General features: G+C 40.4%; 3 protein-coding genes and 1 long non-coding RNA gene across 10 annotated transcripts in view; 1 reads left to right on the plus strand and 3 right to left on the minus strand.

Moving 5' to 3' along the window:
* The window catches only part of LOC103465878 (uncharacterized), a 36,355-nt gene extending 36,025 nt beyond the window's left edge, over positions 1-330 (minus strand). The window contains exon 1 of the long non-coding RNA XR_533865.2: positions 1-330. This exon is cut by the window's left edge and continues 95 nt beyond it. This is a non-coding gene — a long non-coding RNA (uncharacterized LOC103465878).
* Positions 331-21,839: 21,509 nt separating this feature from the next.
* On the minus strand, positions 21,840-29,362 carry abhd5a (abhydrolase domain containing 5, lysophosphatidic acid acyltransferase a). Of its 2 annotated transcripts, none has more exons than XM_008411074.2 (8): positions 29,240-29,362; positions 27,389-27,469; positions 26,114-26,199; positions 24,977-25,352; positions 23,965-24,119; positions 23,737-23,848; positions 23,464-23,650; positions 21,840-22,914 (listed from the first exon to the last, which is right to left on the minus strand). In XM_008411074.2, exons 1-8 carry the CDS (start codon positions 29,269-29,271, stop codon positions 22,825-22,827), a joined length of 1,119 nt encoding a protein of 372 aa, XP_008409296.1. In that variant the 5' UTR covers positions 29,272-29,362; the 3' UTR covers positions 21,840-22,824. The 2 variants fall into 2 exon arrangements, with proteins under 2 accessions (XP_008409296.1, XP_008409295.1); XM_008411073.2 differs by lacking the exon at positions 29,240-29,362 and adding an exon at positions 28,993-29,147.
* A 58-nt stretch (positions 29,363-29,420) lies between these two features.
* On the plus strand, positions 29,421-54,892 carry ano10a (anoctamin 10a). Of its 6 annotated transcripts, XM_008411076.2 has the most exons (16): positions 29,425-29,511; positions 29,594-29,689; positions 32,411-32,560; positions 32,632-32,829; positions 33,901-34,035; positions 34,906-35,025; positions 37,310-37,494; positions 38,870-39,254; positions 40,357-40,412; positions 41,159-41,233; positions 41,324-41,512; positions 41,589-41,780; positions 42,345-42,473; positions 48,805-48,921; positions 50,735-50,751; positions 53,625-54,892. In XM_008411076.2, exons 3-16 carry the CDS (start codon positions 32,431-32,433, stop codon positions 53,689-53,691), a joined length of 1,995 nt encoding a protein of 664 aa, XP_008409298.1. In that variant the 5' UTR covers positions 29,425-29,511; positions 29,594-29,689; positions 32,411-32,430; the 3' UTR covers positions 53,692-54,892. The 6 variants fall into 6 exon arrangements, with proteins under 6 accessions (XP_008409301.1, XP_008409297.1, XP_008409302.1 ...); XM_008411079.1 differs by lacking the exons at positions 29,594-29,689; positions 53,625-54,892 and adding an exon at positions 51,570-52,924 and having other exon boundaries at positions 29,421-29,511; XM_008411075.2 differs by lacking the exon at positions 29,594-29,689 and having other exon boundaries at positions 29,422-29,511.
* Positions 54,893-58,967: 4,075 nt separating this feature from the next.
* Positions 58,968-71,650, minus strand: part of snrka (SNF related kinase a) — a 22,567-nt gene continuing 9,884 nt past the window's right edge. The window contains exons 3-8 of the mRNA XM_008411081.1: positions 68,943-69,084; positions 65,587-65,799; positions 64,652-64,783; positions 61,693-61,882; positions 60,364-60,464; positions 58,968-60,245 (exon numbers count right to left, since the gene is read on the minus strand). Coding sequence (XP_008409303.1) covers positions 59,147-60,245; positions 60,364-60,464; positions 61,693-61,882; positions 64,652-64,783; positions 65,587-65,799; positions 68,943-69,084 — 1,877 coding nt within the window. The 3' untranslated portion in view covers positions 58,968-59,146. The remainder of the gene's footprint in view (positions 60,246-60,363; positions 60,465-61,692; positions 61,883-64,651; positions 64,784-65,586; positions 65,800-68,942; positions 69,085-71,650) is intronic.

The following is a 71,650-nucleotide window of genomic DNA, read 5'->3' on the forward strand; positions in this document are numbered from 1 at the left end:
CCAACCTCCCTTCTTCTTTCCCTCCCCTCTCTCTCTCTCTCTCTCTCTCTCTCTCTCCTCCTTTCTCTACATCTTTTGTCTACCCATCCCATGTCTTCTTGTCCCTGCATCCCTGCTCATATGATTTCTCTGTCCTCCCACTTTCTTGGTTCTGCTTCTCTCACTCTTTGCTTCACTTTCTCCATCTTTCTTCCCTCCCTCCTTCCCTCCCACCCTTCAGCCTCAGCAGCGCTCCGGGAGCATGGTATCGCTTGTCTCTCGGCTGGCACAGAGAACAGGCAGACACATGGGAGGGCTGTTTTGTAATCCAGCAGTTCATACCACCCTGGCACAGTGAATGGGGGGCAGAGGGGATGCAGAGCATGAGGAGAGGGGGAGGGAGGATGGAACAGGCCTATACTGCTACCTACTAACCTATACTTTCGCTTCATCCCTCTGTCTGCGCCTTGATGGTCTCTCCCTTTTTTCCCACCGCCGACAAGAGGTCTCGCCTCTCTATATCCTCTCTTTTAGGTCGGGGGGAGGGGGAGGGAGGAAACGAGGATGGATAGAGGCGGAATGGAAGAAGGAGGAAGTGTGGGAATAAGATGAGGAATGAAAAGGAAGAGGTAAGGGATGAACAGAGGATGGGATGTCTGGGAGGGTGGAGGATGGAATCTATGAAGAATCTGAGCTCCTGAAATATTTCAGCAAGAGGTATAAAATTTTTGACAAACAGGAGCAGAAGGACTATTTGTGCCCGATAGCCAACTGCGTGGAAGTGCAGGTTTAAAACGGACAGGAAGCTTTGAGAGGTTGGTTCCCAGGGCGACCGGGCGGCTGCCTGTCTCACACAGAGCTGTCATCTCAGCAATGTCCATTTAGCCTCAGTTGGCTCCAAACCCACAAAACCATCAGCAGACATTTGGTTCAAAGAATCACTGAAGTTGAGGACTGTTCATGTTCAGCACTATTATGTTCTCTCTAAATGTTCCCACAAAATTCCCTTCATTTACATTTAGATCCATAGAATATGTCTTTATCAGCCTCCCGTCAGACATAGCAAGACAGAAATAATTATCTTATTATTATCCATGTCCTGAAGCCTCCCTTGGCAGTGGATCCAATTCCTTACCTTGAAGTATTGATGGAAATGACAAAATTCAAAATAACTTTTTCTATTTTTCAATTTTGAGATGGTTTTTGGTATTTCCGTAAGGTGAACAGATGACAGGTATTGGTTTACCTGTGTGTCTTTGATGTAACAATTGTGCAATTTCTAATTGGTTTTTTGGTATTTCCGGTAAAGAGTTAATGTGTCGAAGGGGAGATGGAAACACATTTACTGAATAAGTACTGTCATAGCGAACATTCACCTCACAACTGACCAGCTGTGTCCATTGTCGGCGTCTGTCAGAATTGCATTTATTTGTCCACATCTCAGGACAGCATGTAACTTCGCCAATATTAGTTAACATAACAGAAAAGCTACAACACATTCCTGAAATCCTCTCTTTATTTGTCTGAAATGTGTGGTCTGTACGAATTAGCAATCTCTACTTTCTGTTTCTTACAGCCATGCATAACATCAACATCTGACAAACTCACGCTTTGCATGGCCTGATTGATTCACTCCAAACCCATAGATGGAAACAAGCCTAATTAGCTTTGTTGATAACCCTTTATTTGAAGGGGGTGAATAAGACTGACATGACAGTGTCATAAACACCTGCCGTGAACATGAATAAGCCTTCATGAATATTTATGATTGTTGTCATAAAGCGTCATTCGATAAATTATGACACTTTTAATACAAAGTTGACATTATTCAAAATGTCTTTGTTATGATAACTTGACATTAACCAAGAAATCATTACCTGATATAAATTTGTTATAAAAGTATTACTGATTGCACTTTAAAAATTAGGTAACTTTATGTTATTAAAGGTAAAGTTTAAACAGTAATGATTTCTTGGTTAATGTCAATGACAGGTGTTATGTCATGTTTATGACATAACACCTGTCCCCCCTTCAAAAAAGTGTTACCGCTTTTTTCCCCCCAACATTTTAGAAATTTGCTCAAAATCAGCATGACAATTGGATGAAGACATAGTTAATGACCGTACAATCTAGGAAAAATGCTGAATACATAAAACACATTTTCAATTCAGAAGAGAAGAACAAAACAACAAAAGTCAGACAAGTCTGAGTCCAAGAAGCTCTCTTAGACACTATTACCATTCAACTGATCATGTTTCTCTGAAGTCAGTTTAATTGAATATAATCATTATATTTGAATACAAAATGTGAACATAATTATGCGTTACATTACCCATTCAAACCATTAGATGGAGTTTCAATGTCATACAGTCATTGGTATTTCCTAGGACCCAGCCTGCTTTCTTAATGATCTCTGTCTTTATGTGAATATAATGTATAAATCATTATCCACTTTTCAAACTCTCCTCCATCTTTCTTTTTATACTTCTCTAAAAGGGCCATATGGTTGCTGTTATTTCTTTCCAGTGCTTACACAAAGCTGTGATTTTAATACATGCAAGACCATTCTGCTCTGGTTCATAAACTGAACTTTACCTGCAGCATATGGCTACCATAGGCTGCTCCAATATGCTGCTGCAGTAAGATTTTCTAATGTGCGAATTTTTGCATGTCTTTTTGAAAAAGTGAAGGTAGTGAGATTGAATGAATACTCATTGAGGCATAAAAGGAGGAGACATGGGAAGTGTGTGTGTTTGTAGTGAGGACTGACTGTTCCGGTGCTGTTTTTGGGTTTGGGTTAGGTTTAGGAATAAGGTGTGAATTGGGTTTAGGTCAGGTTTAGGGTACACATATAATAGTAATGCTTAGGTTTAAGGTTTAAGATAAGATTGAGCTATAGAAATGAATGAAACATGATTGCAAGTCAATATTAAGTTCTTGTGAAGACAGAAAGATATGCATAGGGACTTGATGAAATGTCATGATCCGTATTTCTGTGTGTTTGAGTTTTTTCTGTGTGGTCCTGTTCCCTGTGAGTCTCTGTCTCTGCGTTGATTGTTTCCCAGGTGTGTCTCGTTCCCTTGATTACCCCTGTGTGTATTTAGTCCCACCTGTTTGTTGGATCCTTGTCATGAATCATATGTTCCTCGTGTTGTTCCCCGTTGTTCTTTGGATTCCTTCATTAAATTCATTTTCATCTACATCCTGGTTCTGCCTGCGTCCTTGTTTCACCACCACCAAACCACTTTATGACAAAGTGTGCCTAATACCTGCTTAAAGGTTATTTTCAAAAGGTACTTTTATTCTGATAAACTCCACTATTTAAGATGTACATTCTAATTTACTGGAAATAAATTGCGAGTTATATGACTGTAGATGGGCGAGCTGTTACCCGATCTGCTTGTCGTAGAGAAATCTTTCATTTTTGCCTTATGAAAAGGTGGGGTATGGATGGATCAGTGGGTAGGTGCTGCAATCCTCAACATGGTTGTCCTGGGTTCAATTCCCAGTTTCAGTTGATTTGCTACCTTTTCTCTCCAACCTTTTTCCTCACAGCTTACTGTTGAATAAAAGCCACTAATGCCCAAAAATATCAGTTAATTTTTTTTCAATTTTGGCCCATTTCATTAAAATGAGCCTTTTAAACTGCACACTGGTAAATACAAAAGTCCAGGTAAGCAATGTTCTAACACACCTGCTTGACTTTAATAGCTACATGTGGCTGACAAACAGCTCATCAGTCAGGTCACCACTGTGCCACTGAATTTCTGTTTATTCTTGGTATGCTTTCTATCCCATTAGCCTTGTAGCAGAGATGAAAGTGTGGCTTGCTTATGTATTCATAAGAGATGGAATCCACTAATGGCCTCATCCATGCAAATCTGTGTGACAATAGCAAAAATGGGTACATGTACTCGATAATGCTGTGCACATGCTGTGCACAAAAAACAAACGAATTGAAACATCCTAAACACTGTTTAGGACTTCTGGATCCAGATAAATGCACAGTATAAAATAATTTTCTTAACATGAGCCTGTTCCTTTCATTCTTTTTTTGTTGTTGTATTTTTAATTTTCACATTGTTTTTTTTACCATAAATCAGTTTGTTCAGTGTCCATTAATTTTAAATGTACAAACTATAAATAATTGAAACTGACATATCCAGGGTTTTGTACATTTCTAAAGCAATGTGTCTGAGAGTTGTCAGGGCAAATAAAAAGACAATGACAGTTAATGTAAAACCCCACTATTGGAGCAGCACATAAAGGAAAGCAGTGATATATACTAATTATATACAGTCTCTTAATGCATTTAGATCAGTGGTTCCCAAAGTCGACCCTTGAGGCCCGGCATCCTGCATGTTTTAGTTCTCCCCCATGTTGGTAGTAATAATCTTTTCAGCTTGTCAATGTTCTTCTTAGGCCTTATAATGAGCCATCATTTTATCCAAGTGCGTTAAACCAGGAAGAGAACTAAAACATGCAGGATGCCGGCCCTCGAGGACCAACTTTGAGCACCACTGATTTAGATGTAAAAAAAAAAAGAAAATTACAATTAAATGCACATTTTACAAAAAACATGCTCATTTTATTGTGTTTTTTTGTGTGTGTGCATGCGTGTGTTTGCGTGTGTGGGTGTGTGCGTGTGTGTGCGTAAGGGCGCAAATTTGGAAGCTATGTTATTTAAGGAACCAGACAAACATCCTCTATTCAATCTGGAAGTTGGCAGAGCATGTGCTTGCTCTCACATTCATGTCACTCTGTTGTACAGAGCATTCACACCTGGATGGACACATGGACTTATGGCCATGCATCACGCAGAATAAAACATGTCAAGTCCACAGGAGGCTGTCCAGAGGCTGCTATGTGGAAAGGATCAGGGAGTTTCTTACCCTCTGAGAAACAAAGGCAGGAAGCACACACTCGCTATACTGCTGGACACAGATGTACATAGACAACAGTGAGCACATTCACATACCTGACCTAATACACAGCCGCTCACTATCTGCCCACAGAACAAAGAGCTGAATGTGGCTCTTCAGGGAGCTCTTCACATTTTAGAGCGCTTTTGTAGCCATTCGTCGACCCTGCAGCTCATAAAACCAAAACAGGTTAATGACACAATTCATTAAACAGACTAAAAGCAGCAGCATGTCATTATGAAAAATGGCTTCAGTTTTTGACACTAATAAAAAAAAAACTAAAAAAAACAACAACATAAAATTAACAACTGGCACGATAGCAAATAATGCAAATTTGAGAGGAGAAGAAAAAAGTGCAGATAAGTGGTCAGTTTGTCCTCCAGCATCCGTCACCTATAACAACATAACCACAGAGAGAACTCAGGATTCCCTGACGCCCTCAGTTCTGGACTGTCATCTGTGATCTGTGTTAACTTAATATTTGAAAAAGACCCTCAACAGGAATGCTCATTGTAACAAATAGAAAAGTAAATTATATCCACTTAATTTGCTAGAGTAAAGCCAGCATTGAAACCTCACTGCACCCAAAAGTTCACTAGACTTTTGTTAGCAAAATCTTGACCAAAGTCATATCAAGTTGTATCTTTTGCAGGTAAACACGATGTTAAAATGTACATGGTGTACCACTCCCAGCTGCTGCTTCTGGAAATAGACACACAGATTCAAGATCTCACTGGATCATCACAACGATGATGTGATTGGGCTTAGACAGACTGATGAAGTGAATAATTACAAATGTCCTTGGATTGAAATGAGTTTTCTTGGACACCGTGTCAATGTCAATTTAAATAAAAAGTACTTTGTTCTATTCCACTTTGTTGTGTGAAGTATTTGTTCCGCAGGCTATTCATTTAATCAATAGGTCCATGTGCTAAAAGGGCTACTCGTGAATTATTCTAGATCCTCTTCCTTGATATGCCTCTGTAATTAATACAATCAAATGTCTGATTGGTAATGAAAGGTTTCTTGCTATTATCTCATGATTTCCATATAAACTCCCGAACTCTGAAGTCCAGCCATGTGCTCTCATGACAGAGTGAGTCCTCGTTAACAGCAGCCAAAGTATTTAGCATTCTGCTGTTTTATGCCTGAATGTGCATTGAGAAACACCATGGAAACAATCAATCAAGGCTGGCATCGTGCAGGGTTGCAAATTACCCCACTGTGAAGGACTGTGTGCACTGAATGAAAATTCTGGAAATTCACAAGGAGAAAGTCAAAATGTAAGGAAATCAGTCAGATAGCATGAAAGACTGACTCCTGTTATTTACATTTAATATAAATGCTGTATTTCAAACCACTGATATCCTGAAATTACAATGTTGCTCATGTACTGTTGGAAAACACAATGCACAGCCACTGTATTCAGCTGAGAATGACTTTCTCTTGTTTTGTTCTGTTCTATATATCATATTAAAACAGCCATGCACATAGATTTATGGAGGTATTTCCCTTGGTGTTGGGTTTCATCTGTCTGTAGCTGTAAGGATTCAGACTCATTATAGATGTTGGAGGAGTTTGAATCAGACTGCTCAGCTCTGTGAAGCAGGAAACGACGCCTGAACCGACCCACATCTGGGTTAATTTAACACGGCAGGGTTGTGTTATGGGTTTGACACAGCATGCTGAGCTACACGTCCTATCTTAAAGATGTGCTAAAGTGGCTAACATTAAGGCTAGGTTGAAAATAAACAATGTGGAGGACTGAAAATAATATGTAGATTAGAAATAAAGATATTTTCTCCCTCCGTGTCTTTTCTAGGCTGTAAGAGGAGTGATAGAAGTGCCCATCTCCAGCAGTCAATGGACATGACTACCCAAAGGCACACTCGACAAAACAACCTTGCATGTTTTTTTTTAGACTCTTCAATGAGACATATTCATTAAAGATATGTAAGAAAGATGAGTAAATCATTTTAATTCACTACCTTTTTCAGCCCAGGCTCTTAAAATCAATCTTTTCTGTGTTGATCTCAGTTGCTCAGGTCAAAGTGGTGTCCAGGGTTTCGGCAAAAATGATGGATAAAAAAACTTGACAATCAATATTGTGCACACGCTGCTCAACTTACCATTACAGGAAAAGTGTGTACCTGTTGTTACAAGTGGCTATGCTAACTAGCATCAGCTTTCACAAGAGGCTCTTCTGATAGGGAGAAACCGTAGGGTTGCAGAGAGCCAGGTGTGACCAGTGAGTACACTTGGGTGATTGGCAGCACTAAGATCTCCTCCTGGCTGTGATTGGTTATTTCTGTAGTTTGAACTGGGAGAAGGCAAAGGAGTTAATTTTTTTCACAGATTATCTGTCAGGTATTATACTCTTACAACATGTTAACAGTTTTGGCAAATATGTAAAAAAAAAAAAAAAAGGACATATCCCAGACTTGGGTAACCACAGAAACAAACTGAATCCATTTGGATAATTTTTCCATCAAACATTTTCAAATGTTTCTCTTAATTGACAGAAACATTAGAGTGTGTGAATCTGAGCAGCTGTTGTGGGAACTCATCCGTTATGAAATCCAGTTTATTAGAACAGGAGAGAATTAAATGGACGTTAGCCAATGACATAATCCATATGCTAAATGGTGAGTGATGTCATAACACGCATTAAATTATTTTTTAACTTTATTTTAGATAAAATGTGATAAATGAAGTAAAACTAGGTCATGTTGGAGCATGAAACTTATTCCAGAATGTTTAGCTGGTGAACTAAGAACAATAATTAATTTATTAAACTTTCTTTGAATTAGTTAGTTCTAGTTAAGGATGAACTGGATATGAGAGACCGCAGTCATCATAGTCATATCTGGCGAAGGACTGGAAGAGTAAAGAGAGGCCAGCAAGGCAAACTGATGCAAACCACAAAACTCTCTTTGAAACCAGGTTGCATATTAGAATTCTTGTTGAGTGCCGACGTTCCTAAGTCTCCATTGGTTTGTGTTCCATCCATTCCCTAATGCCATGACCTGTCAGTATATCAGGTTTATGTTGAATAATGAGCTCAGAGCATCTCTTCCTGCCCTCCATAAAGCAGCAGAGCTACTGCCAACATATTGGGCTGCTGCTGTTCCATGTTATGGTCTCTGTAACAGCTCCTAATGTGATCTCAGTGCTGTTAAGACGAGATAATCACTCCTATGACAGCAGCCAAAACTTGGCACTTCAAGGCTCACAACCAGATGTCTAAAACCAGCTACTGTCCTGTTGCTTTTAGATGGATCTCTTTTCCAAAACACCTGAACTTAATGAAGGACTCATTAGCAGGCCTCTACAGAGCTGGAAGAGTAACTAAACTCCAATGTAACTTTTTTTTCTAACGTCAATACACTGGCTCCCTGGAGCTCAGAGAATAGACTTTGAAATACTGTTAGTTTATAAATGACTGAACGGTTTAGCACCACAATACATTAAAGATCTGCTGTTGCTGTATCAACCTTCCAGACCTCTCAGGTCTTCTGGTTCTGGTTCTGCTCTGCATCAGAACCAGAAAAAACATGCAGAAGCAACATTCAGCTTCTATTCACCACAAATCTGGAACAAACTTCCATAAAACTGCAAAACAGCCGAAACGCTGAGTTTCTTTAAATGAGCCCACCTGTTTAGAGCTGCCTTTGAACCATAATAAATGGAACATTGATCAACATATGATGTGTATCGATGATTTTGATGGTGACCAAGTGTAATGTTTGTCACTATTTTTGAATTTGATAACTGATTATTTAAGGACTTTTTAAAATGTTTCTATGATGCAAAGCATTTTGAACTGCCTTATTTGGGGAATGTGCCGTACAAATAAACTTGATTGATTGATTGATTGATTGATTGATTGATTGATTGATTGATTGATTGATTGATTGATTGATTGATTGATTGATTGATTGATTGATTGATTGNTGATTGATTGATTGATTGATTGATTGATTGATTGATTGATTGATTGATTGATTGATTGATTGATTGATTGATTGATTGATTGATTGATTGATTGACCCCCTGCACTTATCCCCACACCTGGCCACGCTCCTCAGTGTCTCTTGGCACCACCCACTTTGGTTCCAGAAATTATCTGGGGGCGGAGTTGTACGTTTAGTTCCACTTGAATTTCTGCTGATGAGGGAATGTAAGTTTGTGGTAGCAAGGATGCATGTTGCAGGATAGTTGCTCTGGATGGCTGGGTTTGGGCAAACTGATACGCTCTTTTCTTCTTACTCTGCCCTCATTTTAATGCACAAAGTGCTCAGCTTAACTTGAAGAGCTGTGAGCTCCAGTGTGAGTGGAGGAAATGCTCCCATGTTGCTGCTTGCCCCCAGAAGACATCTGGTTGGACCTGAAACAAAGCCCTAACAGCGCAGGGCTGGCTTCTAAGCCAACTGGTACAAAAGCGCCTCATCACCTCCACTGTCTGTATAACTCCTGTGAAAAAGAGCCGCATTCCCCCCTCCCCCCCCCCCCCCTTTTTTTTCCATGCTTCCACACAAATCTTTGCTGTTTCTCAATAATCCTATTCAGTTTGCATAAAGCAATCTGGAGGGAGATAAATGTAACATTTGGCTCCCTGTCAAAGTGGAGGGGTGGAGCAAGCCCAGGCAGTTATGTTGCCACGGCTGCGCTCATGATTTGTCGCCATTTCACAGTAGCTAGGGCAGCTATTTGGGTAAAATTATGAGGCTATTGATTGCAGTTGCTGTTTCACTGAGAGCAGCAGAGCAGGACCAGATGCTGCAGAGCAGAGTACTCCTACTTTATTAGCTAATAGTGTGTAACCTGTGCCACCTCCTCCTCATCTGCTGGAGCATATGTCCTCCTTCCACATCTGCTAACTCATTTTTCTTTTGTGGTTTTACTTGCTTGGGGACATGAGCAATGTCTGCCTTCTTTCTGTCTTTGATTACTTGCATTTAAACTTTGGTCACTTGCCAAAGCAAAAGAAAACATAAAAACTCAGCAAACACCTGTCATGAGAAGCATGATTATTAGGGTCGTTCAGTTAATGACAAGAAAACATCAATGCCTATAAATGTACAACTCACACCTGTAGGAATTATTAAGTTTTATATATTCACAGGTTTTTACTTTATTAGCACAGAAATTCACCAAATGAGCCACTGAAACTGAACTCGTCTCTTTTTAGAATTCACTAGTTGTTTTTTTTTTTAAGTTTTATGATATAACTTCCTTTAACCTCATTTGATCAAATTTTGAACATGTGGGATAATATTGTTTTGAGCAATACAAATACTTACTAAGCCCTTCATTTGTTTCAGTAAATATGTTAACAGCTCTTGTGAATTTTTTTGCATGGTGATTTTTTTTATAAGTTTATTCCCAAACTTTAGTTTGTAATGGTAAAGTTCAAAATATTTGAAAATAAGAAAAATATCTAATATTTTCATTTCATTTCTCATCACACAGAGTGAAAAACTTCAAGCATTGTTACTTTCACTGTGTTTTAATGAATATGAGCTCAAGTGCACACCAATGAATCTAACGGTAAGCTAGCATAAAACGCTAGCTTACCGTTAAAACCCATACACCCTGATGTCCCAGCTGACCACACATTGTGAAATAATTTCCTGTAAAGCCAAATTTTAGAGAATTTGTTTTATAAATTTTCTCCAATAACTTATGAAAATTGTGGTCAAATACAAATTGACCTATTATTTAAAAAAAATAAAATAAAATAAAAGACTACTCTCACGACTTTAGACGAGAACAGCCTTTGTTTTCTCAGTGTTTGTTGAGACTCACCAGTCTACATTGTTCTTATGTCTCACTTCATTTTCCACATATCTCCCTTTTTGTTGCTTGAAGCTTTAAATATCTGCCGGTTTGGTTGTCAAGTTTTGCTTGCTTTTTTGTCCAAAAGGTTTATAGAGGTTGAAATTGCATGCAGAGACAAACGGCTGATTTCGTTGCTCAGAAAGACCTCCAACCCGGTCCCAACCTGGAGCGCTTTCAGCACTGGACTGGGTGACTGCTTAGACCAGCAGGGAGGCAGACAGGCAGCCACGCTCCATCAGTGTCAGATGCTGAAACCTAATTGTCTGAATCCTCCCACATATTGCATAACATGCAGTAACAGAGCTGCAGCAGCTGCAGTAATTAGCCTGTTAACCCTGATGTGTCTTTCCTTCTTAAATAGGAAATTGCTCACAGAATAACACAGGAAGACGGTCCTTTAATGACCATGCTTAAAAATGAGACTTCATATTCTTTTCCCAGTACATTAGGAGACTTTATCTCATCCAGTTCTGTCTCTGTAGTCGTAGCTTTCTGCACTGTTTTCAGATGTGAGCCCAAGACCCAAAGCTTCAACAACCCGATCCCTGCAGCGTTCCTGCAAACCTTCCCTCAGAACATCACTGGGATGATGTGACAGTGAGGGGCTGTGTTTCTACTAAATGCAACCGCTGGGGTTCATTCTGTGGTTTTACTTGCTTTAAAGATAATATTAAAAGTTAAAACAAAATGGCAGCAACCAAAATGACATAGATTGATGTACCAATGTCAAAAACACACAATTTTGTAATTGTGGTGTTTTCATTAAAAAAGAAATTCAATTAAAATTACATGTGAATAAGTTTGTTCACAGGAAAAGCCATGAAAAAACATGGTTCTCCAACTACTTGCTGAAACGGTACTGGGCGTCCTATTAGCTCATCAAACTTGCGCCCATCCATTTCTCTTCTTCTCCACACTGACAGGAAGTGTAGGAAATGTTGGAATTTGTCGGGAGAAATATAGGGAGTTAGTTTGCTTGAAATGAAAATCTCAAAAGACCACAAACGGCACAGAGTCCATGCGGCTTCATAACAGGCGCACAGCACACCCGCTTCTGTGGGAGCCTAGTTCCTAACCTCTCACATTGACGGTGGTGGTAGTGTGATATGCTGTCACCACAACCAACAACTAACAGTTTGAAAACATAAGATGTAATAAATGGGGATTGGAGACATTTCTTGTGTGCCTTAGCGCTTAATTGTTAGCCAGCTTGTTGGAGTGTGGGAGGGGTGGAATCTGAGAATGACTCACGACAAACTGGATTAAACTTAGCATACTGAAATAAACTCATTTTATTGATGTGGCCAAAAAAATCCACAACTTCTTTTTTTTCTAAATTGACATGTTTCCATTAAGTGAATATATTTTCAAAATGTCTTATTGTGCAATTATGTAGTCAGTGAAAATGCGGCTAACAATCCCTTATCTTACTCTGTTTGTGCAGTTTAGAATGAGCAGCTTACATGTCAGTAGCTGTGTTTGCATTGATTATAAAATTGTGCAAATTATAATTATGAAAATAATTTAACTGAATGGAAACACGTTCATTTTGAAAATGAAAGTTTTTGCTGTGAGATGATGTGGTTTTTCAGTCGCGTCAGAACTGCTGTATTTTGTAAAATATGTTGGAAACACTTTCTCCTTGCTTCACACAAGACACATTAGTTTGTACACAGCAGTAACACTGCTAAGATGGCTCCACCAGCGTTCTCACAGCAAAGGGAAACGCTTAGCCACGTCATGCAGTTGGATGTTACTACTGGCGAAAACGATGAAGACAACAGGAAATATGAGCACGATAGTCTGTTTTTGTTTCTTTCGGTCAATGTGCAGCTGGCTCCACCAGAGCTCTCACAGCATCACACAGTTCATAAAAAGTTCTGAGTCATTCCAGCATGTTGAATCCACAGCTCTTCTCTAAAATCATCAACTACAATTTCCTGAAAACGTCGCATACGTCGCTGTTCCACATATAAATGGCTTGTCGCGCCAATGTCTGAATAAGACGCTGACGTCTCCTCTGATTGGTGGATGATGAGCGCTAGCTGAATTATGGCTGTATTATGAATACATCTAATGTAAATGTTTACATCTGTCACCTCAATGATTTTTAATGACTTATTGCATAAACAAAGTTGTTCACATGGATTAAATTGCATTTCTTACTTAATACAAACACAGCAATTGTGAAATTGTATTTTGTCAACATCAGCAGAATACTGAAAAAGCTTTGAACGCATTTCCAATGGAAATGCAGCTGTTTATGTTCTTGGACTGTGGGAAGAAGTTGGAGTACCCAGAGAAAACCCACACATGCTCAGAGAGACAACACCAACTCTACAGAGTAAGGGCCATGGCCAGATTTCAATCCAGACTCTTCTTGCCACTTCTGAGGAAAGCTTTAAGCTAAAGCTAAAGTGAAGCCACAGAGACAAGACAGATGATCTTTGGCCTGGCATAAGTGCTGTACTACATCTGATGGAGCTATTACACCCAATAAATTCTATTAGCTGCATGATATAATCAGTTTTGAATTGCATATTGATTGGCACATTGACAGTGATGGTAGGTGCTTTTACTCTAGCAGCAAAAAGATGGTAGTAAAACCTATTTTCCAATAAGTATTATTACACTATAAGCCCCTGAACCCTTCTAATATTACACGTGCGAAGACATTTCCCCCTCTAGTAATGCATCTATTTCCTCTCATCCCAGTGCTGTTCTATTATTTGGGGTGTGTCCTTCCATCTTATTGTCTAGCAGGGCTCTTGAAGAGTGGGGGTGGGGGGTTCCCATCCCACTCAACAGAGAAGCTGTCCAGCCAGCACTCTCCCTCATTACCCTCATGCTTCTTCTTCCTGAAAATGCACTTTTAAAGCACCTTAATTGCATTGGGAGATAACCCTGTGGGCGTGAGACAGGAAGCCTTGGCCATATAGAACTTTAAGAGGCGGGATGGGTGGAGAGTGTGTGTTTCTGCGTGTGCGTTTGTCTGGTGCTCTTTGTGTCAAATCAATGGCCCATCCAGAGGCTAATGCAGCTCTGGGCAACTCCTCAGGAAGCATTAAGACTATTAGTGCAGGCCTGGCAGGAATACTCATTCACATACACACACTTTTTTCTCTCTCTGTAATGCATGCACACTGATGAATGACCATTATATGAAGATGCAGCAGGTTGGAAGCTGGTTCTGTGTTAGAGTTCAGCCTCATCTGTTCATGCATGCTCTTGTGAAGTGTGTGTGTATCTCTGTTTATGTAGCCTATCAAAGTGCAGCCAGGGCAGCGAAACCAAAGCTCAGCAAGGCAACAAGACCTGCGTCTGCAGGGACCACACCCCCTGCAGTGAGGAGGCCAAGATGACATCTATCACAGCAATTCTGTTTCAGAATGGTTAGAATTATTCAGGGTTTTTTATCTGCATAGATGCACAGATATTCTGAAAACTGCATAAAATGTTTGCCAGTTGTAAAGGATTCTTCACACCATTAACACTGATCAGTCAATTAATGCAGAGAGCAGCTACTTACCTTGATGAATTGCTCACAGCGACTGAGGCACTTTGACCAGTTGTTCCTTCTCTTTTCTGCTGATGGTGTTTGCTAATAACAAAAAAGTCTGACGACAAACACCTGCTCTACGGCTTTATACCAACGGCTGTTAGGCAGCTTTTATAGTGCTGCCCATATACAAAACTATGGCAAACAAAACCCATAAAACTGACATTAACAAATTACAACAGCTAAAGCATAGTTCATGTTTGACGCTTCTTCGGGGTCCGCGTGGCGCCATGCGCTCAAATTACTTCATTTCAGCTACATGACATCACTATGTTATAAAATTAGAATTATTTGAAATTTTACTTCATTCAGTGAGTCCGACACTGGTTTTATTTTAGTCCCTTCTGTCCTCAACTTCCTCTGAAATATCTCCAGGAGTTTGGTTATGTGCCCGTCTAATCTGGACTAAAAGGTTTGTTCGAGATAGATTGTGGTTATTTGCTTAAACTCCTCTTTGATCTGAAATTAAAGCCACAAACACTAAATCATGTATCTTCCACATCCATCTCATGTGGACGTGAGATGGCACCTGTCATCATCTCACAATTAGTTTCCACCTGTTGGAGAACTACTTTTTCATGGAACATTTGTTTTCCAGAAAGACAACGACCCAAAGCATCCAGCTGAAACTACACAGAACCGGTTTGAAGGCAAGGGTGGATTTTCTGGAGTGGCCCAGTCAAAGCAAAGACCTCTAACTAATAGACAATTTGACTTGGAAAGTGCTGTTCCCAGCTGATTCCCATTATACCTGACAGAGCTGGAAAAGTTTCACAGGACACTTTGCAATGTGTGACTTTTGAAAATGAACACATTATTACTGTGTGATAGTTGGATTACATTAAACACCTACAACAATCCAACTAACTAACCAACCATAACACAGAGTTACAACTGGTTTTGTTTCATAATAAGGCTTGAAAGACCATTTGAACCCTAAAACACAGTATGCTGCCTGTGAATGAGAGTGCATGCAAATATAAATCCATATCCATGTGAATTATTAACAAGCTTTCACTGGGACAACAGACTAAAATGACATCAAATCTAAAGGTTGGCTCCTCAAAACAGTCAACAATGAAGAATTTAAGAATGAGAGAAAAATGAAGAAAAAAGGTTCTTTAAAACAACGATCTCTCTTGATGTGAATGCATCCTTTCAGTCTAACTCACCATGTTAGCTACAACCTGTAAAGTTGTTTCATAGTTTTTCTATATCACAATTTCAAACTGTTCAGGGTTTCTGGCATGAGAACCAGGACAATACACAATAACAGCAATGAGCATATTATTTATGGAAGAAAAGGCTGTAGAAGTATTTCATTATGTTGACTGTATAGCTGTCTGTGCTAAAAGCTAACATCCTGTGGAGTGAGATGGGACTCCCCTGGTTGTCATAGTGACCATACTAGTGTAGGGGGCCTCTCACTGTGCCTCACCTGAGCATTTCCAGTCTAACGATTAACATCATAATTACAGGCAGGGAGAAATCACCATGGAGACTTGTCTATATGTGGGTGTGTCACCTTGGGTGCCTCGCTTGGCAGACATGAAAATAGGTGACTCCACTGCTCTATGCGTATGCTGTGTCTTTGAAATCATGTATTATGGATTTTAGCCTAGAGTTGTACAGCATTTTCAGCTGTGAAGGTGGAATGATGACTTTACATCCTCATGACAGACAACCTGCCTGGCCTGAGCTGTGTGCTCTTTTCCTTTTGAGAGATAGAGGTGTAAGTCTTCATGTTCCCCATGGAACACAATGGAATGGTTTTGCCAATAGTTTTGTTAAGTTTGTTGTTTCACTTTCAAAGAAATTATAGAATCTTCCTCTGCTACCCAAAAGTAGAAGATCTCCGCTTGTGGTAGTTCTTCTTCACTGTTTCCAGACTTAACCTTGAGAGGCCATCACCATTCCCATAAAACTCAGGTTTCTTGTGGCTTCTTCATGGGTGCTGACAACAGCAGCACCCATCTTTGCATTCGGTTTGTGGCAAATAGTGGAATGCCTCTAATGGGCGTGAAGACTGTGGCGAGAGGACAAAGAATGATCCGTCCGAAGAATAAACTTTGTCTCAAAAAGATACTGGTGGGACTTCTGCACACCCAACACAATTCCAAGTTTGTCCTGTTCACTCTTGACATAAACTCCATTTTCATTACAAATGTGCATACAACTGTCAATATTGCGCTAATATCTTAAAAACACAACACAATTTAAATCACAAGTGAATAAGTTTGTTCACGTGATAAGTCAGTAAAAACGTACCACATGGTCCTCCTGACACTTCCTGTCTTCTTCTTTGTGGTTTGTGCCAGTGGCAACATACAGTTGATCATGTGACCCGTGTGAGGAGAACATTTTTTTTTCCATTGCAGTTTTCAAAACAACCAAATTTCGATATGACCAAAAAAAATATTTTATCAAAAAATAATTTTTTCGAAATTGCAGTGTTTGCCTGTAAGTACATTTATTTCTGAAATGTCATATTGCAAAATTGTACATTTGCTAGAGGGTCGATTCATTTCTCAATATGAAAAAACAACAAAACAAAATCACAAAGTTATAGGGAAAATAATGCACATGGTCATGAAGCAGCAGAACACTGAATTTGACAATGTAGATCTCGAAACACACACACACACCCACACCCACACACACACGCACACATACACACAGTATTCAAAGTGGGAGTGCATCAATAAGGTGGAAATTCTTCAAATGTGTGACAGGACTGCCATAAAATCTGCTTCATTCCCTCAAGTTGAGACCCATGTAGGGCACATTTTTGCATACACCTACATGGATGAAACAGTGTGACAGCAGCTGCAGCTATAGTCTGGAACCAAACACTTATCTGGCTGAAAACAGCTGTACTATTTCAGATACTCAGTAAAGCACAACAGATTGTGCAGCACTAAAGTGCATGGGGTTCAGCATTTATAAATCTAGTCTCAAGTTTTCCAGCTAGACAACATCTGATAATGCGGTATGTGTTGGTGTGCTAACTAAGTCGCAGAAGGTCGGGAATGGTCTTCCTGAAGGCGGCACAGTGTGAAAGATACGGGGGTGGCACTGCCTCTGAGGCTGTCTGAGGTCTAAGATGGAGGGAGGAACAGAACGACCAGCAGATACTGCTATATACACTCTGAGGGGTCAGAAATAGAGAGAGAGAATGAAGAGAGAGCGGAAAGAGGAGAGGAGGGAGATAAGCTCCATCAGAAGGTGAAAAAGATAACAGCAAATAGAGAAAGCATGACAGAGGCCCAAAAGCGAGTGACAGACACAGGAAGAGAACAACAGAGATACTGAAAAGGCGAGAGGATGAATTTAATACATTTGGTTCAGGCTTCAAACCATGGCGGTTTCCTAGCAACATAAATAAGACCAGCCTGGCCTGGGCTGGTTTGTGCTTCAGTGAAAAGGTTCTTCTCCAAAACCTTTCTTCCTCTTCCTCAGTCCACCTCACTCATACTCACTCACTGATCATTGTCCCAGTCAGTTTCACTGAGCAGGATTCTCAGACACAAGTTCTTCTGCTTTGTTCAGCTGGTGCCATAAAATGTACGTGTTTGGATCAGCCAGTCCTCAAATATTTAAACTTACGTCAGCACATGGAAAATACTTACCTCCAAAACCCCCAAACTGCTTGTCATTATAGGTTTAGGTGTTTGTGATCATGATGATGAGTCTTCATCTTCTACTGAACATCAATATATGGGATAAGCTTATCCTGGGCTATCTCTGAGGTTATGCTGCTGGAGGACATTTCAACTGTTACCTTTATATTTTCTCAGTTGTTCTCTTTATAGAAGCTAGATCTGGTCTGATATCTTCCTAGTGAATAGTTATCAGTGTGCTCGGCACACTGTGAAGAAAAATGAATGATTTTTAAGACGCACCTCTCCACCTGCTGCCTTATTGGATCAACAGATTTTATTTTAGATCCATATTTACACCTAATGATGCACCGCCACAATCTGATTGAGCGGATGACCCAATCTGACAAACTCCAGCTCCAGTAATCAGCCCTGTGATTCATTAGTGGGTGCTGAAGTCAGACGAATGACTCACAGGTCTGGAGCGGCCCAACCCTGCCATGTAGTTCTTAATGGTGTCATGTCAGAGGAAGGATGGCATCACTGTCTTCTTGCTGTGTATGTGTGTGTCCTGAGGTGTGCTCAAGGATGATAGCTAACTACCCAGTTAATGCCACAGATCAGCCATCCAGCAAAGCCTCAGTGGGAGTGGAACATGTTCATGTATAAATTGTCAGCTGAGGGTTCCAGTATTAGAAATAAAATGACTAAAAGTCTCTAAGGCTAATCAGAAACCCCTGCAACATTCAGAAAAGCTTTTTACAGCCAACAGTCATCACTCTAAGTGGGGAAAGATGAGAAATACTTGATGTATCCATAAACCTACAAGCAGGAATGAAAACAGAAGATCTAAGCATCAGTGTTTGTGTTAACGTGGATATTTGGATCCAAATAATGGAGCCTGTCAGCTGTTTGTAGAGTGTTAGACTGTTTCCCTGCTAACGAAACAAAAGCACAGGAGGATGACTGGACATTTATACAAGTAGTACCTCTATATCCGAGCGTCCTCTAGTGGACATGTGGGGAATTAAAAACATCCTGGGCTGAATCCACCCATGAATATTTATCTGGTACAGGATGGGAAAGTAAAAAAAAATGTTAAGAAAAGTTGGGATAAATTTTTTATTACATTTCAAAAATACTTTATGGATCCCAACGAGAAAATGAATATTGTTGTAACTCAAATGAATTCAAAATTCTTTAAAGATGGTAATGGTTGTGGGCAGGTAGATCTCCTAATCATCTGCTACTCTGTTAAAATGAAAACCTAAGTATTGAACCTTACCTAGCCATGAGAGAATAAAGAGTCTGTCTGTTTTCCATACAGTAAGTACGTAATAAAAACAATTCATCATGTTATCTATTAAATACAGATGGTTGAGTCTCTTTGTTCTTTTCAAACCATAAATGGAGGACAACCTCAATGCAGAAAGCCTGATGTTACCTGAGCAAATGCTTCAAACTGAAAGGATATGTCTTATAGATGTAAAAACCGGCAGTAAACCTGTGATTTGAGAGCTAAGGGTTCTGTTAGGAACATCTGGACCAATCAGGTCTCTGATGCATGATGGAGTTGATTACAGGCTTTAAATGTACGAAGAAGAATTTTAAATTCTACTCTGGATTTAACAGGGCGCCATGAAGGAAAAAGGCTAAAATATTCTACAACCTGATAGTTAAGGTTAGTCACTAGTCTAGCGGTAAATGCATGGACTAGTTTTGCAGTATCATTCTTGGACAGAATATTTCAAATTTTAGCAGAGGTGAAAAAGGAAAACTATAGAAACCTGTTTAGTATGGGAATTAAATGACGTGCCATGGTCAAAAATAATAATTTCTTTACTTTATTACTGATGACTAATTTACTGCCATCCAGGTTGGGATTCTGATTAAGCAGTTTCTTTTCCAATAACTCTGATCCAAAAATCTGATGTTTGTATTTAAAAGACGAAAATTTAGTCATCCAATTTTTTGTGTTGTCAAGACATGCTTATGATCTACCTAACTGATTGGATTGGTCAGGATTTAGGAATAAATAATAATATTGTATCTTTATAATATTTCTTAAGTTCCTTTCTTGTATGACAAACACCCAGAGATGAACAGAATTACACAAGTAAAGCAGACAAGGCTGAGTCAAGCATTCAATTTATTCATATAAACTGAATAGAGAAAATAAAACAGCAGAGTCCTTGCAGTAATGTCTAAAAAAAAGTCTGTTATGAGAGACTATCTCATTTTGAGATCTCTCATTATTTTGAGATACTGTTGCAGTATAATGAGATAGTAAATCATTAATTTGAGATAGCATCTCATTATTGGGGCCTGCCCATAGCAATGCATAGGGAGAGGAGTGACTGACTTGCTTCGCAAGTGCAGGTGCCTGTGAATTAAAATCCTTTGTATGAAAGATGAAAGATTTCGAGACATAAACAATTACCAACTGTCTTTATTTATTTTTTTATTTCGGACCGTGAGTGAGAACCACATGTGAGACGCTTAAAGTCTTCAGTCTCGAAATTAAATTCATTGAGCAGTGGATTCAGTCATTGTACTGTTGCAGTGAACCAGATCAGCCATAGAAATATGGTGATGGATTTGGTAAGAGCTTCAGTAATTGGACATTGTTACTGAACATTTTAAGGCTTCTAAGTATTGCACATTTCTGCTTATGAGTCATTTTCAGATGTAAACTATAGCTAAAATATTTGGTTTGAACTGCCGGGCATAGTTTGGCAGGCCCCATAAAATTTCTGCAGGAATTTTCTAGTTTTTAGATACCGTCTCATTATAATGAGATAGTATCTCAATGAGATACGATAGTATCCATCTATAGTATCTCATAATAAGATAGTATCTCATTATAATGTGATATTTTTTAACAGAGTGGTGGAAACGAGCTTCCATAAGAATACATGTAGCTGGGTCTTTATAAAAACAAATATTTCTGCCACATCGTTTTAAAAATTAAGTTTCCATTCACATAAACTTGCACAAATCCGCCCATAAGTATTGTTTTAAACATGCCAAACCCATAGGGGGCAGTCTAGCACAAAGCTCAAACCTGTCTCAGCCAATCACAATCCTTCAAATCAACCAGGACTTTCTACTAGGAATTAAATATGGCGCCATTAAGCTAATTTGTGTGGACATATGGAGGTTGAACTACTTTTAAATGGTGTATTAGAATATAAAGTTAATAAAACAAGACGTCTATTGGGAATCATGTGAAAGCAAGTATGTAGACATACTGTCGCAAACCCTACATCTCCAGTTATCCATGAACACGTGCAAACACAAATATTAAGTTTTCTCAAAACTCCACTTTGGTCGGTGTTTTCATAATTGTTTTTAGTTGCATAAAACAGTTTTCATGTGGATAAAAGCCAGAACGCATTGAAATATGTGGGTTTTCCAGGTTTTCTGGCTATATGCGGACTAGGCTATCCATCCATCCATCCATCCATTTTCTTGCACCCTTGTCCCTTAGTGGGKTCGGGAGGGTTGCTGGTGCCTATCTCCAGCTATCGTTTCGGGCGAGAGGCAGGGTACACCCTGGACAGGTCGCCAGTCTGTCACAGGGCAACACAGAGACACACAGGACACACAACCATGCACACACACACTCACACCTAGGGGCAATTTGGTGAGGCCAATTAACCTAACAGTCATGTTTTTGGACTGTGGGAGGAAACCGGAGTACCCGGAGAAAACCCACGCATGCACAGGGAGAACATGCAAACTCCATGCAGAAAGACCCCAGGCCGGGAATCGAACCCAGAACCTTCTTGCTGCAAGGCAACAGCTCTACCAACTGCGCCACTGTGCAGCCTGCGGACTAGGCTAAATGAAGAAAATTACAAAATAGATCATTTCCCAATTGTAACTCCCTACATTAGCCCTGTGAGAGATAAGTGATAGATCTTAGGTTGTTCAGCACTCTGAAAACTGCTTTTTAATGTTAATTAGGCTGCAATGAAACAGCAGGAAGAACACAAGTACGTTGCACTTTTAAAATAGATCATTACAAACATAAAAATCCAATATTTACTATACTCTCAGAAAAACATAAATGAGATGCGTTTTTAGAAAACACCCATTTCATCAAATATTTGTGGTTCTACTAACAAAAAATTTTAACAGTTTTCCACTTTTTCTAATGTTTTATCAGCGTGATTCTGTTCATTCTGAACAGATTAAAACATTTCAGCTTAACTTGAGAATCTTTGTATTATAGAAAACCTTTGCTCCAGGAACTCCAGCTTCCCAGTAGATCCTCACAGCTTAATTCTGGATCAGAAGAGGAAGAAGAGGCCACTGCCAAGGCTCAGCACAGAAACATCAGTCAGAGCTGGAGTGAACATGTGATTGTGGCAGAAACAAACTAAAGCTGAGAACAAAAACAATGTTGTAGTGGAAGTAACTTCTCCACTCAACATCCCACAGGCAGAATTTATGAATAAATGCTGGGTTAGAACAAAAATAAAATAAAATGGAGTAATTTTCCAATTCTTATAATATTTTAGAAGATTGAGTGTGAAGATGTACACTCCAGTCAGATGGATGTTTGGAACCCATCCTCCTGCTCTCCGACCCAGAATGTATAGTGTGGCGCTCACAAGTAATTCAAATGAACCACCCAGTTCAGGTCTAATGGGATTATTGGTGATACTGGGAATGCTGCTAAATAGCACCGATCAGATGAATGGCATCAGCTGGATTTTTTCGGGATTCTAAGAATACCACTGAATCACTGGTCTGATGATCAGAATCATGTCCTCATATCCGAGTCATGCTCCTTTTTTCCTCTCTAAAACACTCGTTCCTTTTTTCTTAAGGAGATCCCACAGCAGATCAGAACGTGATGTTAGTGAGTCACGCTCTCCTTTTGCTCCACAGATTGACATCCAGACCGTCCCTGTTCTCAGTCCACTTTTTTACACACCTGCAAGACTTTGTTATTGAAATCATCGGGCTGGTCGGCAAAAACGTAGTGTCCAGCTCCACGCATGGTCTGCAGGAACAGGAAGGAAGGAGAGAGATAGAGACTTGTCACAAAGCAATGTGTTGAGGAAGACTGGTAGCCAAATACAGCAACTCAGCATGCAGTCATGAAAAAAAACTACGACTCCAGAAGTTGGTGTAACAGGGGGCACTTATTGAAGTTTTCTGGTGGATCAAAGATTCTGATTTTGGCTGACACAAATTATTTTAATCATGTAAAAAGTTTACAACACACCGTCAATGTTCCAATAGCTAAGGGAGATCATAAAAAAATGCTAAATATAGTGACCAAGTTGCTCAGTTGGGAACAGTGAAGTGGATATTGTTAATAAAAGATAAAATGAACATATAAAAAACTAACCTACATACAAGAAATACATTAAATTTCAATGTATAAATAGATAAACTGTCATTGATACTGCACAGTTGAAATGCTGCACATTGATCCTGTTCTGTGTTGCAGCAATGCTCCTGTGTTGTGGTACAATGTACACTTTTAACACTCCTTATATCATGATACTACCACCACAGTACTAGAGGACAATGAGCATTAACTCACAATGATCTCCACGTGAGAGTTTGTTCTCATCTCTTTGATGGAGGCGGCTGAGGTGCTGTCTATGCTGGAGCGTGAGCCGTAGATGATGGAGATGGGGATGTCAGGATGCAGCTGGTCTAACCTCTGCAGCATGGGCCTCTTAGCCCAGCCGCACGAACCCGTCATGCTCTTAAAAGCAGTCTCTCCGCTGTGGGTGTACAAAAGTTCGGATAAGTGATGTGGGGTGGTGTAGATTGTGTTAGGGAAAGAACGGAAGAGCAGGAGGAGGCAGACCTGGGAGACTGGACATTCAGGTGGTAGATGTACTCTGACACAGTGTTGTCTGAGAACATGGCGGAGAACTTCTTCTTGAAGTCGGGTCTCAGTGTCTGAACTAGAGTAGGACCTGCAGAGACACCATCAGCCTCAGCTACAACATCACTGCTGTAACCTCATCTCTTCATTCCCTTTGCAGTTAATGCCAGAGTTGGAATCCCAGTTAAACATGCATAGGACTCTTACCGAGGGGTCCGACCAGCCTCAGGCCGGCTAGCGGGTTGAAGGGACTGAACATCACTCCGAGGGCTTTGATCCACACCGGAATGGGGCGGTCTGCTTCCACCATCTCCTGAACCTCAGGAAAACCCCACGGCTCCACCAGTACCAGGTGTTTCACCCTGCATTGGGAGGAAACGTTCAGCTTAACATGGACTCAGGGTGTCAACTCCATCCAAACAAGTAGAGAGGTGGCATTCTGCTAACACATTGATGCTCAACATTATGCTAACAAACAACCCGTCAATGTAATTCTGTATGGAGTGAAAACAGGCTTGGTGCATATTTCACACCAACATGTTCTCTGCATTCAGAGGTATGTCTCTACCAGCTTTAAAAAGACAGTATTATGTGTTTTCCAGCCAGATAGTATAATTTTATGACACAATAAAGTTACTATGCTACTTTCAGCTGATGTAAAAATGGTATATATATCAAATACAACTTAAAATAAATTTACATTGTAATTTAATACCTGGAAATTGGGCCTCTGTCTCTTTAAAAACTCCTGATCTTTCTGAAACTCCACCCTCAGGAAGACATCACAACATGGCTCCTCTATTAACCCTTTAACAACGTTTCTGAGAAGTTGCTCATATAATGAGCTTGGCAGGTGCACAGATCCACCAGGTGTTTGTTGATTGCTGTTGGCTAGTCTGAAGGAGCTGGGAGGGCTAGGAGAGGGCTGCTCTGTGCAAAGATTGGTGCTATGTCTAGGTGGGGCTAGGTTCAACCAAGCGCTTTGCACAGCTGAATGGCTTTCAAGTCTGACTACAGATTCTCAGTTGGATTTATTTGTAAGTTTTTCCTTCCAGTTCAGAATTTGAAAATACTGAGTGTTGGTTTTATGCAGTAAAGCACATTATCATTTGGGATGGAATCAGGACAGAACATGGGAGAGTATGAAATCTTTTAGAAGGTTAGTCAAGAATCTAAAACACTTCAGGAAGATAACAGAACAGATTTCATCTGAACTCACCTGGCTGGATATTTAATAGCATAAGACACAGCCAGGAATCCTCCCAGGTTGTGACCCAGGATTATCATGGACTCCACACCCACTTTGGCCCTCCACTGTTCAATAGACTCCACAAACTGAACTTCTGCTTCCAGAGGGTCTGTGGAGAAGACAGGCCTTGTGCTCTGGCCAAAGCCCAGCAGGTCCAGAGCATAGACCGGCCGGTCCTGTGAGAGAGCTTCCACGTTCTGAGCCCACAGACCCACGCCACCTCCAAACCCATGCAGCAGGACTATGGGGGTTTTATCCTTAACACCGTCACTGCAAAAAGCCAGCGTCCACAGCATGTTGCCACAGGAGACGGGGACAAACTCCTTGGTAAATGCAGTTCTGATACCTGACAAGAACAAAAGGAGCCATGAGACAGAAAAGGAAAAATGATTAGAGGATCAAACATAAAATATGCCCAACAACGATGGACTAGACCGCTTGGTAGAGTGGGTGGGTAATTCAACATGATGCTCCTAAGCCTTTTGCAATAAGCAATTAATCAATTCATTGCATGGTAAATTAAATAGAGCTTGATCAATTCCATTGTGATTTCATATCTTTTGAAAGACAATTGTGCTTGTACTTTATTAATCCATTTTATTCATGTTTCAGTTCTGTAGAGTTTTTCCTTCCTCTTTATTTATTGTTTTTGGTTTTGGCGTCATGTTTTATTTAGGATATTGAAAATGTCATCCAGTTATAGCGTGCCATGTTCTGTACAAAATCAAAGTTTATTAGACTTTAAAAGGGTGATCTTGCATTATTATGACTTGAAAATGGTCTCAAAACAACATTGTTATCTGTTATCGCAATAATTTCTTTTACGATTTTTCGTCCACTAAAATATGTGATCATGGCAGGCCCAGATGCTACAGATAGAGATCTTATCAGAGGAAGGTATAAAAACATAATCTGTTTTTATTCTAACATTAACAGTCTTTAATCAGCTTTATATCCATAAGGATCAACTCTGCACAGATATCTGGCACACAGACGCAACGCCGGAGTTCAGTGAAGAGAAAGACAACGAAAGTGCCATCCTTTTTATGTGTTCATGTTCCCAGGGCAGTGATTGGTTAAGAAAAGACAGACAACGCTGATCCTTACAGCTCAGCATCCTGTTCTCTGCAGCCTCCAGCTGGCTCTGAGAGGTGGGACACCATGATGGCAGCCAGTCAGGGATCCAGCACCACCTACAAACACACAGAGGAAAACTTTACTGTGCGTGTATTACCTAATATCTTTTTATGACTCAATATCAGATTTAGTGAAATGACATGAAGTTGTTCTGCTGGTGCCTGGGTGAAAGGCTTTTCTGATGCAGATCTTCATCCAGTCTTGAATTCATGCAGCAGGAGAATCAACAACCTGACTGAACAAAACAGATTTCTAAGAGGCACAAGTTTGAAATTCCCTGTGTCACAATATGCAAAGATGTGAAGCAAAAACACCTTACAGATAAGGGAAATGAAGTTCTGCCCTGTTCCTCTTTAAGACAGTTTCACATCCTCATCAGTTTATTGTACTTTGTATGATTGAATGTTTCCATGAAAATGGTTTTGATGACCACTGTGTAACATCAGTTTGCTTGTTAAGTCAGGTTTATTAGTATAGCACAAGTCAATTCAAAGTGCTTATCACAATAAAAACACAAACAAACAGAAAATCTATTGCATTGTATTGGCAAAATAAAGAGAAGTAATGAAGAGTTGGAATCCAGACTAAGACAAATGATGTTGCAGTTGTTATTAATCAAGGGCAGCTATAAACAAATTGGGCCTTGGTCTTGATTTAAAGGAATTCAGTGTTTCAGCTTTCTGGACGTTTGTTGCAGATGTGTGGTGCATAGAAGCTGAATGCTGCTTCTCCATGTTCGGTTCTTAGGATGCAGAGCAGAACCAGAAGATATGAAAGGTCTGAAAGGTTGATACAACACCAGCATATTTTTTATGTTTTGTGGTACTAAGCCGTTCAGTGATTTATAAACTAACAACAGTATTTTAACATCTATTCTCTCAGGGGAAAGACTCTAGAACTAGGTGTTCTGCTCCATCTTCCTGGTTTTAGTCAGAACACCAGCAGCAGCGTTCTGGATCAGCTGCAGTGGAGGGTTGATTTTAATTTTTTTAGACAGATGAGTGAAGACGCTAGCTAAAGATAAACACATGGATGAGTTTCTCTAGATCTTGCTGAGACATTAGTCCTCTCATCCTTGAAATGTTCTTCAGGTGATAGAAGGCCAACTTCGTAACTGTTTTCATGTGGCTCCGAAGGTTCAGGTCTGAGTCCATCACTACACCCAAAAACACGATTAATATAGACCTGCACCAATTTCAGTGGCTGTGGAAGGAGCCCGTGGCAGCTGCAGAAACCAGCAATTACCTTATAGTATTATCCACGTAGCTCCAAACGCTACTGGCCAGACTGGGAAGTCCAGTCACAGATAACGCTCTCTGCACAATTCTGCAGAGAAGAAGAGGTGGAGAAGGGGAGAGATCACTGAGCAGGTACAGGAACACTGGGAACAACATGAGTTAAGATCAGGTTCCTACTATAAATGAGTTCTTAAAGATAAGAAGAGGTGCACCAATAAATCAGCTGGTCCATCTGCACCACCTTTCTAATTTTTAATTTTGGAAGATCTATGATCAGCAATACTTACATGACTAACATGACAATCGTATCCACTGATCTTATCTACCTCTGCAAAGGTCAGAAAATCAGCCACTGTCCCAGTTTGCTCTGCTGTGAGAGAGGACTGACTGACAGACTCACTCACCACATCACTCTGGGTCACAAGGCTGGCGTAATAAAATGGCTAAAAGCATTGCAGAGAAAATGTGGGACCAACCCCAAGAACCAGAAGACAAATTCTGGTTATCTGACAGGATTGGATCCACAAGTTCCTATCTAGCATGTTGGAGAGAATTATGAGAATCAGAAAGAACAAGGAGCAAAGGAAAAAATATTAACTTTTTATGTAAGTTATATAGGACAGTTATTAGTAATTAAGTTAATCGCCTGAAATCTTAAAATGAAAAACAAAACAAAAAAATCAGCAGCTATCACTTCTTTAATTTGCCAATAATGGTTTTCTCTGTGCAGGTTCTGGTGATGCCCTGCAACAGACTGGTGACCTGTCCCGAAACGTTAGCTGGAGATAGGCACCAGCAAGATGGATGGATGACAAGGGTGTATAGATAGATGGATGGATGACAAGGGTGTATAGATTGATAGATAGATGGATGGATGGATGGATGGATGGATGGATGGATGGATGGATGGATGGATGGATGGATGGATGGATTTGCTCACCAGAAACAACTGATAGAAAAAAATGTACTTTTTTTTACTCTGAAACAAACAAAAGAATTAAAAGCAGAGGAGTCAAAATGTACAATTTTGGCCATTGGATCATTATTAGTTTTTTTTTTTTTTATGTTTAAACTAAAAAATAAGAATCACCTGCATACATGTAGCCTGTTCTCTTCAGACAAAGCACCTCAGGTTGTTTTGGATAGTTTTTCTTCACATACATACCAAAATGAACACTGCTAAAATTCTGATTAGCTCTGATAAGAGTTTAAAGCAAAATATTATGCCTGACGAATACACCATTACCATTTATGGTCAGTGACGTCAGGGGTTAAACATACAGGGAGCGCACATGTTGTAGTGTGGATGTTGACAGACTCTAAGGGAACGAGCCGATTTATCCTCGTTTTGAATACAAAAATAACCTCGAACTAAATATAAATTTAGTTTGATGGTGGTTATTTTCCACCGTTAAAAAAAAAAAATCAATTTCATGCTTTTGGATTTTAACCAAAAAAATAACTGATTTTTTTTTTTTTTTTTGGTTTTTTGGTTTTTTTGTAGTTATTCACTTCTGGTTTATTATAATATTTATAACAATAACAAAATCAGGCAAATGCATTGCATGGACCGGACCGGACCGGACCGGACAGGACCCGGCGGCCGACAACCTGTGAAGTAAACCTTCAGAGGCGGACTCAGAGTTCTGGTCCATGAGAAACAGGTCAGTGACAGCCAGAGGGGGGTCCCTGGGGGCTCCAGCTGGAACTCTTCACCTGAACTCTTCAGGTTTAACTTGTTGCGTTTTTTATTGCAACAAGCAGAACTTTAAAACAGAACCACAGGGAAACTTTCTGAGCGGTTCGGAAAAATATGTTAATCACATTAGAACATTCTGCACTGACAGCAGAAACTTACCCACTGTTAGCCGTCTCCTCCCGCTCCGCCATACTGTAGTTGCTGTCACGTGACACTGACGTACCTCAGTCAGACTGTGGCCGTTAGATTTGTCGGTCGGGATAACTCCGCCGGGCGGCCATGCAGCCTCCTCTTCTCTTTGTAGTTAGCCGTAGTGGTGGTTTTCATCTTGGCTGAAAAAGGAACACATCCTGAACTGACAGCTGAGTTTTGCGGAAGTGGACATTTATGTTTCCAACCCTGCAAACTACCGAGGAGGAATAAGGACTGTGGTGAGTGTTTCAGTGGGATCATCTGATCAAATTAGGAAGAGTTCTGGGAGTATGAGTGACGCTTTCAATGCCTCATTATTAGAGCAGTTCAGAAGTGACGGTGAAAGATCGGTAGCATTAACCCGTCCTGTCCTTGTCCACGTCCACGTCCTGCCTCCAGCTGCAGATTCCTCCGTTTGTAAGTAAATGCAGCTTTTAAAAACTGCACCTAACTGAATTATCTAGACGGGCAAACATTGCAGCAAAGAGCTGGAGTCTGTTTGTTTCCGGCTCTTTACCTTCAAATGGTTACTTTTGAAATGAGCGACTTCTTATATCCTCAGTTCACTTACATTTTCCAACCCTAGTAAAATAGGGAATCACTGCAATCAAAAGAAAAAAAGGACGTGGAAGAAATAGTTTTACTATAATGCAAATAAATAAATTACTAAAATAATATTTATTTATTTAAAAAGATATTTGTTTACAAATACAAAGATAGAAGGAATGGAACACAGAATATGTAACTTTGTTTTAGGCACGACTTTACAGAGTAAGTAGAGATGTGAGGTCAAAAAACTTTAACCTTCATATTTAGGGTTCATGACCACAGATTTTCTTAAGGTCAGTTGTAAATTGCGTTAGAACTTACAGGAGGAAGCCAATCCTTTTCCCTCTCTGACTGTGGCTTTATTTGTCTCAACATTTCATCCTACATTTTATTCAACAATTTCATTTGAGCTCTGTTTCAAAAATCTTTGGAAAAGTAATTTTCCAGAATATAAATGTGTATATTTATATTTATATAATTTATGTAATTTTTGTATTCTTACTTTACTCAACTTTCTCCAAGAGATCTACTTCCATATTTTTCCAGGTGAATAAAAATAGTAGTAGTAGTGATAATAATAATAATAATAATAATAATAATAATAATAATAATAATACAGAATATCATCATCAGAATGGGTGTGATTCATATCACACCCATTCTTCCCCTTATATTGATTTTGATGTTAGTTCTATGTTATCAAATGTATTACAGTTTTATTTGTTTTTGAAGTAATTTTCCACACAGCCTCTGTCCACAGTACAGAGGAAAACAGGAAAAGTGAGATCATTGATGCATTATTTAAATTCTGTTATATTAAATCAAGGATTGAATCAAATGTTATTCGCAATAGAAAGAAATAGACAATGTCAATGAGTACTTAAGTGATATTTTTTTAAGTGTGAGTGAATGTGAAGCAACATTTCTAAAAAAATTATTTTATTTTCTGGCATTAGTTGGCTTCATTAATAGTAATCAGAAGGATGTTCGGCAAATATCAGGTTGGTTATCGATCTGCATACTGCTGCGTTGATGACTAGTGGACTCTGGATATGGAGCAGCTGCTCAACATCAAAAACACTTTCATGGTCAGCTGATTCCAGCAGGGGGCAGCATAATGACTGGAACCTTCTGTGTTTCATCTTTTTTTAACTCGGGGAGCCACCAGCTGAACTAACCCGATAGTCACACACCAGGTTGTGGGCTGAGAGCCCAACAGCTGAGATCCAAACAGCGTACACACACACACACACACACACACACACACACACACACACACACACACACACACACACACACACACACACACAGCTCCTTGAATTTCTGACCAGGCTTTTCACAGGTCAGCCGGACTCCAGCTCTGAGATCTACTTCACAGTAAGGTCCGTGTGTTTACAGAGAAGCTGAGATGGAACTGAATCAGTGTGTAGAGCCACAGCTATTAATATCCTGCTGTGAAGAGGCTCCGCCCTCCAACTGTCTGTCTGTATGTCTGTTTGTCTGTCTGCTTCTGTCAGGGTCAGTCTGCTCTGCTGGACTCTTTCCTTTCAGTTTCTGCTGAATGAAGCATGTTCAGCACCACATGGGTGGAATAACATGTAGAAGTTCCTCCAGAGATTAAAAGATCAGTTTATTCCTGAAAGTTCTCAGTGAACAGCGTCCATCTGACACACCTTAGGTAGGAATGCCAGAGAGATTTCGTGAACATTTTCCTTTGACTTACCTGGATGAACTTCCAGCAGCAACTGGTCTGGGCAAGCAAAAGATTTTTTCTTTCTTTTACATTTTAGGATGTTATAGCTTGCCTTTTGCGTACATTTCCATTTGTTTATAGCGCCCCCTGTCCTGTCATGGTCTGCTATAATTGAGGATTGTTTTGGTTCATTCACACCTGATCGTCCAGTAGACTCAATTGGGGACCAAAATTGCAGTATTGGTTCCATTTTCAGCTGCTGTGGTTCTGTTTCACAAAAGCTCTGTCAGTCCGCTTTGGTCAAACTCTGGTTTGGTTGCTTAGAAAGTTTGGTTTATTTATGGAGGTGTGAATACGTAATCCAAGAATAACTTGGATCAAAAAGTGAACTCTGGTGCGATTTGAATGCATACAGTATATGAACGCCAAGCAAGCCGAAGACCGCTCCAAAAACAGGAAGCAGACTACAGCGCAGGGCATTCTGGGTAAATACAACCAAAACAAACCTGTGAGCCTAGCACTAGCAGAAAAAAATGCCTTCTGGTCTTTTACCAAAGACAAAAGAGAAATCTTCCAACTGCTAAAATCTGATGCCACTCCATTTTTGTTTAGAAAGTTGTTCCTAATGTCTTATTAAGAGGATTTTGAGTAGTTTCCCTCAGTGATTCTTGGCACAGCGGCCCATGGGTGAGGAGGTGAACAGGTTTTTCAAAGGTTTTGTTTCATTTGACCACAGCAGCTGAAAATGGAACAAAAGTTGGAGTTTTGGTCCTCAGTTGAACCGAGGCTACCGGACTATCACCCGTGAAAACATCCTTAATTTCAAACTGTTGATTCATTCCAGTTCAGTGCCATGCTTTTTGAAATATCTAATCTCATTGCTGTTTCTGCTGCAGGAGCTCCAGCCAATGGGACAATGCAGCAGTCAGATGACAGCGGCACTCCCTCCTTTAACCCTCTAGTGGTGCTGGAGTTGATCTCTGACACCAAGGAGGAGGCCATCGCCTGGCTGCTGAGTAGGATCAGAACCCCACAGCAGGCTGGAGGTGTGACAGTCAGGTAGTAGTTGCTCTCCATTAGATTCCACATCGTTGCTAACGTCCTGTCTCCCACTCAGGTGCTGGATTATTGGTGGAGCAGCTGGGCCCTGGAGTCAGTGCTGAGCAGAAGGACAACCCCAACCTGTTTCTGGTGGGGGCATCCTGGGAGAGGCTGCTGTCTGGAGCTGAGGATGTGGGCCTCTTCAAGGAGTACAGTGACGGCTCCATGAGAGGCTTCACCTGCGCCAACAACCACAACTTTAAAGACTTTCAAGGTCTTTAAAGTACAAGAAATAAGCAAAAACTTATTGAATGAATAGAGACATAAGCTTAACAACAAAGATATTTTTTTGCTGTCATTCATGTAACTATTTTGAAAAAACCCTTCTTTAGGAGGGTGGACTGTGGACGCTGACATTATTGGGGACATCTGCATTTAGCATTGAGATGCTATTTTTATTGTGAATAGCTTCGCTGATAGGCTAACTGCTTTTAGCACAACTTGAACACAACACTAGTCCTTTCCAGCATCCCACCAGATTGTTTTTTGAAGCAGAAGTTACCCCTTCAGGAAGAGAAGAGGCTTCCTTGTCCATCACTTTTGTTTGTGGATGACACTTGTGTGTCAAATTTACAGAAGTACCAGAATCACGCAAGTATGAAAGTTCCAGTGCAGGACTTTTGTATGTAAAAAAAAATCAAATCAAATAATGTGATTAAACTTTGTTAAAAATGTTTAACTCCTTAAAGTCAATCAAATTAAGTAACTGAGATGAAAGCGTTAAGCTCTCAACCCTAGTTGTGATGTTTCAAACAAGTGCTGTTGCAGCAGCATTATGACGGACGCAGTCAGACACCTCGGAGTTTATTAGATACTCTGCTTCAGTAGGACAAATTCAGATGATTACCAGAGCCCCCCAAAAACATACACCCAATGTGTTTTATTGTAGTTTTATGGTAGTGCATTATACTGAAGTGGAAAGAAAAATGATCTTTATCTGGCTGCAGGACGTTTGGAGTCTGTCTCTACTGGTACTACTGCCAATGTTTGTAAAACTGCTCAAACATCGCCAAGTTAGAGTCGATAGAAAGCATCTGTACAGCAGCTTTCCATCCTTACAGATTCTCAGTGCATGTAGGTCTGGACTTTGAGTAGGTCATTGTAACAAATGCTTCGGTGTAACAAAATCCGTAGTAGCTCTGGCTCTGTGTTTAGGGTTGTGGAAGATAACCCTTCTCTCCAGTTTCATCTTTTCTGTAACACGTCCCCACTCATACCCGTCACAAGCTGCTGCAGAACCTCTGGTCCACACACAGGAAACCATCTGTGATGTTTTTACCTCTAGGGGATGGAGCCGGCTTCCTGAGCATGGCTGAGTGTCAGTACATCATCAAACATGAGCTGGAGACACTGAGAGCCAAAGATGAGACTCACATACCCGGGTACAGCAACGCCAAGCTTTATCCAGGGAAATCTATCAGTGAGTGTCTGACTGCGTTGCTTCAGCTTCTGCTTCTGTTTCAGCGTTTCACTCAAACACCAGACATTCATATTAATCTATTAACACGTTGCTCTCTTGGATTTCCAGGAGTTTTCTCATCTAACTGTAGGACTTTTCAACTTTAGGAGCTTTTCAGTTTTTTAAATGACTTTAAGTAAATAAATCAGTCAGTCTCTCACTGCATGTCAGAAACTAGACTAACCTTAGTTTATCAGTAAAATAAATTTCACCTGAAGTTGAATATTTAACCTTCCTATTTTGTTTAAACAGTCGCTAAGTTTAAACTTAGCGACTGTCTTTGACAATTTAAACTGAAAATTATGCTCAACGTCTGTTTGAGCATAATTGTGATGCTGAAGCGGAAAGGAGGGTTATTAAAAAATGGCCTGTTTGTTAATCTACTAAACTGAAGCTCAAATTAACCAACATCCAGGCCTTTTTAAGAAACAATCATGACGGCAGATAAACAATTGTTCTGTTTTGGCGTGATGAAAATAATGAATATGCAAACATTCTGTAATAACCTAAGAGGGAGATATTAAGCTGCCTTTTTGACAAATAGTCCGTTAGCAGAATGCCATCATTTTCTATAAATGACTCATTATCTGAGCACAACAGCAATTAGTGGTTTGGGCAATGAATCGAGTTTAAGCTCCGTCTTTGTTTAGTCATAAGGGGGAGAAAAGCAGGACTGTTTGACTTTATTATCACTTGAACATATTCATCTTCACTAGAATCCTTGTCTGGGTCTTCCTGATATATTTATAGTAGATCAGAGACAGAGTTTTGTAAATTGATGACAAAAAAATGGAATCAAAACACTTTTTTTTTATTATTTTAAAATCTCAGTACGCAGATTGCTGTCCAAAGGAATCCTGATCCAGATGTTTCCGCTACACCATAAAGAAGAACTGAAGAGACTCTCCTTTTCTTGGTATAAAAAAATCAAGCTGTCCCTTCAGCCTCTAGGTACGTAAAGCTGATTTCATCATATCCAGTTCACTTTCGTTCATTCATCCATCCATGCTCACACACCTAAAGACAAAATAGAGAGATGACTTAGCCTAACCTAGTGCCTGGGGAGAATCCATGCATACATGCAGAAAGGCCCCAGGCTGGGATTTCAAATTCAGTTCAAGAATACTTTATTGATCCCAAAGAAAAATTAAATAACCCAGAACCTTCTTGCTATAAGGCAACAGTCCATCTGACTGCACCAATGTCCAGCCAATCATCTTAAGTCACTGTACAAAAAAGTAATTATACCAAAACATCTAATTTACATGCAAAAATATTCAGTCAGTTACATCCAATCACACAGATTCCAAGTTGATTCCGTACATTGTTATCAAACACTGCAGTCAAGTTCAGTTTGTTATTCAAACTAGTTAAAAATGTTCTTAATGTAACCAAACAGTTTGCATCGACTCATTGACTTTATAGTAATCCCTCATACTGACCTGCATGCAGCGACAGTGGAGAGGAAAACTCCCCTTCAACAGGAAAAAACCTGCAGCACAACCAGAACCAGGCTGAGTGTGAAGGCCGGGGACTGTCTCTAGAAATGTATCAACTGATGTTTTACTGACGTTTTTCTTCCTCTGGTCTATGACGCATCTAGACCCTGATGTATGAGGGTTAGCATTGTTTTCATCCATAGTAACAACTGCTTCCTTGATAGGAAAGTAGTTTTAAATCCAAGTGGAAGCAAAGGAATGTTCCCTTTTTGTGCATTAAAACCAGGGGTGAAAGTAAGGGGGTACGGCAGGGCACTGCGTACCCCTAAAAGATTTAGCGGAGGTACCCAGTATCTGCAAGAGAGGGAGCGGCTGTCTGCTGTAAAACATGAACGGGTTCACTGTGCAGCCGTGAGTTCCGCATCCACCTGAATAATGTGTAGTTGCGCCACTGGGTGTGGCACAGGACAACAGGGCAGCACCCACTTCCAGGTGAAGTCAGTCTGATTAGCCACTGCAAAAAAAAACAAATAAACACAGAAAAGGCCACTGGCCGTAACATTCAATAAACAAAATACTTGGACTACTTATCTCGTTCTTTGTGAGTATACGTTATTTACAACAAACATCAAACACGGTAAATATGTTTCATTAAGTATTTAACAAACAAATGGCTGCTACCGCGATAATTATGTGAAATTAAATTAATTGTCTAATATAAAAAATTGTTTGGTGCTTTGAGCTCAGAGTCTGAGAGGCTTGTCCTTTATCAAACAATTTCGTTTTTTGCCTCTTATTTAGTGGAAATATTGATGTTGATGATATTTTCTCCAAAATAATAACCTTTCTCAACCTTTATAGCTCCACTGTTGAAAATGAGGAGCTAACATTCACAAATGACATTGAAATAAAATCCAGTCCAACATCTGGTTTGAGGTGATTCCTCTGGAACCTGTTGGAGGAAAAATATCCCAACTTCAGAAGATGAGCTTTAACCTAACAGAGCTCTGTGGTTCCTCCTGTCAGTATGAGAGTCAGGATGAGGAGGCGCCATGTTAGGAAGAGAAGTGGAAGCTGCAGGATCTTCAGAACAAACAGGTCATGATGCTAAGCTACTGGTTATCCCTCTGTCTGGACACAGGATCAATATAACCAGTTTAAAAGCTAAAATGAATGGTTATATGCCAGACATGGAAAATTGGGATGCCCTCCATGCCATGATGTTCAGGATTTAGGTCTCATGGTATCTCAAGGTGTCAACATTGCAGCCAGTGGGCTGAGGGAGGAAATACAGCTTTATTTTGTAGCAATTCAAGAGCTACCAGCTTTTAGCGCTTTGCAAAAAAATTAATCAGCACAGAAACTCCAAAGCACACAAAGAAGTAATATATATATTTTGTCTATACATATATTATTTATTTATTTTGTCATAGTACCCCCAAGAATTTAAAACTACTTTCATCCCTGATTAAAACATCTGTTAGTTTGGGTTTATTAAACACAGAACCTGCCGTTTGTGAATGTGTTCATAGACTGAATGAATGTTATTGCATATTATGATCAGAAAAAGTGCTGATCACCATCATAGGAACATTGGCTGATTTCAGATTGATTGATGCATCAGTAAATGTCTGAGCATTACTGTGAAGCTAGTAGATATTCAGAGACTGTGATGTAATGTGATGGATTCCATTTTCCTCTGCCATGTAATATTAATGTTTTAATGTGTCATTTTTCTTACTGAACCACTGTCAGTACTCCTACTCCGGTCTTTACTTTGCTCTTTCTCTTTCCAGATGAAATCAGACACTACTACGGTGAGGGCCAGGCGCTGTACTTTGGCTTCCTGGAGTACTTCACCTTTGCCCTGGTGCCTATGGCTCTGTTTGGAGTGCCTTACTACATGTTTGACTGGGAGGATTATGATAAATATGTAGCCTTTGCTGTTTTCAATGTGGTCTGGTGCACAATTATTCTGGAGGTATGAAAACTGATTTTACTGACTAAAGAACAAATCCATTCCAGCTCTGTGCCGTAGTTAAGGTCTTCAATAAGATCAAAATATTTGTCGATAAACATAAACAAATTCGTTTTTACATAGCAAAAAATAATACAGAAGTAAGCAGTTTTGTCTGTGTCAACACAATGACAGAAAGGAAAGACGGCAGCAATGATCCTACAGAAGCAATCATTGCTTCTCATCGATCTGGGAGGAATGAAATTCACTGTGTAACACTGAGACGTTATGTCTGTATTGAGGACAAGACAGTTAGGCAACAAATCTACCTCAGATCAGTGTGTGAAATAACAGAAACAGAAGCTCCATGGTAGTTATAGCTACATGTTCAAGGACATTAATGTCAGAAGAAAGCCTCTTGTTTCCCTGCCTATCATACAGAACATGTTAGGTTTGAGTTTGGGAAAACTATTATTAGGACAGGACGGCTGTGGCTCGTAGGTAGTGCAATCGTTTGCAATCAGAGGTTAAATTGTTGTAGGTTAAGTTCTCACATGTCAGTGTGCCCCTGGGCAAGGCACTTAATCCCAAATTTCCTACCAGTCTGCGTATTGGTGCATAAATGTGTGGCTATGTAAGTGTGGCTCTAACATACCCTAGTTCTATCATGATTAAGTGCAAATTTATTTCCGGTTGGCTGGATGATGTTCCTACATTTCTGTGGAGATATAGATCTTAAATTCCATTTATAATGGTCTTAAGAAGTCTTGATTTTGAGTTGGTGAAGTCTGCAGAAAAACCTGCTTTAGTATAAACCTTCATTAGCTCCTTAAATGTAAAAGATTGGAACTTGTTAGAAGGTTTTATAAATACTGAATCTTAGGTTTCTGAAATATGAAACCATGATAAATTATTTACAAACTTTTCCCACATTTAATGAGACGCTGTATTCTGTGCATCTCAGTTAGAAAACAAACATGTATTTGGGGCGACGCGGTGTGGAATTTGTGTAACTGCTCACACCTTTAAACTAATAACTCTTGTTTTGTCTTTAGCATTCAGTTTTCTTGGGTTCACACTTTCCATCAGTTGCAGTGAACCAGTCTAACTTTAGAGTGCAGCTAGTCCTTGCTGGGTTTCTCTGACTCTTCCGTATGTGAAGCCTTTGCTAAAGCCATAGTTATCAGAGAGATTCGAATGGATCAGAAGATTCTGAGAGACATTCTGGGAACTTTGTAAGTTCCTGAGAGCAGCTGTTTGTTCATTTGGGAGAGAATAATTTGGCAGCTAGTTTGTGTAAAACTGACAGGTAACACGGAGTATTATTTGTTCAGAACCATAAAGGATGTTAATAACAGCTAACAAGTTTACCGGACCCTCTATCCTCCTCATCCTCCAGCTGTGGAAGCGATCCAGCGCCACCCTGGCCTACCACTGGGGCACGCTAAGCAGAAAGAAGGCCTTCGAAGAACCTCGGCCTGGGTTCCACGGCGTCCTCGGGTACAACCCCGTGACAGATAGGGAGGAGCCTCTGTACCCCAACGCCAAGCGCCAGCTGAGGATCTACCTGGTGTCGCTGCCCTTCGTCCTGCTCTGCCTCTACTTGTCTCTGTACGTCATGATGATCTACTTCCAGATGGAAGGTTGGGCGCTGTCCGTCCATGACCAGGACCCTTCGTTCTGGACAGGAGTGCTCCTTTACATCCCCAGTATTATCTACGCCGTGGTGATAGAGGCCATGAACCTCGTTTATAGATACGCTGCTGAGTTCCTCACAGAATGGGGTGAGAAGGTCTAAAAACTCTAAATCTACACAAACACAACTGATCAGTAATATATACTATATGGAAGCATTTCACTGCCAGAGTTTGGAAATAAATTCAGGAGCGAGATAAAGTATAAAGTTTCAAATTAAAATGCTAATTATTATATAATGGTATATAAAATAATAATTATTATTTTATTGTTTCTTTCTTCTTCGACCATATTAACAACACACTCTGTGCTACAAATACCTAAAGAAATACACTGATCTCTTTGCTTTTATTGCACATTTTATTTTGGTTTCTGTTCACTTCATCTCCATGCCTGTATTTGATTTGTTTTATATCCCAAAAAAGAAAAAAAAACAGTAAAATAAAAAAAAACATTCTTATTTTAACTAGATGCAAAACTCGTTTAAATGAGAAGGTTTCTTGTTTAACAAGATATAAAAAATTCTCCTCTGACAAATTTTGACTTTTTAAAAAGGCGTTAAAGCAGTTTGCTAAGGCTGCTCCTTCTCACCCCGTTTCTTCTAGACGGCATCTAAAAATCTCTTGAAATGATGCTCTTTTACTGTTGCAACCTTTCTAATTTAGACATGAAGACAATTGGGTGTTAATGAGCCATAAATCTGCCCTGTGACAGACTGGCGACCTGTCCAGGGTGACCCCGCCTCTCGCCCGGAACGTTAGCTGGAGAGGCACCAGCAACCCTCCCGACCTCACTAAGGGATGAGGGTGTAAAGAAAATGGATGGATGGATGGATGGATGGATGGATGGATGGATGGATGGATGGATGGATGGATGGATGGATTTTATGAGTTTTTATTAAAATCTCGTTAAAATGGGAAAGTTTTCTCCTTTAAACCAGATACTGCTCCTGAAATTTTTTTCTAGCCTATAGCAGTTAAACACTTCTGAGATTAAATCACACTTTCTTGATTATACTGGTTAGCGGACATATGAGGGCAGCTGCATTCACTGGATTTTATTTATGGAATCAGAATAGAAAGAGTTCAGATTTTTATTTGCATGAACCACTAAGCAGTTCTGAACTGTTATTTTTTCACATAAAATGGTTTAATGCTGACACACTGAATGGTTTTGTTGATATGTGTTTAGAAAATCACCGCCTGGAGTCTTCATATCAGAACCACTTGGTCCTTAAAGTTCTTGTTGTGAGTATAAATGACGGTGTGCTGTGTGACCACTAACACAATCAGTCTGCAGGTTTATGGGGTTATTATTTTCACACAGGGTCAGGTTGGTTTGGATAGAATTATCACCTTAAGTAAAATGATCATCTGAGAAATGTTTTTCTTTCTGTTTACCGAAAATTAATTTGATGATCTGGAACCTTCAAGTGACACAAAAGCAGAAGCAATCAGTCAGGGTATTTATTCAAGTAAAGCTTATTTGTATGGCATATGTCAGCAGTTCTAAATGCTTTACATCATAAAAACATCACACAGTCATCAATTATGAAACAAGAAGTAAACATTACATTTTGTCAAATGATGCCGTCGTCAAAATGATCAAGCAAAATTTACATCATAAATATTGATCAATGTTTCAGTTACTGTGACTCAAATGGAGCTGTAAACAAATGGGCCTGGATTCAAAGGAACTCAGTGTTTCAGCTGTTTTGCCATTTTCTGAAAGTTTGTTCTAGATTTGTGGTGCATAGAAACTGAATGCTGCTTCTCCATGACATCAGTCCTGTAATCCGGGAAATGTTCTTCAGGTGATAGAAGGCTTTGTAACTGTCTTTATGTGTCTCTGAAGGTTCAGGTCAGAGTTCATCACTACACTCAGATTTAAAGCCTCGTCACTAGTTTCTAGCTGTAATGAGGCTAGAAACTATCTGCTCTGTTCTACTCCCACATTCAGGCTCTTATTGATCTAATCTCATCTTGTCATTTAGTTTAACTTCTTCAACTGTTTCGCCTCGTTGTTCTACATCGCGTTTGTAATGCAGGACATGGTGCTGCTCAGTCAGGTGCGTTCCCTCCTTTCCGGTTTATTTGCTTCTCCGTGTGCACTCATGTTTCGAACCATCTCACATCTTTTCCTCCTATCCTGCTGTTAGAGTCTGGCCACCTTACTGATCACCAGTCAGATCTTGAATCAGTTCATGGAGGCCTTCTTGCCTTACTGGCTGCAGAGGAGGCGCAACAAGAAGATGATTCGCAAAGTTCAGAAGAGAAGAACTCCCGGGGACAAAGAGCTCCCTCTGGCGGAGCAGGTCCGTCTGGAGGCCGATATGAGCACGTACTTGGTGAGCTCACGTCTTCTGATGAAAGCTACAGCAATCAACCCAGCAGAGTCTGATCTCTGAGGTCTACTTCTCTCAGGGAACGTTTGACGACTACCTGGAGCTCTTTCTGCTCTTCGGCTACGTCAGCCTGTTCTCCTGCGTCTACCCGCTGGCTGCCGTCCTGGTGGTGTTGAACAACGTCACAGAGGTTTACTCCGACGCCTTCAAGATGTGTCATGTGTTCAAAAGACCGTTTGCTGACCCGGCTGCAAACATCGGAGTCTGGCAGGTTGGTATCCGCCAGTTTTTTCTGCACAAAGGAACATGGTGTTTATTCATAAACTGAGGGAACAGCAAAGGTTTAGAAGACAGAGGAGAACTGCTCTCATGTTGGTCATCTAACTTCATTTGAAGAGAATATTTCAGGTGGTTGGTTGAAACTGAGGTGTACTGGATGGATTTCTGTAGATCCTAGAATGCAGTTAACTCATATTTATTAATTCCTGTCAATAATTATAAACAATAAGATCAAAGAAAACTAAAGTCAAATCATAGTAAAGAAATCTGTTTCAGTGTTTAATGTGAGCATGCTCAGGTTCCTTAAAGAGATCTAAATATTAAAACACAATTTAAAGGTTAAAAAAAAAATATTTTCCATAATCCCTTATTCCCCCTTTAAAACGTTCTGACTTTACTTCAGGCCCAGTTGATGTCGATCCTGAATGGTTTCATAAAACCCAGTGCATCTTCTTGGCTCCAGCATCAAACCTGTTGTCCTTAAACAGTCTGATCCGAAGAGATGAGGCTGATTTAAAGCAGCTGCTGCTCTCTGTGTGCCTCTGACTCTCCACAGCTCGCCTTTGAGACCATGAGTGTGATTGCTGTTGTGACCAACTGTGCGCTCATCGGCATGTCTCCACAAGTCAAAGCATACTTCCCTGAGTCTGAGACCCAGCTCATCCTGTGGACGGTGGCCATCGAGGTAAATCCACACAACTCATGCCAGCTCCAGGGCTGTGTTCTGGAACATCACTAACTTCATAATTGTTTTAGTGTGACTTAGTTCAGAACAAAGAGAAGCTTGTCCTAACAGAGGATGGATTGAAGCCCGAAATAAGTCACTGACATGCAATGAGAGGTTTGGTACACCTTGATGATGAGCTGCTCTGATTTCTTTGTGCAGCTTAAATTCTGAAACTGCACAGAAAACATGAACTGAACGCAATGGTTTGAGTGAATGGGTAGAAAAACATTCACAATGAATTCACCAGTTTTTAAGGAGTAATGCAGTGCTATGTTGTATAATGAGGCCATCCTGGGAATTAAATTGTTCAAAGGAATAATTAAAAGCCCCAAATTATCCTGAAAATCCCACATCATACCATCAGAAGCAGGACATCCAGCAGTAAGCCTTGAGCTGATGGAGTTTCCCTCACTAGATGGAGCCACAGTGCAAGTTGGCTCAGATGAGAGGAGGTTCTGTGGGAGAGTGTTGGCTGTATGTAATATAATGTTTTAAACTAATAAAAAATAGGATTTAGCCTTCAATTCAATACAAGCTTACTTAATGAAGGACAGCACATTAAAACAATGTTACATGTTAAAAGCAGAGCAACCTTGATTTTGTACTTATGTTTTCTAACCACAGGCTAATTTGCAAACCTAGTCTTTGGTTGGACCTTTATTAAAAGTCACTGAATTAAATTTCTGCGACTACAAGCAAGAAAAACATGAAATTGCATATTAGAGGAAGTAAATTCTCCACAGCAGTGTATGTTGTTATTCATTAGTGTTCACATTTGTTTTTGTTTTTACCTGGGAATTAAAAACTCTGTTGCCATTTTTACTGCCGATGTAAACTGTTCCACATATGAGGACTGCTGAAGGCCTTAAATGCGCTAATTACAGGTCTTAAATTGTGTTGTGTCTAAGTCTCATATATTGCCAAATATATGTACTTTTCTGTCAGGCAAAGTTTGATTTTCACTTTGTTCTGCGACACGATTTGGTAGCCTGTTAGCTGCTAATATACATTTGCTAGCTAGCTAGGTTTTTTTGAGTCCATCATGGGGGCACACAAATTTATGGCCAATAGACTGGATGACGCTCGTTTTCTCTGCTGGCTCACTTCTGTTGCGATCCCTTACATCAAAATGGGTTTGGAATTAGAAACTCTGCTTTCTGGGCAAAAAAGCTTTTAAATTAGGCTACAGTGGTTCAGGTTGTAGAGAGGCTTATTTCTCAACTTCTGCGACGCTTGATTGCAACAACAACTCTTTCCAGAGTCCAGATTGGCTGGTATCAGAGACTTTCTTCCTTTCATTTTGTTTCATTTTGTCACACAGGTCCTAAGTCATTTTATGATTTTAAAACACACACGTCCGATTACTGTCAGACCTGAGCGTGACTGGTAAAAGTCACTTTGTAAATCTTAGTCCCCTTAATTTAAAAACTGAACTAGTTTTTATTCAAGTTATCTTTGTTGGATCATAAAATGAGTTTGACAATGTGAAACATCTAAGTGTAAAGCAGAAGAACTCTGAAGGGGGGTAAATACTTTTCCTCAGCTCTGTAGACACCGTGAACTGCTCCAGGCGCCGGTTAGTTGGACTCTGGCAGCATGAAGCGTCCTCTGTCTGAAGCGTCCTCTGTCTGAAGCGTCCTCTGGCCTGGAGCCATGGGAACATGACTTTTTATGGTTGTGGACTGAACGCTGTCCCGGGGTTCTGGCTGCAGGTGGGATGCTGCTCCGCTGAGCGCAGACAGAACCAGGACAGCTCCCAGCATGCAGCCAGCCAGTAATGCACCAATCAGAGCATTACTGGCTTCCTCTATCCCTTGTGATAGAGGAAGAGTCAGCTCATGAGTGTGCTTTGAACATGTTTCCACTTCATCAATATCATCATCATGCACATTTATTAGAACAGAGCAAAGGGGCGGAGCCTCCACTGATTGAGTGTATGAAGACCAGCTGGGTGTGTGTTTTTACACACAGTTAGGTTTAAATTCAGAGGTCGCTGCTTGTTTCCCGGTTGCTGGGCGCCTTGTAGCTTTCTGGCGGCGGTGCTGTGATACCTGGGTAATTACTGTATGGCGCCTCTTCGCATCACTGAGCAGTAACCAGGCAACAGGCCGGCCTGTCTCAGAGTCAGAGATTTTCTTTTAGAGTCACAGGGCTGTCTCATTTCAGAGCAGCTGGGCTTACAGACCAAACCCTCTGAGCAGAGTGTGCAGCTTCAGCAACCAGCTGTTTACATCTGGACCAAACAGCATCAAGAGGGGAATAAAAATCACTGGTCTGGGTTTGTTAATCCTGACTTTTTTTTAGTATTGGTTGACCTTATCTGTAGTTTAGTGCAAGCAGTTTAATCATATCTTTATATTTTACAAATTTTGCCAAAATCTAAAGACCCTAAAAACTGAGCCATAACCTTTTAAATCACTCAACAGATTCCACATCTTTATCAAAAAAAGTTGTAGTTTTAGGGGGTAGTTACTTTTCACCTAGGTTAGCTTATATTTTGGAAACTGCTTTTTTGTATTTATCTTTGTCTGATTTTAACATCAGTTTGATGATGTTAAACATCTGAAGTTCTACAGAAAGCAAAATATTCTATATGCGTTAATATTCTGCTACCTGTTATTCTGAACCACCATCATCATCATCATCATCATCATGGTGCTCCACATCAGGCCAACACAGACTGGTGGATCTTTATTTTCTTTCATTCTGTGCCCAGAAGAATCTGGCATTCAAACACTGTGTGTTGGCGGACCATGTGAAACATGAAAATATTAATTATGCCTCATTATTGGTTTGTTTACTTAAAGCCTCCAGATAATATCAGTTTCCACTTTGGTAAGTGCTCTGAATGCATCAGTTTGAATCTTTGCAGAAAGCCTCTTTGAGAATAGAAACATAAATAAGCTTTAAGATAAACAATTTTGGTCATTTTTATTCATACTTGTAATAAGATATTAAACATCTGCAGTTGTAACCTGAGCCAAACTGCCCAGCCTGCAGAAATACATTACGTCAGATTGAGGATAAATTAGCATTTATTCTAATTCATTGTTTAGGCCGTATTAGTTAATATTGAATGAAAAGATTGAAAAGTAAATTTTCTCACTAACATGGGTGGGTGCCATGGTAACGTACTGTGTTGAGTACTGGGCAGTGGATATAGCACTGCAACTTTTGCCAGAATCTTCTGAAGTGAAGCTGCTCAGGATAGAAAACCAACTAGATTTATCTGTTCAATTATTTTACACAAATGGTCAAGCTCTGGCTTAAGATCTTCCTAAAATTTCCTTTACTATTCACAAGATTTTTGTCTGACAAGTGATTATTTATTCACATTAAGCTAGGACAGTCTAGGCAATCAGAAAAGTCTGATTTCAGAGGTGTTTCTACATGTTAACTCACAAAGGCTAACAGCAGTTAGCTCCCTTTATCCTGGCAGGTTCTTTGCCATCTGCAGGATGTTTCCCATTCAAATATCTCAGTCTGTGTGTTTAGAACAAGAACTCCTGCTAAGGTCGTATTAGAAACCTGAGGATGGATTACTTAACGTATGTTCTGCACATCCACCAAATGTCTGCAGGTCGTCATGGTACAGCTCCCACCTACAGGAAAATATTCACTTACCTACAAATTGTGCCGAAGTTTGACTGTGCTGGTTGCTGGGAGACCAAAGGAAGTAATGAGCTGTTAGGTTTTGTCAGGGTGACAGAACAGGACTAGCATCACAGCTACAGTTACGGAGAAGAGAAGAAGAAAAACACTTCCACACATACTCCACTGTGTGAAGAACTGACTCTTTCAGTGTTGACTCACAAAATGTATGAATAATCTGACATGGTACACAGATGAAGTCATGGGGTGTGCTTCCTCCCAGATAGATCATCTCTGTCTCACACACACACACAAAGGTTTGTATTTAAACCCATATTAGAACTTTGAGTTGACTTTCAATGATAACTGCATTTATGCCTAACCCAGACATTTCCCTAACCATAGGCCACACACACACACACACACACACACACACACACACACCCCTGCACGCACACACACGACTGATGCAAGCTGCAGTAGCTGGAAGGGGCAGATTCAGACTTGGTTCCTGGATAAAACCTGAACATATTCACTGTCTATCACACTGCTATTATTCTTTAATTGATAACTGTGGCTTTAAATACTGAGACAACAACACTGCTAAGGAAAACAACAAGAATCAAGAAGGATGCTGTTTGATTCAGTCAGCACAGTGCAGCACTTTCCCTAATCAACAAACAGAGATCTCTGGTCTTATCGAGTTGTCACATTGATTGAATATGCACAATAAACACTCCGGCTCTTAGCTGATTGCTCATGTTGTTAGAAGCTAATTTATATATCCGATGGTTCAGCAGCTCAAGGTTACCCTGAACCCTGAGGATGTTCAGGCACAAACCACAAAGTGTGTTTTGCCTGACATAATGGAAGTGATCAAACTGCAAACACTGTCTGCTGTCACTGCTGCTCTGAGGCGTGCTAACGTCATTCTCCTTCAGATCGGTGATAAAGCATTCATTTTGTCCACCACTGTTATGATTCAAAGTTATTGTACACATGGATTGAATCTCATATTTGGCTAAAGAGGATTAGTTTTCCATTTTGTACTCAAACACAACCAGCATTAGAAATGGAAGCCTAATGTCAGTAAAAAGTGGTTTCCTTGGAGACACTCAGTTTATGATGTTTAATGTGAAGCAAATAAGCCGCACAAAGTGAAGCATTTACTTTCTGTTGGAGGCCTATCAGACTGTGTGGCACCAGGAAGCTTGTTAAAACAGCACACACTAACTCTGGTGTAGGGCTGTTAGTCTTCCTTCATCTTATCAGTTTCTCCTCATTGGCTCTGGCAGCGTTGGAGATACTTCCTGATGATATGCCAGCCTGAATAAAGCAAAAACAGACTTTACCCAGTGGTGCTTTATTTATTACCTTCTCCTGAACTCAGCAGGCTCTTCCTCTATATGGAAGGACAGATTGGATTGCAGGTGCTGCTCTGCTCTGTTGTAAAGAAAAAAAATAAAGTCCTTGATTTACTGGTCTGTCTCACTTGTGATCATAAGATACAGACCATGACCATGTGTGTGGCATCCCACACACAGACAGCTGAAATGAGCTTCCTCTGTTGGATGGCTGGACTTAGCTTCAGGGATGGGGTGAAACTTTCTGTCACACAACGGGCAGTTAGAGTGGAACCACTGGTTCTCTGCATCAGGAGTCAGGATGCCTCCTTGGTTCTTCCCTGTGGAGGTTTTCATGTCCCATTGGTAGGAGAACGAGAGCCATGTATGGATGGACACAATGGAAACTTTGAAACCCCCTGTGATTCTACCAAATCCAGAGTCCAGTACACACTCTGCTCTGTACATCAGCAGAACCCCTCTGTGGTGGCGCTGTCACATTGTGCACCAAATTGGACACACTGAGGAATCCAGCCTCTCAAAACTTAATTGGTTCTTAAATATGTTTCCCTTTTCATCCAAAACACTTTTCTTACTTAAGATGGACTCAGAGTCTCTTTAAAGAATAATTTTTTTTCACTGACGTGTTTCACTTCTGCAGCAAACTTTTCTACTTAATTTAGCTTAGCTTAACTTATCTTAGCTTAAATTTTCTCATGAGCTTAGCTTTTCTTTTCTTTTCTTGGCTTACCTTTTTTTTTTTTAGCTTTCCTTATGTTAGCATGTCTTGGTGAATTTGACCTTTTCTTGTTGGCTTAATGTAGCTTTTGTTATCTTATCTTTTCATTTCATAGCGTGACTTTTCTTAGCACAGCTTAGCTAGCCAGTGATTTATATGTAAATAAAGTATCATTTTGAGCCTGTATGAAATAGAGAAACTTGTGCTGCTTATTTTTATTCTCACCCTGGGTCACACACTTAATTTAATAGGATTCATGATCATGACCAGAGCAGGTGAATGTTTGAACACAAAGCAGGCGAGGGAAGCTGGTTATGATGATCAGATCAGTCTGGCTAAAACCTCTCTGACCTCAGCAGGATCTTTGTCCTGGTAAAGCTGATGGAGGTTCTGTCTGTCTGTCTGTCTGTCAATCAGTCTGTCTGACTCTTTCTGATTTACAGCAGAGGAACAACTCAATAAAAAAAAACAACTGAATTTTGCTGTGTTGTCATTTCTGTCAAACTAAGCTTCCATTACTTCATGTTGACAAACGCAGATTTAAATGAACATTGAAGATGATGTACTCTGATGTGCTCTTTGATTCTGATTCTTTGACTTTTTTTTATAAATATAGCATGGACTGCTGGCTTTCAAGTTCATCCTGACGTTCCTTATCCCAGATGTTCCCAAACACATCCAGATCAAACTGGCCCGGCTTGAGTTCGAGTCACTGGAGGCTCTGAAGAAGAAGGTAAATAGATTCGTTTGGATTCTCTAGGACGTCTGGACTTTTCTTGGTTCTTGAATATGTTTCCCTTTTCATCTGAAACGTTTTTCTTAGTTAAGCCTATGGAATTGGAGTCTCTTTAAAGAATGAATTTCTATCGTATCAGTGATTCTTCCTACTACTAGTAGCTTCATGTGTTGGTCTGGTGGATCCAGATGATAACAAACCACGAGTGGCTTTTTGCTAGAATCTGTGTAACTTAAATTCTTCCCATTGTCTGTTTGGAAACTTTGGGCTTTTTCTTTGAAACTGTCAACACCTTTTAGGTTTGAAGTTGAAAGACGTGTTGACAGCTTCGAGCAGATATTTGATGCTTCCAACATTTAAAGAAAACACAACTGAGTTCAGTGAAAGAGAACAAAATACTAGGTGGAGGACATGTCATCACACATGTGGTTTGACTGTCTGAGAGAAATGTTCCAAACACAATATCCCGGTGCATTTTAAACCGAACAACATTTTAAACTTAACATCATTGTCGGACAAAGACTGCATCATCTCAAGGATTAAGTATCCAAAACGGCCTCAGAGCTCCTGTGCACCAAAACATGTTCAGACCAACAAACACATAACGACACCAAAACAGAGAATCATTACTAAATCCTAGCTACTTGGTGTAGGTTTTCTTATGATCTTAGCTTAGCTACACTTATTTTTTCTTAGCTTGGATTAACTTGTCATATGTTAGTTTTTAGTTTATCTGTTCTTAGCTTAGCTTAGCTTAGCTTGACTTACTGTTGAATCAGATGTAAATGGCTCAACAGTCATTTACGTCTGATTGCCTCCACACACTATTTAGACAGTAAGTCCACACTTTAGACCAGCAATAAAGGTAACTTTAGAGAAAAGTGAAAGAAATCCTGTAAGTAAAACATGAAAAAAAAAAATCACTAAACAGAAATGGTGACTTCAGGTTCCATTTTTCTAACACCTACAGTGAAGCTCGGACTCTATCCCCAGAAAAATTCACCTGAGGTCATCTTATCAAAATAAGTCATATATTGGCACTATTAACACGTGGATTGTCAAGTGACAATGACTCAAACTTTAAACCAGATGATCTTTTTTCTCACGGTGTCTCAGAGAGTCAGCATTACCAAGATTATTCCAGTCCCACAGTGTGTGGTAAACCTGGCAGCCCACCAGGCTTTACTTGCCCCCCTACCCCCACCAGGCTTAGTAAAGCCCGGTGGGACTTAGCCTGTTTATTGTAAATAAGTTTATTTAAATAAGTTGATTTACAGTAAACTTATTTATTGTAAACAAGTATTTTCAAACAGTGTGCAAGGAGCCGCGCACCAGTTGCTCCGTCTCCTCCCTGCTGGTTGATCTCCAGCACTGACACTGTGTCTGTTGCGCTTGTGGATCTTGCGCAGTACTTCTTACTCTGACCGAACGATTTGAAAGGTGCCGTTGCAGAGCAGGTCCACCTGCACTGGCATTATGAACCCTGCAGGAGGGCTCATTTTTGGAGAATTGGTACAGATCAAGCCGCTTTTGATAACATAGAATACAGATCTCCTACGTTGTCTTACAACATAGGAGACATTCCGGTGTGCTGCTACAGTGTGAATACCTCTCAGTCAGTGGCTCTGCAGCGTGCAGGTGTGTGTTAAACACTAAGCGAGGAGAGAAAGACATCAGCAATGCCACATTCAGAGTAACACTGACAGCGTTTCTCCATCCTTCCTGTGACTTTGGGTTTAAGGCCCAACTTCTCATACCAGCTGCTGGTTTTTGGCTCATTGAGTCGTTCTCTGTTCTCCTCCTTCTCCAGAGGCAGATAAATGCAGGGTGAGTAGCTCCGGGTTGGTTTTCACTTTGATTGCCATCATTTCTCACCAATGATTCCCTCTCACCTCCCCTCATAGCAATCACACGTTAATACTCTAAAATGTTGCATACTTTTCTCCTGTCTAAACCCCTGACTCAGTTTGTAATCTAACCTGTAAAGCTCCACAGTATAATACTGCTGCAGCTGTAATGAACTTATTGATCTGTTTTCCAGCATGGACTGAAATCTAGTAATAGAGCTTGTTGTGTTCTTAGGTGTGAAAATGTCTTTTTGCTTTGTTGATTCAGGGATTGGCTATCCAGGTCACATTTGAGAGAAGAAATGCAAACTCTCCTAGCTCTAAGATTTAACATTTGAAATTAAATAAATACCACCATATATAAACAGCAGTGATCTGTAATAAGCCATAATGTCTAAGAGTAAAGTTAGACTGATGAAGTCACGTTTACGTGTTCTAGAAGGTTAAATCACCAGTTGAAAATGTTTTTTTGTTTTTTCAACTTACAACTTTTGTTTTTACTTTGTTGATAAATCAGTAATGAAGGCTATGATTGCTATATGAGTGCTATGAGTGCTATAACATTCAAATTAAGTTGTTGATCAGATGTTATTTTGACCTAATTTTAGGGTCAATAAGAACCTTTGCAGAGTTAATTTGGGTAGTTTAAACTTCTAAATCTGAATGATTAAGAACCTGATGTCCTGACCTAAAGTTAAGACTTCAATACTCTGTAAATAAATTTGCAGATTAATATTTTTCCTGGTTTTCCTTTGTGTGTTTAATGTTGGGCTAAAGAAAAAAATCTTTCTCTTGCAGATGCAAGAACCTAACATGGCACAGATGTTCCCAGAGGTTTGCTTTATATGAAAACAAATAATGTTTGGATCAAAAAGATCATAGATGGCCACCATGGTCATCAGGGAAAATCTATACTTGCAATAAAACTGGCACTACTAATCACAAATGATACATTTTGGTGTCAAATCATACATAATAATTGGACCCGTAGAAATTATATTTGCCAATAATTGTTTGATTTTGAAGATGGCTACCATCTTTGTCATGGAAATTTTATTTTTGCACTCAAATCGCTAATTAGATTGTTTGGTGTCAAATCATAGCCTTCATATTCTGAACCATAGAAATCATATTTTCTTGAACTTGTGTTCCTTTTTCTTTTCACTTTTCAAAATGACCACCATGGCTGCAAAACAGAATATATGTTTGCTCTAAAATTGGCTGTAGCTACTGCTAGCAGTGGGTACAGCTAACCAAAAAGTAAATAAATAAACAAGAACCACTAAACTGAACTTTGAAACACACAAAGAAATGAGCAAAAGCTAACACCAAACCGCTAAACGCATAAAAAATGAACCACTAAGACGACTGTTGCTCTGTTTATGATACACATCTTCATCTCCTTCCAGCTGACGACAGATTTCAGACTTACTAACAGCAAAGTCCTCAGTTTGAGTTTTGGCTTCTGATTTTGCTACATGTTATTATTTTAAAGTTGTATGAGTTTGATGACATATTAGTCTAAAAGGCTCAAAAATGGTGGCCATTTTGAAATTGAAATAGCTAATGAAAAACAACAGGCTGATCATGCAAATTGTTGCATCCACACTTGAATTTTTTTTTACAGTAATATTCAGCACCATTCAAATTAAGTTTCCCTCTGGGATCAATAAAGTATTTTTGAATTAGAATCTAAATATAGCGTGTCATCAGATTGTTGTCCCACAGGCTGCGGCTCCCTTCGTTTCGTGTCTAATAATATCTCGATGAGATAATTGATGCCTATTGACCCTCAGTTCAGCCTCAGGCACAGAGAAGTTTTAAGTTTCGCAGAGTTCACATTCCCCCATGAGACACTCGATCAGGCCGATGAAAGGATTCCTTGGCTGCACATGTCCGGCTCCATACCGCCTCGCTGTGCAGCACCATGTGAGCAGGTCAGTCAGCGCTGCCTCCAACCTGCTGTCACACCGGACGTACAGTAGCTGACCCATGTTCCCGCTGGACTCAAAGTTTTGTCCAGGTCTGCCTACTGACATTTTCAGGAGCAGAAATGTCCAAACCCTCAATGATGTCATTCAGTTCACACACACTGATTGGACTGTTGGTACTCAAGTCTACTTTTAACCTGGTTTTTTTTTTTTTTTTTTTTTTTCAAAAATCTGCTTTAGAAGGAATCCGAGTAATCTTTTTGAAGAGGACAAGTCTAAACATCCAAACCAGGAGAAGAATGAATGTATCCACTGGACCATGCATGGGTTCTCCTCACAAACTCCAGCTTCCTTACGCTGTTAGAAATATAGTCACGTTAAATTAATTAGTGTTTCTGCATCACTGTCTTCATGATGCATCTGTCACTTTTAACAACATAAATCTAGAAATGTCGGGCATGGTTTACTATGAAAACCCAACATGAGTGTAAAAAGTTACCTCCTGAGTAATTAGAGTCCAGCTTCCTTATGGTGAAACATGGTGGTGGCAGCATCATGCTGCCTGGATGCTTTTCTTCAGTAGGAGCGGGGAGGCTGCTCAGAGCTGATGGGAATTTGGATGAAGGTAAATCCATAACAATCCTGGGGGAATCCTGCACTGAAAAACGGAGAATATGGATCCAACTTTAAAACAAAAAGTGTTAATTCCAGTTTGTCTTAAGTTGGAGCTGCATTGTGTTTTTTTCAGTGTTGGAGGCTGCAGAGGCCCTGAGACCTTCCAGCCAGACAAACACCTGACAGTCTCCATTCTGCACATGGATTGTTTATCACATTTCACCGTTTGGAAATGTGTAAAACCGTCTCAATCTAACACTGTGGATCGTATTGAATGAACGTGATCGGGTTTCCTTTTGTGTTTCAGAAAATGCTGGAAGGCACGGAGTTCAGGAAGAGCATCCAGTGAGGAGAGGAGGACCTGCAGACTCTGACGGCCCACACTCTCTTTTTGTTTGCTTTAAAAGCCCCATCTTTGTTATTTTTTACAGTTTATTGTTTTTATGCACAGTGAAAATATGGTTTACTATTAGTGGAGCAGACAAGTATGAAAGGTTCATTATGGTGAACAGTCTGAGCACTGAAACGGGTTCTGGGTTTGGGGTGATGTACAACTAGAGGCATGTTGGGATGAATGAGCTGCTGTTCAATTTCTCTGCAGATATGATGCACTGTAAAACATATTTAGTTATTCCAAAGAGTGTTGATGAAAATAACTGCTTTGGTGTTCTCATGTTCAGCCACTGAAGTCACTTTGGGTTCAGTCAGTATTTTGGTTCAGAACAGTACAAACTAGCATGTTCTAATTATAAACGTGTTAAAGACTGCAAGGTGTGTGGTTACCTGATTGGCTGACAACACAAACGCCCTAATGTATGGCAGCAAAGAAAGGCCAAAAAGATGCAACCACTGAAAGCAACATCAGACTTTATTTTAAAATCTGAACCAGATCCAGCTGGGATTGGATTTATCCGGACAGACACTTCGGCTTTTCATTGCTCTCGTAAAGACGATCACAGCGGAATGCCATATAATCACAGCTTGTGTTAAATCATGAATTCTTCACATCCAGGGTAGGGACACATACACACCGGCATGAGGGCCATTGTAGAGGGTCGACTAAAACAGTTTGAGAATAATCTCAGGAATTTTCTAGATAAAACATAGACATTTCTGAGTTCCAAAACTTGAAATTTTGGGAGAAAAAAATTCAGAAATTTTAAGATTAATCTCAGAAATCTTCTAGAAATAACATGGAAATTTCTAAGTTTGAAAAGTCTACAATTTGCTACGAAAACTCTGAATTTTTAAATTAATCTTAATTCATTAGTTGAAAATGGTAAACATTTGAAACTGAACATTTCTAGGTTCGCAGAAAAAAATGTTGTAGCAAATTTTTGATTTTCAAACTACTTAAAATTTTCTAGAGAAACCAATGAAATTTCTGAGTTTTTTAGTTGATTTTTCTTTACAGTGGCCCTGATACACCATCATACACAGAAGATGAAGTGTAACCTGTAACCTCCTGGTGCCTTAGTTTCCTGCTGTTTATTCTATAAAATGTACCAAAGCTGCAGCAGCAGGTTGCTTTGGATCAGCCTTGGCTTCAATAAACTAACAAACCTGTAACTTAAACACGAGTCCAGTTTTTTCTTCTCCTCCAACAGAAGAGATTTTCCAAACTCTCCTTCTATTTGATTTCATCTTCAGAGACATGAGTTGTCGGAAACAGAGTTTGTGTCCAGTGGGCGTGGCGTGTTGAAGGGAACCGGACCGTTTGTCTTCCTCAGAGTGTGTGTGAGGAGCACACGGCATGCCAGCTGCTCTGGAAGCTTCTGGGTCATTTGAGCCGAGAGGAGATCTGATAGAGAGCGCCCCTCCTCAGCGCCATGCAGCTGAAAACCTTTCAACACCTTTTGATGCTCTGAGTGTCATTCAGAGACCCTCACAACTCCCATCCGAATCACATGAAGACAGACAGATAAAGTCCACTCAACGTTGGAGCCGAATGGACGGAGAGGCAGGAGGTCCATGAAGCAGGACAGACAGAAACAATCTAGTTTATGAACTATGAGAACGAGAAGTGATGTCAGTCCTGTTGGGATTTAAGACGGATTTTCACATCCCAACCTGATCTCTGGAGCAGATCCAGGGGAAACCCAGGCTGGAGGGTTGCTTGACCTTTTGGGAGGCAGAGCTGGATTCCTCTGGCCGGGTCGGTCCTGCTCACACTTCTCCGTCTTCTCCTGTTCATATTCAGCAGCTCTCCTATCTGTGGCAACACTGGCAGGCCTTGAAGGTTAGATTGAGATTCACAGAAACACAGAGGAGCAAAGGAATCCTGTTGTTCCACTTCAAGTCCTTTAAAATGGACTGAAGTAAAGAAGAAATCCCAAATCTACATCAGGCTGAACTGAAACTTCCAGCTCCGAACGCACCAGATCTCCTCATGGAGAAAAGCTTGATGCTCTGATGGGGTGAAGACTGAGCTGTCTGAATGATGGAAGGAGTCAGGGTGAGGCTTTCAGACCAAACAACTCTGGACCAAAACCTGCAAGTTGAAGTTTGGATAAAACAGCAGAAAATGGACTGAATATGACTTTGAATGGGATAAAACAGCCTTAAAGGGGCAGTATTATGTGTTTTCCTGGCACATAGTGTCATTTTATAGCACAATCAAGTAAATATGTTACCTTCGGTTGCTACAACTTCATAATTTAACAACTTAAAATTTAAAAAATTAAAAAAAAACTTCTTTCTCAAATTCTGCCTTCAAAAAAGCCATCACAACATGGACATATATAGTATAACCACCTGGGTTACAATTAGCAACCCAGGTGGTTGCTAATTGCTGCCGACTAGTCTGAAGGAGCTGACAGTGTTAGAGGGCTGCTCTGTGAGATGGAAGCTGCAGCTCTGAGGAGTTGTGCCTCGAAGGCGGAGCTAGTGCCACCCAGGCGTTTTGCACAGCTGAATGGTTGCCATGGAGATTAAAGGAATTCTCAAACATGCATAAAAGAATCAAGGCAAGACTTCAGATATGTTTTTGATGAAGCAATAACATTACAACATAAGGCTCAAAGATGTTGATTTTACAGAATATTGGCCCTTTAACAATACGGTGAACTTGATATCATGATAAAGGCCTGATGTACACGTGTTTAAATCTGAAAATAAATAAAACAAAAAATAAAAACACTCAGATCACACGTAAGAGACAAAATTCAACTTTTATTTTTTGGGATATTACCAGAGCTATATGTATTGTCTGACAACAGGTATCAACTACAGAATATTACAGCGATGTTTTATTTTTTTTTCTTCCTGTTTGTTGCCTTTTGGTCCAGTAGGATTTCTGTGGCTGATTCTGCTCCAACACTGAGACACATGCACATCATTCACCTGAAAACAGCTGAATAAAGACAACAGTCAGACAGCTGACGGTATGAAGAAAACTGTCATTTTGCCCACGCGACTAACACATCCATACAGGATTACTACGGTCATTATAAGGCTAGTTTTACTGTACAACTATGCACCAAAATGTTCTAGGTAAAGAGAGCACCATATTTACAACTCTATGTACATTTGGTTCTTCAGGAAATCTCTGACGAAACTAAAAGTTGACGGCGGCAGCTGAGAAGCTGCGCAGGTTTGGAATTGACTGAAAAAGTGAAGCTAATGAAACGTCTCTGTACAGATAGCTGCAACACATGCTATAGCTTATTGCCAATGCCCTAAAACATGGCCGCTCTTCCACTTCCTGCTGACTCTCACATGGCCGATTTTTTATTTATTTTTTTAAAACACACCAGCAAGAAACAAAAACAACAAAAATCAAACAGCAGACATTTCATAAAATGTACATGTTTAAAAAATACATTTTTCATCTTCATAACGCTATGTACACAACACATGACTCAGCAGCCGCATGAACAGTGAGCTTTGGGAGACGTTCAGGTGTGAGGAGGAGAAAACCAAAATCTATCAGCTTATTTTTCCATAGTTGGTCAGCAAGTGATATTTTAATGCAACATCATGAAGGAATTTACACAAAACGCTGCACTTTTCTTCAAATGAAATGTTTCTTTTAGAAGGTGCTGCTTTGTTAAGTCAGAAATCTTTATCCAGTCAATGTATTCATAAATGTACAGAAGGAGGTTAGAGCCACTGAAATAAGAAATCGTTCTTGTATTTTGACTTTTCTGACTTTAGCTTTAAGCTCTTAAAGTCAGAATAATGACAAAAAAATATCTTAATCCCGACTTAAAATTTCAGGATTTTGACTTTTCTTAAAATTCTGTAAATTCTGTCAGAAATCCAAGAAAAAGTCAAAATCCCAAGAAGAAAGTTGAAGGTGACACTTTATTTGACGGGGTGTGCATAAGACTGACATGACACTGTCATAAACATGACAAACATGTCCTGTAATGAACATGAAGGAGTCTTCATGAATGTTTAAGGCTGTTGTCATGAAGTGTCATTCGGTAAATAATGACACTTTTAAAATGGTCAACTTTACATTGTATCATTGTTTGTCGAATGACACTTCATGACAAGTCGTAAACATTCATGAAGACTCCTTCGTCTTCATCACAGGTCATGTTTCAAATCATCCTGTATCTGTATAATAATCCCACCCTGCAAAATGACCGATTCTAATTCTTAGCAACTGATATGATCATCATTAATGTTCGTAATGTGTAGATTCTGATCGGAGCTTTAAAGCTGCAGAGGAAAGTCTGACAGGAAGAGGAGCTGCAGATTGTCTGAGTGCAACAGGAGGAAAAGCAGAGATGAGTGAAGGAGCATCAGGAGGAGATTCTGTAAAAATGATTGTTTTGATGGAAGGAATCCACGTTAGCAAAAATATGAATAAGTTGCTGTCCTAACGCCTGGCAGCCCAGCCAGCCTTGGACTTCCCTCAACCTGATGATGGAACATGGTGACCTTTGAACTTCACGTTGTTTGCTCATTATTAAAGGCCAAAAGGGCGTGTTTATGTCATTTATGGCTTTACATCCGGGCAGGCCTTTCCACCAGAACCAGGTCCAGTGTTAAACCAGTTCCTCCAGTTCTCACCCAGCAAACAGCAGACTGGTGGGTCACTGGTTCCGTTTCAGCATCGACTCTTAACTGGGTCAGGATTTAGAACAACTTTGTGGAAATGGCATCAAAAGTGGCCAGAACCAGATTCTCACACTTCCTGTAATTCTGCCTCATTAGAGGTAAAAACAGTCAAATCAGAAGGTTTATAGCGACACAGAGGACACTTTGGTGCTGCTGTGGTTAATGTCTGCTTTCCTGGTCAAGCTGGAACCTGGAACCTTCCCTCTACCAGTTACCAGAGGGGCTGACCTCTGACCTCATCATGACTCTGAACCATGAAACCTGTTCTGGTGCTGTGGTTCCTCACAGCTCAAACTCCCAGAGCTGTAGAGCCCAACAACACCAGATGAATATTAGACAGGCTGACAGAGCAGGAAGAATTGGGTCCGACTGGAAACTCAAACCAGTCCCAGAACTCTGAACCCGAATCTGACTGAAGCTCTGCTTTCCATCACATCCTGAAACATTCCACATTACAGTTCAGATTTGACCCAGGCCTGGAAAACTGATGACCAAAGAAGGAACAGAGATCTTCCATCGACAGACATTATTTCACCTAAATTCCGCTCTGAACTGTTTTAAGCTCATATAAAAAGCGATGTATAGTGGTTTCACTTCTTTATCAAATTGGACTCAATTCTGACATTCAGTTGAAGAACAGTAAAGTGCAGTTGGTTAAAATAAAACAAAACAAAAACAAGTGAAAATAGTATAAGCAAGTGGCTAAAAACAGGCGTTTAAAACAGAGGAGCTGGGTGGAGCAGGTGAGGGGGCGGGGCCTCAGATGACCTGGCAGCAACTGGCTGGAGCTGAGGTACACAGCAGAGCGTCTCTGGAGCCGCGCTGGATGTTAACAGAGATGCTCTTCTCACACAGAGGTAGTTGCAGCACGCCGTTTTTCAGGCAGTGCAGGTTGCTATGAGCGTCCCTGCTGCCGGGCGGCGCCCCCTTCTGGCGGAGGTGCAGCACGGCGTGGGAACGGGGCAGGCCGGCGGTGGGGAGGCCAATGGAGTCCAGGCTGTCAGTGGAGCTGATGCAGATCCTCCACGTTGGTTTCTCCTTGACGCCCCGGGGTTCCAGGATGACCTTGGCCCCGCCTCCTGCTCGGCCCCCCCGCCCGCTGCGCTGCTGCAGCTGCGAACTGAGGCAGAGGCTCATCAGCTTCAGACTCTCCACCAGCTCGGCGCCACGGCTCGCCGTGCGGGAGGGCCGGCTCGCCATGCTGAGGGCCGGCTTGGTGGAGCTGCTGCAGCAGCTGGAGGTTCGATCCTGTCCCTGGTGGCCCCCTCCGGCACCCCCGCCACCCCCTCCACCACCGCCACCTTCCCTCTCCCCGTTACCAGGGGGGCTGCCTCTGTCGGGGCCAGAGGAGCCGCCACCCTCCGAGGGGGGCTTCCCCTGGCCGGAACTGCTGCCCCCCCCAGTACCCCCTTCGCTGCCGGGGGGCCCCTCGCTGCTGTCCCTCCGGTTCCAGCTGTAGGTGAAACCAGAGTCCTTGTCCAGTCGCCTCCTGTGGCTCTCTGAGTCGTCGTCGCTGGTCTCCGAGCTGGAGCAGGACGACCCTCGACCCTGGCTCTTGCGCCTGTGGTAGCGTTTCTGCGTGGGGCCGGGGGACGCGGCCGAGGCAGTCCCGGAGCCCACGCCCCCAGCCCCGCCAGCGATGTTCATCTTGAGCCGGCTGAGTTTGGGCGGCAGACCCTCGTCCATCTCAAAGTCGTCGTCTGATTCTCCCTCCTCCTCAAAGATCTGGTTGAGCACCGGGGCGCTCTTCCTGGAGGTGAGGCGGTTGGTGATGGAAGGAGGTTTCCGCCGCAGGATCACCTGGGTCGGCAGGGGCGACGGGTCCTGCTCTTCCTCCTCTTCTTCATCTTCCTCCACCCTAACAGCCACACAGAAAGGACAGGGCCAAATTAGCAGAGGATCAAAGAGAAACAAATACACCAGATCACTGGATCTGCTGAGTTCTGATCTGAGAGGAGGTTGAGGTGAACTCTGACCTGAACAGACAGATCCTCTGCTTGGCTGCTGATGTGGAGGGACCTGCAGATCTGAGGGTCCCAGCAGCAGCAGGGCCAGAAGCTGCTGCTGCACAGGCTCCCTGAAGCAAACACAACACAGGACAAGTGTTACAGAGTCACACACACACACACTGTGACAGGGGCACAGGCAGCATCACAACACACACACATACACACGCATAGGCCCACACACGCACGCACCTATTTACAAAGGCAGAGAAAATCAAGTGGCAAGTCAGCGACAAGAGCAGCTTGAACCTGCTTAGCCAATCAGCTCATCTGGATGATAAAGACCTTCTGAGTTATTTTATCCATTTAAATCTCGTATTTAACAGGTTTCTGGGATTTTCTTTTTTCATCTCTGAAATATTATTAAATGGGCAGTGCTATGTATTTTTCCAGGTACATAATGCCATTTTACAGCACAATCAAGTAACTATGCTACCTTCAATTGTTAGAAAAATTGAAGGTAGCATTGAAGCGATGTAATTAATTTTCTAATTAAAAATTAATAAGAAAATAAAATTTTTTTAATTTTCAAATTAAACATAATGAAATTAGGCTTCTTTGTCTTTAAAAACTCCTGCTCTTTCTGAAACTCCACCTTGAGGAAATCATCATGGTTCCTCTATTAACCCTTTAACAATGTTTTTATCAGCGTTGAGCTAAGAAGTAACTTTTGTAATAAGCTCAGCAGATGAGCAGTTCCACCAGGTGTCTGCTAATTACTGCTGGCTAGTCTGAAGGAGCTGAGTTTGGAATTTTTGGGGGAGCGCTACTCTGAGGCAGAAGCTTGGAAACTGAAGCTGTGAGGAGGAGCTTCGTCCTTGAAGGCGGGGCTAGGTCCACCCAGGTGTTTTGCACAGCCTAATGGTTTCTATGAGAGATTAAAGGATTTCTCGAACACGCATGAAAGAATCAAAGCAACACTTCATATATGTTTTTGATGAGTAAATAACATAACATGATGTGAAGCTCAAAGTCAATCTTAAATATTACTGCCCCTTTAAAATTAGAAACATCTTGTCAAAAAACAGTCTATAAAATGAACTCAAAGACAAAGCAGAGCTTCTGTATCTATTGTTAGTGTGTCTGATCCGTCTTCAGTAATATTTAGAGATACTTCCTGGTCTTACTGGAATCAACTACACATGTCCATTCATTAGGAGGCAGCTTCATGAGGGAACATCCTGCAGCTGATGGCTTTGTTACAGCTGCACACTTTTGAAGCTGAAGGACAGGTCTGGTCTAGTCAAAGTACAACCCTTCAATCACTTCTGCACATGCGAGAGGAAACATGATGAAAACCTGAGCTGAGTCGGTGACCGTGGCCTCCTCCCGCCGGCCCAGTTCCATCATGCCTTTGGAGCGGTGTCCGTTCAGCAGGTTCTCTGCACTGCGGGCAGGGGTCTGGGGGCCCCCGGTGTGAGAGATGGACGAGGAAGCCAGAGAGTCCTCTATGTCCTGATGCATGTCCATTCTGGTCGGCCAGGACTGCCTGCACACACACATTACACACACATGGTCTGGGTCAAACAAGAGAACACCTTGTCACATTACATTTGGGTAGAGTGACAAACTACTGTCACACCTGGTACCAGAGCTGGTAGCAGCTGCAGAACTGCTCTGATTAAATAAACCACAAATCCTTAAACCAACCACTAGATCTCTGCATGTGTTTGTGATTTCAGCTCAGTGTCAGTTCCTCAAAGTCCACATTTTTCCTCTTGTTCTGATGTAAATAATGTTAACTAATGTTCTAGGACTCAAAAGAGATGTTGGTTGCCCTAGGGAACGGAGAAATGCAGCTCTAACCCTGCACACTGCTGGTCATCTGGCTGAAATGATACCGTTTCTGTCCATCCTTTAAAAAAGGAGGTAAATGTAGCAGTTAGGGAGGAACAAACAGCTGTTCCCTGGACTCCAACGCTCCCATCACACTGTTACTGCTGTAGGAAGACATGATGGTGGAGGAAAACAACTCTGGCATTGGTTTACTACACAACTCGATGAACAGATAAGCTAGACTACCATTGATTTGTGCAAACTTGTCAAAAAATAAAAGATAATTCTGTGCAGTCACTGAACTCAGCATGCTGGCTGCATGAAGCTGAATATTAGATGGTTGACCTGCTTTCGTTTATTGATTCAACCAATAATTATCTGATCACTTTGGAGCACAGTGACATTTTATTCCAACATGGTCCAATTTCACTGATTGGCTGAAATCCCAAGAGCAGAGGCCAGGAGGACAGTGGGTGCTAGCTTCTGCGGTACTGCTAAGATGGTTTCTACTCTATTCATGCATATTCAGGTATATGTGGTGAGGAAACTATCAAAACATATCAAGCATTTTTAGAGATGATCTCACAGTTAAGCTATTAAATGGTAGCTCTGGTCCTAAATGCCTCGTTCACATGGCAAGATTTGTACGCCAATATTTCCTTCCGACAATCTTGAGGACAACCCAAATATCAGGATGGCTTTTAAGATAAATTTAGGAGATGTGTGGGGGTCCTGGTCTGCTGAGAAGGACACCAGGACCGTTCCGGTCTAAAGTTGTTGATATTGAGCATGATGGATTGTCTTGGCACGATGTGGCAGTGTGTGTGGTGTTCCCTGAGGACAAACAAGGATGCAGCCTGTTGACTGTGACATGTAGCCAATCAGAAATCGAGTTGATGGAAACACGAAGTGAATTTTAAATAAAGAAGACAAAACAATGGCCATGGCGCACCAGAACGTTCAGCTGATGTCATTGCATCGTTTTGTCTGTTAGACATAAACCAATTATCATCATTGCTTCTTCCCAGTCGCCCATGTTTGTTTAACCTGAACTCCTGTTTGGTCTTGAGATGTTTTGCGAGGTTTCTCATCTGACATCTGAATGTTGGTGACTGAAATTGGAGTGTGCGCGTGTGTCTGTGGTTTGTTGCTCCTGCTGTGTTGCTCAACAACATCCACTGTATGATGAAACCTGTTATATTTACAATTTTGTTATACAATATTGTGTGTTTTCTCTCAGTTTTTAAAAATCGACAGAATTTAAAAATCCTGCAGAGACTGAGTGAACCCTGAAAACACTGAACCACTGTGTTCAATTATTTCAGTCTTGTTATTATTGCTTTTGCTTCAAATAAAAGAAAATCATGTTTTCAGTTAGTTTTGAATATTTTACTTTGATAGAACCTTCATCTTGTTCAGGCTCAGTTTCCTGTATGAGAAGAAAACACTCCCACTTTGGATACAAGAAGCAAAACACACACCTCCAGATGTCAGTGTGGTGTTTGGATAGGTTACTGTTGCTATGTACACAGCCCTGGAAAATTTGCTGACACACACCTTCTCCCTGGTGTCTTAAAGCAGGTATGGCATTAATGAGAACCTGGACATCCAGGTCACCATGGCAACAAACAGCTGCTTCAAACTGATTCGTCCAGTTATGGTGAGCAAAATGTGTCTCAATGTGTGATCCTGCTAAGTCTCAGAGCAACAATGCTGGCAAGGAAGCATGGAGCAAATAGCTGAGGGATGAACCGAACAAGGACTCATCATCTTAGTTTTTACAGCAGCGTGATTAATGGCCGAGGTCCAAGCTACCGCTAGCGCTGCTGGGAAGGAATGTGAGAATTAACAGACATTAGAAGTAATGATAGGAAATGATGATGAGACACAGATTGCTCTATAACTCAGAGGATTTCTTTCCTCCAGTTCTCTGATCCAAGCAGGTGGAGGCTTGCCGTGACCACACCAGGGTAGTTCCACACTTCACACAGCAGCTGCGTTTCCACTGACCATATAATTATGTAATATGACATTTCGAAAAGGAATTTGTTTATTGGAAGCACACCAATTTTGGGAAAAAAAACGTGTTTTTCAATAAAAAGGTCTATTTTTTTGGTTGTATCAAAATTGGTTTATTTTGCAGAACTGCAATGGAAACACTAGTTTCTGCATCACACGAGTCACATGACCAACAACAGAATCTTGTCAATGGCTATAGCAAGTGAAAGATGTTTGTTAATGACGTATTTCGTGAACAAGCTTCTTCACATGTGATTTTAATTGTGTTTTTTATTTAATGGAAACACAGCAATTGTGAAATCACGTTCTTTCTACATTAGCGGAATATTGAATATTGACAAAGTTTGCCCACATCTGTAATGGAAATGCACTGAGTGATTCAGATCTTTACTGGGACAGTGACAGTGATGTTTAGCTACCACAGGTTCCTGACGTCTCCCTCGGCAGCAGGGGAAGCCGTTACCTGAAGTGTGCCTTGATGTTGCTGGGGCTGGAGGAGCGGGTCTGGACCTCCTCCTGCTTCTCCCTCAGGATCCGCTCTGCTAACAGGTAGTATGTTGCTGTAATGTGGTTGTATTTGTTGGTCTCCAGGGCTCTGAAACAGAACACACATGATGAGAAGAGGAGACAGGGCCCAGCAGGCACAGTGTGGACCGATATAAGATATCATCACTGTTCTTAAATAATGACGGGTCACTTTTAGACAGTGATTTTTTTTTTGTTTTTTGTTTTTTGCCTAAATCATATTTTAACAATAAAAAGGGAGGAACATTTTGTGTAGATTACATCACTTTTGCCAAACAATGACTTTGGCCATTATATTAGGAAAGTAACAGTATGTGAAACTGATGTTAGCAAAGCCAGCTAGCAATGTGCCTCTGTAAAAAAAATTCTTCACCGGGTCCTTACACAAAGAGATTTAGTCAATATTAGCTACACATGCTAAGCTAGTTACATACTGTGTGTTTTTGGACATTAGTTTCCGTTTATTGCTAGCTGTTTGCCACCTAGCTTGGTGTACAAGCTAATGTCACCTAATATTTGTGTGGGGAGCTGGTCTTGGTCTCAGTCACAATACACTCTAGTGTTGGTTTTGACTTACAAGACTACTGTGGATTTTACGCAAAACAGAGCAACACAAAGCAGTGCAAAACTACGAAGTGGAAGGAAAATCATTCATGGTTTTAAAGAGTTTCTACAAAGAAAAAATCTGAAAAGGGAAAACTGGGAACTTTGGTTTGCCAGCAGCCTCTAACAGGTTTTCTCTCCTATACTTCCTATAATCATGTTACAACCGTGGATTCTACCCAACAGCGTACACTGCAGCATGTTTTATGACAGTTGTATAAAGAGCAACAAATAACAGAGCATTCTAGTTTAGAGGGGAATGAAACATACTCCACTATAGCCTCCCGGTCAGCGATGTCTCCCAGCACCATGCGCTGGATGATGCTGTTGTGCTCCTCCTCTGACAGGTTCTTGTGGGAGACCAGAGGAGTGCTGTACTTGGTGGCCGGCGAGGGGTCCACCCCCTGCAGCCAGGTGTGGCTCTCAATCTCCTCCAGTGAGGCTCGGCGCTTGGGGTCCCTCTGCAGCATGCGGTCTATCAGACTGGGATGAGATGGAGAACCGGTTGAGAAGAGAAGGACATGATACTAAAGGTCAGAAGAGGAAGCGATGTCGTCTGACTGCTCATATAATCTCCAGGTCTTATCGGTCTGAGAACACTTTATGTGAAAAAGGTTTAATTCTTCATAATTGATCAATTCTTGGAGTCTTGTGTCTAAATGGCCATTTTTGGTCTAATTTTGAATTTATCCTTATATTTTCACCATGAAAACTATTTTCATTTCCTTGTTTGGTATATTTATTTTCAGCACAACCTAAGCTTCATGAAATCATGAATAAGGCATTTTGTCAAAATGAAACAAACACTGTCATTTTACAGTGTTTGACAAAATGCAATATCCACTGGATGAAAAAAACACACAAAAACAAAATCTGAGTAAAAAAAAAAGATATTTGTACTATTATCACATTCAAAAAAATTATGATTGAATCGTTTTTACAGCCTAAAATGAAACTGTATTTTGTAAATTTTAAGAACTTGTGTACAAACATAGCCAAAAACTAATTAGTATACATATTTTTACAGCACATTGCGGCAATTTCCCAGGCGGTTTTTTCCCCCATTATTTCCACGTTGTCCTCATTGAAGTCTGCCCGGAGGCGAGTCAGACAAAATGGCCGACAGTGCTTTCTGATTGGTTGCTTCAGACATGTGGTACGCTTGAGGACATCGGGAAAATGGAGTTCATGTTGCATTCATTCACTTTTTGATCATAAAACATAACGTCTTGCGATTTCCGAATTGAACCATAGGCGGCGCTATCACGATCGAACACATTTCTGGTTTTATTTCGAAGTAAATATAAAACAAAATCAATATAAAAACACTATTTTTATAAAGTTAGAAGTCTCTGCTGTCCGACAAAATTGAACTCAACACTTCTCATGCGGTCTTTTTTTTTCTTTTTTTCTTTGAGTGGCTGAGGAGTTTTTGCCCGCTCCACAGCGGGCGGCGACTCCAGAGGGTCTTTTAGAGGTGCCTTCATTGAAGGAAATAATTTTCATTTGCTGCTCAACACAGAGTTTAGATGTGACATTCAGGACCAGTGACACATTTAAAGGTTTTTATTGGAGGTTTTTCTCAGCATGTGAACTCAAACACTGTCTCACTCAAACAAACATCCTCTAATAATTAAGCTTGATCTGAGCCACAGGTCCACTGGTGTGAGCCATGCATGGAAGAACTGAACATACAGTGTGTTGTGTTCACTGACAGTGGGGGATGTAGGCTTTGATGGAGCTGAGGATGCTAAACTGCAGCTGGATAACAATGTTTGTACATTTCTTCTAAGTAGTCTTTTTCAGCAGAGCATGCTATTTTTTTCCCAATATTTTTATTTACCTATAAATTTACAATTTTATAAAAAAAAATGTTGGCACCTATGGACTCTTAATGTCCATAGTGTGCGTTGGTGCAAGATAGTGCATTGTATTGTATTTCTTGATGCACTTACTGTCAGTTGTTTCGTTGGTATTTTTGTAACAAAGGGAAAATACAATATTAAATTAAAAGTAAAACTGAAAACAAATCCAACCCCTTTCACATCTCGGCTCACTAACGTCAACACAAAAAAATCTCATCACATATTTACATAAAAACAAAAGAGGACAGCAATAGGCACATTCAGTGAAGCAAAACCTAAGTTTGAAAAATAAGAAATAAAACATTGCAATTTCCTGTGAAACTTTTGTGTACATCCTCGTAAAATGTATTTCATTTTCTCGAGCTTTAAAAACATCTTGCCTTTAGCCCACAGGGATACTGAGGGACATTTATCAGATTTTCAGGTAATAATAAAGAACATCTATAAAGATATAAAAGCATTGATATCCTTTTGGGCAGAACTTGGTATTAAGGAGGAGTCAAAAATACAAATATAGCAACAAGTGGAAAAGGCTGCAGATTAAACTTTGATAACAGAAGAAATAATTAAAGACTGGGTCAAAAGTCAGAGCATGCCATTGTTAATAGGTGTACAGTATTATTTACTGTACACCTATGTACACTGTACACATTATTCATTTATTTTACCCCTTACTGTTCAGTCTGAACAGGATCAAGCCGAGGATCCAGATGTCTGAGGCAGGGAGACAAGACAGAGGGACTGCCTGAATATCAATTTCTATTTAAACTTTTACTTTAGTTTGAATAGCAATTCTTAAGTATGTCGCAATAAGTGATTAATCAATTAATTGCATGGTAAATTAAAATGGGCTTGATCATTTCCATTCTTCTGATATATATATTTCTTGAAGGGTGGTTTTGTCTTAACTCATTTTATTTAAGGTTTCAAGGTTTTTTTGTGTTTGCAGAGATGCGCTGTGCAGCGGGTCTCGCTCATCATGTAGGGCCGGTTCAATGTTGAATGAGTAGAATTTGACTTAGGGGCCCCTCTTGCTGCTAAGAACATCAACACTATCAACAACGTTTCAACGTGGATTTAGTGAAACTTGGAGAGGGGGGCCTAGTTTAATTGACTGAGCAGTCAAATGTAATTGTAGTTTACTAAGATCCAAAACAATCTAAATATGAAGATTGTTCTTTGAACTTTTACAAAGTAAACTTGCCAAGCTCCTTAAAATCTTAAATTTAAATGTTAAACAATTTATAATCTTTTAATTTATATATCCTGTAACCATTAAATCAAATTTAACAGCACCAATATTCTCTTAGTTTGTTTATGCTTTGGGCCGGTTCTAAATGTGATCAGCATTACATCGTGTTTAAATTCACCGACTTAATTTGGATTTAACAGAAGTGCAAATAATTTATATTTATTTTAATTGTATTTATTTTATTTGTTGTTTTTAATATTCTGTAGTTGTGGGTTTAAGTACTGTCAGCAATGTCTTCCAGTAACATAATTACCCAGTAATATTTTACGTTTCCTGTCAAATTACCATCCTTTAATACAAAACCCTGGTGAACAGCCACGGTGCCCGACCACAAGGGTCAGCAAGTTTTCTGCTTGTCTGAGTAAAAAACGCTAAATAGAAGAAGTTTGATTAAATGTCATTTTTCAGAGGTACATTCAGCAAAGGGTGGAGAAAAAACTCCACCTTAATAAATAATACATAAGTAAATAAATGAAGAATGAAGAGGAGAGGACGGCGGATCCACTTACTCTCTGCAGGCGCTGGAGACGTGGGCCGGTACAGTGTATTTACAGTCCATGATCATGGTGAGAGTCTCGCTGTCGTTTGCTTCCTGGAAAGGCGGCTGGCCGCAAACCAACATGAACAGGATCACGCCGAGGCTCCAGATGTCTGAGGCAGGGAGACACACAGAAGGACTGCCTGAATCTCCCATCACTCTAACAAAGACAGACCACTGACAGCAAACACTTCACTGCCACAGCTAATACTAAACCACCGCAGCCAACAACCCAAACGAACCGGAAACTGCATCTGCTAACAACAATAATGAAGCATCAAGAAATGATTCAGTTTAGCAGAGAGGCAGGATTAGCTTTTCAACACGTTCTCCAGTTGACAACCACAAACTTCAGTGGAGTTTAAACTTCAAAGGGATTTAATGAGATGGAGCAATACTGTAAGTCTATCAGAAATCAACGTGAGTTTTTCACATGTTGATGTTAGAAGGATTTTTTTAGCTGCAGATGCATCATTTGCAACAAATGATCAAGAGTTCACTAAAGAAATGCTGTTATTGCATTTTAGTCAATAAAAAGTTTATTTTCTTATTTTGAAAAGGCATCGAACTATTTGGTTTTTTTGCATCTTTTAATTCACTTTCAATATTTTACAAATAAAAGTGGTTAAGAGAAAAATCTACAGCTTGAGCCAATTTCTTTATCCGACTAATTGATTAATCATCTGAATAACCGACTACTAAACTACTTCTAGAATGCAGTTATAATTTATTTACATCGATCATTCACAGATCTGAATACAAAGCCACGCCACAATGTCAAACAGTTCCATTACTTTACCACTGTAATGTCTGGGTTTGTTGCTTATTTTTTTATTTTCCTTCATAACATGAAAAACTATTTGCATGGCCCTGTTGCTAAAAATGTGCTATAAAAATAAAACTGCCTTACTTAATAAACTAGTGACATAGACATGTTATTAGGACAAAAAAGAATAAATATTAATTTAAGCCCCATTGTAAAGGTGATAACGGTCAAAATAACCTAACTTTATTATGACAAGGTCGACACAACATTTCTGTATTTTGGTAGTTTGTGTCCTCCACAGTAGAGCACAGTGAGTTTACAGAAAATAAATAGTGTCATTATTCACATGATCTTTCTAGGACCAAACTCCTCTTAGTGTGTTCCTTCACACAACAGCATGAGAACTGCTTACAAAACCTGGTGCAGAACAGAAACGCAACGTTTAATGTTTGTTTTCACAGCTGGGGGTTGAGTGATGTTTTTATGACATAAGCCACTAAACTGCTGAAATGTGCTAAGCAAATAAACTTGAACTGGTAACCAAAACAACTCCAACATTCAGCCTCTTTGGGTAAAGGACGGTGAATCAGACTTGTTAACATCTAAAGCATGTTTAGCAGCATGATGTGCTGCTAAATATGTCATGATGTTTCACAAACCTTCGGCTTCTACAAGATATTCACATGAACTGGGGGTGCACCAATTTATTGGCGCCGATTTCCTTAATTTTGGGAGAGATGTGACCGGCTGAGACTTACATGTGAAGCAGATCTTATCAACATCAGCAAAGGTCTAACAATCAACCACTGTCCTCTTCTGCTCTGCTTTTAGAGAGGTTTGACTGTTAGCCCAGTCCATCAGGTCATGTCTGCACGTTTGCAGTTAACAACAGTCAACCCACTGTTACCAACTCAGTGACTTCCTATATTTAACATTTCAGAGAAAAAAATTGGCATTGGCCAAATTCGGAATGAGCAGGTCAAACCAGAAAACTGCAATCAGTGAACCTCCTCTGACAGGAGGGAGATCTTTGTGCGACTGCTGCACATCTGCTTCTATGCACATTCATGCTAACCACATCCGTTGAGCTCAGGTTACTGCTGCATGGGCTCGTGTGGTTACTACTACAGCCTGGGTCGGCATGTTCTATCTGCAGACTGCAGCCTGATCCAGATCAAGATCTGAGGCCTACAGCTCCTGTTGCTAACTGAACAACTAGTGCTGCAGGGACTCAATTCTAGTTTTTAGTTCACAACAGAGTGATCATGTGCTGGCCTCTCACAGACTCCACTATGGAGAACAGTCACTGTGACCTATGATGCTCTGGTTAACATCATGTTCTGCTTTTCAGCCAGGAAATTTAAAGAAAAACATTCCACCTTCAGAACAAATCCTCTTTAAATTTATTTCAATGTCACTGTTTGTTGAATATGTTTTTCTTTGGATGTGAACTCATCAGTCAGCTCTAGGTTTCTCTAATTATTATTGCCATAAACTCTTTTCGACTTTGAATCTGGTCTTAAAGGGCCAGTATTATTTATTTTACAGCCACATACTGCCATTTTATTGCACAATCAAGTAACTATGTTACCTTCAGTTGTTATAAAATGCTATATATATATATATATCTCAAATATGAGTTTAAAAATTTTATTATGACATTTAAAACTTTGAAATTGGGCCTTTGTCTCTTTAAGGACTCTAACTCTTTCTGAAACTCCGCTTTCAGGAAGTCATCACATCAAACCACCTTTATTCAAATTTTTAATACCATTGCACTGATAAGTTTGCTAATTGCTGCTGGTGACGTTTAGCCAATCAGAAAGCGAGTTGATGGAAACATGGAGGGAAATTCTAAATAAAGATGACAAAACAACAACCATAGCACGCCTTAAGGTCCAGTGGACATCAGA

This window comes from Poecilia reticulata, linkage group LG6 (genome assembly GCF_000633615.1).
Source record: "Poecilia reticulata strain Guanapo linkage group LG6, Guppy_female_1.0+MT, whole genome shotgun sequence".
Lineage (NCBI taxonomy): Eukaryota > Metazoa > Chordata > Actinopteri > Cyprinodontiformes > Poeciliidae > Poecilia > Poecilia reticulata.

What these genes read in the sequence shown, in the direction of transcription:
- ano10a (XM_008411075.2), top strand. Translation starts at nt 32,431, where the DNA reads ATGCAGCAGTCAGATGACAGCGGCACTCCCTCCTTTAACCCTCTAGTG. An exon ending in TGAGTTCCTCACAGAATGGG is followed by an intron (nt 39,255 to 40,356) that starts GTGAGAAGGTCT and finishes ATATGTGTTTAG; the next exon opens with AAAATCACCGCCTGGAGTCT. An exon ending in ACATGGTGCTGCTCAGTCAG is followed by an intron (nt 41,234 to 41,323) that starts GTGCGTTCCCTC and finishes TCCTGCTGTTAG; the next exon opens with AGTCTGGCCACCTTACTGAT.
- abhd5a (XM_008411073.2), bottom strand. Translation starts at nt 29,036, where the DNA reads ATGGACCAGAACTCTGAGTCCGCCTCTGAAGGTTTACTTCACAG. An exon ending in CTGAATGTCCAGTCTCCCAG is followed by an intron (nt 23,651 to 23,736) that starts GTCTGCCTCCTC and finishes GTACACCCACAG; the next exon opens with CGGAGAGACTGCTTTTAAGA. An exon ending in ACTCTCACGTGGAGATCATT is followed by an intron (nt 22,915 to 23,463) that starts GTGAGTTAATGC and finishes CTGTTCCTGCAG; the next exon opens with ACCATGCGTGGAGCTGGACA.